At 33.0% G+C, this 72,089-nt stretch overlaps 1 protein-coding gene across 1 annotated transcript; it reads right to left on the minus strand.

The window, feature by feature from the left end:
• Positions 1–3,701: 3,701 nt before the first annotated feature.
• Positions 3,702–35,895, minus strand: LOC149537170 (uncharacterized). The gene is made up of 10 exons (XM_089806417.1): positions 35,847–35,895; positions 35,364–35,633; positions 35,123–35,206; positions 33,771–33,944; positions 33,311–33,683; positions 29,999–30,309; positions 10,125–10,394; positions 9,874–9,954; positions 4,276–4,449; positions 3,702–4,178 (listed from the first exon to the last, which is right to left on the minus strand). The coding sequence occupies exons 1-10, from the start codon at positions 35,871–35,873 to the stop codon at positions 3,795–3,797; spliced, it is 2,148 nt and encodes a 715-aa protein (XP_089662543.1). The 5' UTR covers positions 35,874–35,895; the 3' UTR covers positions 3,702–3,794.
• Positions 35,896–72,089: the final 36,194 nt, after the last annotated feature.

Genomic DNA, 72,089 nt, shown 5'->3' on the forward strand with positions numbered 1-72,089 from the left:
GTTGGGAAGAAAATTATTAGAAGTAGAGATGTCATCTTCAATGAGAAGGTATTTCTAGCATTACACAATGAAGAAAAAATGGTATGTGAATATGCCCCTTTCTCTATTTTTTATAATAATAATGTTGATAGAAATTAGAACAATGTTTCTTCAAATAATTCAAATCTCTCACTTCAGTTCTAGCTCTTGCCCCTCTTTCCTCCTTGTCCACAAGTATGTGGAATCAAGGTAATGAACATGGTGATTATCACAGCTAGAGTGATAACACCCCATCCTTAAATTACAATCAAAATAGAGAAGATAATCCTCTGTTTGGGTACAAAGAAAGTGGACAATATATTGAGCAAGGCACTCTCCCTACCAATGTTGCAGAGCACATGTCACTCATGGATGAGGTGGACTCCATAGAGAAGCCTCACCTATGGTCTTCCCCACATTGCACCATGCAAGGAGTCAACCTTGGGCACAAATTCCCTCATGGCAGATCATCTAATTTAGCAGGCCATGCAAAGGATGTGCACACCAAATAGATTTGGCGCTCAATGATACACAATGAAGAGCATGTTACAATAAGGAAATTCATATTTCTCCCAATTGTCCCACTCTATAGACTCAAATGTAGGAGATCAAATTTCCCTTCTACAAGACACTCCTTGCTCAATAGAATGTTCAAAACAATGATTCACATTCACACAACAAGGGTGAATGTCGTGGTATCACTCATTATTACATGGCTCAGATGGAGCATGAATTTGGTGGTTTAGCATTGAATAATATGGTCATTAGACTCACAAATGATAACTCTCTTTCTCACACTGGACCAAGTTCCCTCATGACTCAACATGAATCACACCACTACAACATGTTACATTTGGTGACTAAAGTCAATAATCAAAAGTGTTCAAACTATCCTCACGAAACTCATGCAGTCTTCATGCGAGAGCATCCTCTACATTTTACTTGCTCCCAATCTCGTACTCCTATTCATGGTAGAATCCAAGATCAATTTCACAAAGGCAATACAACAGAAGGTAGACACAATCAAGACTATGTTGATACCAACATTAGTAGAAGTCATACTAAAATTTTTATAAGCAAACTTCCTTCACATCAGAGAAGTGACAGTAATTCAAGTGTGAGAATGGTGCAAACCAATATTAATCATTGTAATCGAACCTCTTCAAAGGGAAGTGACTTTGAACTCTACACACTAAACTATTAGGATAAAGAAAAGGGATATTCTGATCATAATGAAAATGCTCAAGGATGGAGGAAATCAATAAGAAATAGAAGGCATCCTATCTAATTCTCTGATTATGTACTCTTGTACTCTAAAGAAGCAAAGCTAAAACTTTTTCTTTCATACCAAGTTGAACCAACAAGCTTCAAAGAAGCTCACAAAGCATTGGATTCTCACAAATGGGAGGCAATGATGCAGGAAGAGATGTGTTCTCTATTGCAAAAGAAAACTTGGGATTTGGTTCCTTTTCCACCAAATCAGAAAGTACTCAAAAATTGATGGATTTATCAGTTGAAAGATGAAGGACAAAATCAAAAGCAATATAAAGCCGAGCTAGTTGTTAAAGGTTTGAATCAGCAAAAGGGCCATAGATTTCAATGAGATCTTCTCACTTGTGGTCAAGATGACAACAACCTAGGCTATTCTTAGTTTAATTGTTGCTCATGATCATGAACTTGAACAACTAGATGTCAAAATGGCATTTCTCCATGGTGATCTGAATGAAGAAATCTACATGATGTAGCCCAAGGGATTTATTAAACATGTAAATGAAACTTATATTGCAGATTGAGGAAGAGCTTGTACAATCTCAAGAAAGCTCTGAGGCAGTCGTACCTCAAGTTCAATTGATTCATGATTGAAAATAACTTCATTTGATGTGAATTTGATCCATGTGTCTACTAAAAGAAGTTACCCAATTGTTCCTTTATTCTTTTATTTCTCTATGTTGATGACATGCTTGTCACTGGCTCATCTATGAAGTTGATTTCAGAATTGAAAGAAAAGATGTCGGAAAAGTTTGCCATGAAGGACTTAGGGGTAGAAGAATGGATACTTCGCATGGACATTATCCATGATAGACACAAGAAGGAAATCAAGCTTTCTCAAGAACACTATGTTCTCAAGGTACTAGAAATATTTGGCATGGCGGATGCCAAACCGGTCAGCACTCCTCTTGTTGATCATTTCATATTATGTATTTACCTTTGCTAGAGTAGTGATTAGTTGGACATCAAAGTTGCAACAAGTGGTCTCACTTTCTACTACTGAGGCTGAATACATTACTCTCACTGAAGGAGCAAAAGAGTTGAATTTTTTGCAATGTCTATTTGGTGATTTTGATTGTTCTCAGCAAGGATCAACCTTGTATTGTGATAGTAAAAGTGCCATTGATTTAGCAAAAAATGTAGTGTTTCATAGTAGGACTAAGCATATTGAAGTATGATATCATTTCATTTGAAGTAAACTTGATGACAACAAACTACAGGTCTTCAAGATTAACACCAAGGAGAATCTAGCTAATGCACTTACAAAGGTTGCTCCACACGAGAAGTTCAAGTTTTGTCGATATTCTCTTGGCATTGTAAAGAAATAATAGTAGGGGAATTCAGGGGATACTCGTACATTACAGTAGTTGGACTTCAAGTGGGGGTTTGTCAGGTGTATATGTAAAGCCCAACAGTCTTCAAATTATCATTCACATTTTAATATTGCTTTTCCCTCCAATTGTTTATCTCTTCATTTTCTTTGAGGGTCTATATATATGTATTGGAGTTTCATTATTTCACATCATATTCGAAGAGCTGAAGCTACAACTATGATGTAAAATTTAGACATGTACATTAATAGAGATCTTCCCTGCAATGTAGACGTAGCCACAATTTTTGTTGAACCACGATAAAATTGTGTGTTTGTGTTTTCTTATTTTCTTTTCTTTTCTATTCTTTCTAGTTTGCACTTTCAACAAACTTCACAAAAACAAGAATAGATAGTACCCCAACCCATAGGGAAAATGAAATATCAATGATGTAAAATTTCTTTTAAATGAAGGTCATCCTTAAATATCACATATTAAGGAAGAAATTAAGCTTAGTTGACTATTTAACACTTTTAGCTTAGAAATCAAACCTTAGTGTATAATGTTTAAGCCCCAATGCAACAAAATAATGGAAATGTGAAAAAAGCAGCTGGCAACATTGTCCTTATCAAAAGACTAACTTGACCTACATACATTAAATGCACTCAAAATTTAGGCTACATGGAATTTTGAATGAATAGATTTCATCAAATTTTGGGTGAATAGGCGACCTCTAAATTAGAAATATGTATTCATTTGACAGTGTAGGGGTGACGATTTAACATACGAAAACATGTTATAAGGCAAGATTTGGAAGCTTTAAAAGATGCAAGGAGAGAAGTATGAAAGAGAAAAGATGTTTTTTCGAAAAGCTATATTTATTTCATGGTTTATCAATTTTTATCACGAGCCTCTGGTTTTAATCAAAACTTATCCCACCTATTGAATTTCACCTACATCTTCAGCATAGAAAAATTCTAATATAGACATAACTGTAGGTGTACAACAAATCCATCAAGAATTCTAACTATTGAGTAGTAGTATTGTGCTCAGTGGAATTTGTTCTTTGCTAATAGACATTATATAATGATGAATAAACAGTAATGAATAGTGATACTTATGTTTTATTTAATCATATATAATATGACAAGTGTCTCATTATGTAAAATGTAGTTTCAGAATAAGGAATAAAATTATTTAGAATCCACTGATCTCCTTTTCAAAGAAGTATTTACCAGAAGGTCCACCGAGGGGAAACAAAGCCAATTTGACTACATTTTCAGCACCTTCACTTGGGGAAAGGTCTCCTGTACCATATGTCATTGCTGTTCTAACGTACCCAGGATGGATGCAATTAACATAAGCCTTTTCAGACATCTGACGCGCTAATAGACGTGTGTATGCATTCATACAAATCTTTGACATTTTGTATGCAGAAAATGGGGCTGGCCATCCTTCCTCTTCCAAGTTTTTGTTTTGCTTGACATCTTCTATGAACTGGCTTAACATGGAATCCAGAAATTCCTCACTAATTTTATCCATGTCAGAAAGTTGCTTTTGTAGCACTGGATTTGGCATCATCTGAGAAAAGCATTTATAAGCATATATATCATGCATTCAAATCACGTTACATGATCAAAATCTTAATATTGAGAACTGTAAAGAGGAAAGAAATTACCTGGAGAAGACCATATGAAGAGGAAACATTAACAATTCTTGGCTTGCTAGGTGACTCCCTTAATATTGATAGCAAGCCTTTCACAACTCTCTTTGTTCCATAGTAATTTATGTCAATACATGTGCTTACACCCTCATGGTCATACACAGAAGTTTCATTCGATGTTCCATATAACTGTAATAGAGAGGAAATATTGACTAATTTAAATAAAAATAGTACTCTAGTGTAAATTGAGTGCTAGCAATATTTTAGGTGTCGTTATATCTGCCACAAATAATATAATATGTCATCAAATAAGAAAAATAACAATTATTCTATATATACTATTTCTTTATTTTTTAAAACAATTTGGTTATCTTTATAAAATAATGGAGAAAATTAAAATAAATACAAAAAATTATAGTCAAAAAATTGTTCATTAGTTTTTATAAAAAAAGTTGTTTTATAGACAATTTTCCTTTTAAATGAAAGTACATAAGTACAAAATCAATATCACAATGTTACATAAAAATAACTTTAAAAAATGTTTTGATAGATCTCTTCCATCACTAAAACAAAATCAAAATCACAATGTTACATAAAAATAACTAAAAAACAGTTTTAAGAGGTCTCTTCCATCACTAAAATCTTTATGACTATAATGGTTATAGGATTAATCTATGTAGTTATGTATCTATTTTAGTGAAGGTAACTAAATTTTAGGAGTTACTATTACAGAAATTTGTGTCATTTCACAATGAATGTATTTTGTTAATCTAAATTCAAATATTCAATTAAAACTAAAAGAGACAATTCTTAATTAGAAAAGCTACAATTAACATAATTTTAGTAGAAATGTTGAAAATTATATCTTCACAAGTTTTTTTTTTTTTTTTTTCTTTCTTTTTAAATATTTGATATAAAACTATAATTAATCCAAGTGCATTTTAAAATTGATTCTCGTTGCATAGAAAAATGTTGTACTTGGTAAAAGTGTCAAGTTTAAAGATTGTGATGTGAATATCAGGATTTAACTGTGTGATTTTTGAGTCAAACTCGATGACCCATGTTTCATGAGTAGTGATTAAATCACACAGTTAAATCCTGATATTCACATCACAATTTGACTAGCTGTGGAAATCATCTCCTACTTATCAAAAGTTTAAAGATTTTCATGAAATTATGTATCCATAACTACTCGTTTTCCACTTTGGTGTAGTACCTACAATACCTCAATGTGATGAGTGGAATGATTTCTAGAATTTAAAACACAAAGATGAACACTAAAGTTTCTTGTTTCTAAAATTTTATATTGTAAATGCCATGAAAATAATTTAGATATTTATTTTATATAAATGAATTAGAGCTTAAAATTTCTAAAGCTCTCTATAAATCATTGGAAACTTCCTATCATGGTATAGACATCATGTAATTTCCATTAAATTTGGTTCTTACTATGGTAATTTTTTAAAGTAGAAAGACCTATAGATAACATTGCATATGTAGTGTGCCATCTAATCAATACAAGGCATTGAAACTAGCATCATAGTGTCATAAAGATGTCTTAAGTAATGCCATATAATTGTTTTAAAATATTTTTTTGGTCAGGTATAATCTAAATAGTAATAGCTACGTAGGGAAGATAATTAAATTATACACTATATAACTAATTCATGCAATAAAAATATATTATATTATAATATTAGAGATAAGTTGGTTCATGGTTGAGATTGGATGATAACTAAATCACTTAAAATTTTCATATTTCTACAATCCATTTGAAATTTGAAATTTTATTTCTAGATTCAATTGTGAAAGTTTTTAAAACTTACACAATCCAATTGAAAAATAGAAATACACATAATACAATGATTCATTTAATAATTAACCAATGATACTTGTTGATAAGACAATCCATGTTTACAAGATGATAATATGATGGTTCATATAATAATTGACTAATGATAATTGTTGATAAGACAAATCCATGTTTACAAGTAAAAATCATTGGAAAGAATCCAACTAAGGTATAATTTTATGGTAAAGTTCCTTCATTGCTAAGATAGTCACTATTGTTGAAATCCCACGAATCAACTAAGCTCATCGATATTATGTCTTTAATGGACTGATGTGCTTCATGATATGTGTCTTTGTTGAGCAATTCCACTAGATAATTAAGCCCACAAATTAAAAAAAGTAACTAGTGCTAATAGATAAAAGTTACCCCCCACAAGTTTCCTTAGTAGGAAGAGATCCTCCAGAAGTGGTCTCTCTAGGCTTGGACCAAGCTAAAACCCTAAGTTTATTAGGGAAAAATTACAAATAAATGCACTAAACATAAAAGACATGAAGCATAAGATACAATCCACTTTATATACTTGTGCTTTGATATTAATAGCATGTATAAATTAATATAGGAGAAAATGGAATATATAGCATATATGAGCGAGTATAATATAAATAACATATACAAAAAAATTTAAGACACCTTATGTGCATGAACATTGCACTAGAGATATGCATATAAAAAAAATGTCATGATGTATATTAATAAATTACATCATTTACATATGATGATGTATAAGTTATGTATGTTTAACTATAACTATCTATTGATTATTGCTTGGTTGTTTGGTTGATTTTTCTCCTAGACATGTTGGAACTCACTTTTGGTCTCTCAAGAAGTCTTGTTATTGTTTATGCCATCTCTTCTTTTATGGGATGTATCTTTCAAAATGGAGGAGTTTCTTGCTCTTTGTTTCATGACAATTGTGTATGATGTATATACATCCTAACCTATGTATACATGATATGGCATGTATTTGTCACCTTGTTTTGTCTTTCTATATCTTATATCTTCTGAAGAGTTATTTTCTAAGCTAGGTATTCAGATGTATTCTCTTTTCTCTATGTCTGTTCTATTTGGACTATGATTTAGGATTTTCTTTCTAGTTATTTCCCCCAACAAGCCTTAAAATTAGTATTATATATTAATAATATTAGTGTTCCACAAATTTTAATTAAAAAAAAAAAAGAAATAATATTTTCTATTGTGTTACAACACTCTATCCATTATATCACCATTGAACTTGATATTATCAATACTACTATATTCACTATATAACCATTGAACTTATCATAAATAATAGTAAAGTATAAAAACTATATCAAGAAAGACAAGCTTATGTATCATTGATATATTCTTAATTCTCAGTGCAATATATCCCTTATATATTTGGACTTAGTTATAATGGTAAGTCCAAATATCACATCAACAAGAAACTTATTTGTATTAGTAAGAGATTAAATAAATAAGGTTTATGGCTAGAAATTAGCATAGTTTTAGGGATTCTAGTGGGATAATTTATGTTCTAGCATTGCGATAGGAGGTTAGAAACTAGGGGACTAAAACTATTTAATAAATATTGATAGAAGCATGTCAAAAAAAAATTGTTAACTTGTAAAAAAATTTGGAATAACTAAATAAAATTTAATAGAATTTGACATGATGATATTCTTATTATGAAATCATAACAAATCTACAAGTTTCTAAGATGTTAGACTAACCTTTCTAATTTTTTTTGCTAGTCATATGCATCTAATATGAAGTTAGCTTGCTTCCTCATAACCTAGTGTATAGTATATGATGCTAATTCAAATTAAGTATTTTCTTCATGAAAGTTATCCCTAAAATCCATTATCATGCATCTTTATAGTACATCCACCCTATCTTTATATACACCTATATACTATCACTTCTATTTTCTTCATCGTCACATCAAAAAATATTTCTTGTGCATGCCTCCTCTCTTATATTCCATTCTTCTACATTTTTATCCATTCATTTTTCCCTATACTCAATTTTCAACAATTTCACCATCATATAGGTTCATCTTTCATATAATAAACTTTTTTGTCTATATCCACTATCATTTAAATGCCACCTTATATCATATTTAAACATTCTCATTTTTACAGTATCATATTCATTATTTGCATTATCACTTTCTATCATCTTGAATGATATAGACTTGTTACATCATTCACTCTTATTTTCATCTATTCACCACCATTAGGCATATGCATCAATATAATAATCCTAGGTAACATCCATACCACCTCTATCAAAATCATCCATACATTGTACATGTATCACTCATCCTTTTCTAGATCACACCCATGTGTCTCTTAGATGTGCATGGCCTCACAATGGGTCATCCTCATCCTCATATCCCATAACCTTTCCTCCTAGTCACTCCTATAAATGACTAGTGTATACTCCCTATTCTATCAACTTGCTTTTGGGCTTATTAATATAATCTTATTTGAAATAATAATACTACTTCATAATACCAACTCAGATAATGACAAGTTATATATTTTCATAAAATTGACCATTTTCTTTGGTCATTTTACTCCTATTTCATGTAATTCTCCATCATTTATATTAATAAAAAAATCTTATTATTTAATTAATATTACACATTTAATCTATTTTCATGACTTGTAGCTTAATTAAGTAATTAATTTAACTTTATATCATTACTCTTTCCATCATTCATTTTAAATAAACAAATCATATTAGTTAATTATCACATTCACATATCACATCCTCTATGAAAATCAATGGGACATTATTTCATCCTAATGTAAGGGGCTGACCCACTTCAAAATCCACTTACAATCTCACTCATTAGAGTTAACATTTAGTGCAAGTTCATATAGATAAGACCTCATGTACTTGAGCACTTGGGTCTTGTCCTCAAGAACATAAAATATATTTTTAAATTTATTTCTTCCACTCAAATCTTCCATCCCCGACATGTCATATCTTCTATCAAAATCAAATGGGCATTACTTGGTCCTAATTTGGGGGCTGACCCATGCACCACATGGGTCTTGTCCTCAAGCACATACATAAAATTAATTTTTAATTTTTTTCTTCCACTTAAATCTTCCATTCCCTCACAAACTTACCCCATGTGCATCCCCATGCCATGAGAGGGTTGAGTCTTCCTCCAACATTGATCTCCATCAAGCAATCATGACCTTTCATTCAATGAATCTCCCAATTTATACATCCAACATCTAGAACATCTACAATTAAAATTTAGATAAATAATATATCTATTATCAAATATCCTAAAAACAATATTTAGAAATTTCCACCAGATATAACCCAAGAACTCTCAGTAATTAAATAATAAACATTATTTGTTATTAACAAAAATATTATACTTGTATATAAAATATAGCAACTAACTAATGGTAGAAAAGTAGAGAGTGACTTTGATATTTTAAAGAAGTACAACATGGAAAACTATACACAAAAATTACCAAGTCATTGGACATAACATGTAAGTTGAAAAATGATGTGCTAATGTTCTAAGTGATCTAACACAACGTCTTCTGATCTTTGGTTTGATCTTTGGTTTGTAGAAGCTCAATGCACGGGCGGCTTAAACATCACACACTAAGACTTGATTCCTAAAAGTGTTAAATAGTCAAAGTTTACTTATATTTTAAAGCTTAATTTCCCATTATTGTCGCTCATGCATTTGAAAGATTCTCTTTATAAAGATGCAAATAATTGAAAAAGGTCATGTTTATCCAACTCACCAGCAATTGACGCATATCTACCCCATTTTTGTCCATCACTTCCCAGTTCATGGCTTGCCCGGCAACTGCTGCATTGTTTATCTGTCACAAATCAGAAAACCACATCCTTCAAAAATCAAACAAAAAACCTCTGCCTCTGCCTACCATTCAATGTAGAAAGTCAAGATAAAGAAAAAACCCTAAACCTATTCCACAATCTTTCAATAAAAATACCAAAAACACAAACTGAAAGACTCAAATCATATGATTACCAGAACATCCAATCCCCCAAACATGGTTTTCAACCATTGGGCGAGATCTGAAACACTTTGAGAGCTCTGCACGTCTAACATGTGAAAATGAACATTCTCAACTCCTCCTTCCCTCAACTCTTTCATGGCAGCCAATCCATTCTTCTCGTTGCGACACGTCAGCACAACAGTCATACCCTTGCACGCCAGCTGCCGAACGATCTCAAAGCCTATTCCCCTGTTGGCTCCTGTAACCACCGCCACTGTTTCCACACTCCACCATTTCTCATCCTGTCAAAACACCAACTAAAACGTCTCTGTTAAGACATTCAATCATGCAAACTAAAACTGAAGAACTACAAAGTCTGTGTGGAAAATATTACCATTTTTGAGAACTTTGGAGAGAGAGATTCAGTAAATTGTTTGTATCATAGAAAAAGCATTCTTTTAATGTGTATCTACCCCGTGCGAGAGTACGGACGGGCACGTTTCTTATGTCTTGTATATCTTTGTCGACTTTATTGTTTTTTGGTTTTTCTAAGATATTTATTTCATTTACTACCTACATTTAGGTTCAAGGATAAATTTATGTATTTTCTCATCCATTCACCTTAACCAAATTTAGGAGATAACATCTTCATTTATTTATTAGTGTTTTAATGCATTGATAAGACTCTCGAATCGCTGGTACGAGTTGTCTCTCACTCTCAAGGCTTCCACTTTCTTGGTTTTTCTTTAAGTTTCTATTATTTTTTGAAATTGGCTTAAAAAAAATTATGAGTTGAATTATATCTATTTTTTCAGTGTATCTCATTACATGCGTGATGGCTATTAATACATGTGTTATCATTTTTCTTTCTAAAAAGAGTAATTAGAAAGTATTTATCAAGAAACTCTCAAGAACATTGAAAAAAACAAATTATATAAAATGTATAAGAGTTTGAAAAAACAAATTGTCTGCCCCTCTCTAAGATACTCATTTAATGTAGATTCGTGATAGTTTCATATGTCAACTAAAAATTAAAAGGTATTTATTTAGTGGAAGCCAAGCCTCATCTCTAAATGAAATTTGATTTCTAATGGCCTTCCATTCAGAATTGAAGTTTTGTTTTTACTTATAATTCATAATTGTCTTCTATATATATAAGGTCTTAATTTTTTTAGCTTGTTGAAATTCTGAATCATTTTTTTTTTTAAATTATTTGAAATATTACCTTATTAAATATTGTATGTTTAAGAATTATATAGAGAAATAGTGTTTAGTTGTTTTTTTATATGTTATGTTTCAATAAAAATTGTCTACACACTAGTTTTAAATTATAATTGAAAATTACTATTAATTCACATTAAGATTATATATTAAAATATTTTTAAAATATCTTTTTTTTAATATGAAGATAAATTTATAATTTTTTTTGTTTTAGACTGTAGGAATCGGTGCAACACGGCCCCCCTATGCCACACGCCCACCGGTACCACGAAGATGGAGGAGACTAGAACCCATGACCAACCCCTTGCAACAGGGAAGATTTAGCCAATCGAGCTAGGGCCCCCGCCCGAAGATAAATTTATAATTAATAATTATTATTTTTTCATATTTTAATATTGGTCATTGAATATTGCCCTATAATAAGATAGTGACTCCTAAAAATCCTTCCTATAAGACCTAAAATATTTGAGTCAATCAAAGTCAAGTAAAATAAATTTAATAATTTTAGAAATTAAATTTCCAACATATAAAAACTTAAAACTTATAATTAAAAATAGAAATACATAAAGTGAAAATGGTCACCTATCTTATCTATGAATGATGTGTATATTGATGTAAAAATTGAAATTGTTAAAAGCTATAAAATTTTCTACAATAAAAAATAGATTCTTCTAAGATTTTAAGTACTAAATAAATTACTTAAACAAGAAAATATTTCTCCCTAAATACTTATTATAATTACAAATAATAATATTAAAACTACTCAAAAAAATCTTATAGATTCTTGTTCCCATGAGGCTCTTGTGTGTCAAACTGTCAATGAATTTAACAATTATGGACCACTCACGTCTCTCTTGAGTTGTCTTCATATTTGTTTCAACCATTCATTTCACTTTGGCTTTATCGAGATTTTTGTTGACATGTTTTTCTAATTTAAATATTTCCCAACTTGTTGGTATTTCAATTTAAGTCTCGGTTGATTTCTTTTTCTTTTTCATTATTTTTGGCATGTTCTTTATTGAGATGGAAGGGAAAATTAGTGTTGAATTTAGTTGAATTCAAGAGGGAAATTAAATTTACATTTTCATTTATTTGTGAATGAATTTTTTCAAAACTTTTGTCACTTAAACGTGAGTCTTTGTTGAGTTACTTCAAATTTTGTTTGTTATCTACTAATTCATGTAAATTAGAGATTAGATGTAATGTCCATGATGACAATTTGGATACAAGACTTTCAATTGAGTTAACAATTTTGTTGTCTTTGTCAAGAAATTGATTTATATATTGTAGATTATATGAAATTAGTCTTTTGATGAGGAAATTCCATATATTTTGTAGTAATGATTTAATAAAATACTATGACAATTTTTTAGTTACAAAAGTAAATATTTAGAAATTTTCAATTAAAAATTGTAACATGTTATCTTCATAATAACATATTCACAAAATTAGACTAAATTTAAAAAAAAAATCAAATGGGGACTTGAACATGTAACTTGCAACTAACTACCATCAAATTAATTGTTTAAAGCTATCCAAAAGAAGAGGCATTGATTATCTAAGATTAACTAATTAGTATGTATCCAATAATGAGGATATAAATACAATTTTCTTCAAAAAAGTAATATGCCAAATGGCACAACTCAATAATATGGCCTACCAACCTTTGATTTCTCTTTGAACAACTTAGATGACAATGTTTGGAATTTTAACATTAATCAGACTATCTTGGGTATAGGTCCCTAAATTGTGACCTATATCTAGGTACCAGTTGAGGTCTACCTATACCTAAGATTTTGATTTAGAGAATCTTGAGGCCCATTTCAAATCATCTCATTTTTTTCCCACCTAGTAGATATGGACCTCTCAATTTTAAAGCCCAAAATCACTATAATTGGGGGCATTCCACCTTGAATTTTACATCCATAAATTGACAAAGAAATCTACAATTATATGAGCTATTTCAAATTGAATTTATCAAGTCCAAGTTACATTTAAGGATTTAAAGAAAAAGAAGTACTCATTAAAGAAATCCATCAAAAATGCATTTCCTTCTACCTATATATAACTTATTTCATCATAGAAGATCAAGGAGTTGCATCAAGGAAGGAGATCTACATCCATCTTCATTTCACTTCCTCTCCATTCAAGGATATCAAGTATGCATACATCCATGATCTATGATTTAGAAATTTTAGATCCATTTCATTTGTAAAGACATCCCACATCCTACATTTTGTATACACATACAGTCATTCTTACATCTTTGTGGATATAGTGGACTCAGATCCATCCATGAAGGCTTGACAAGAAAGGTGAATATTAACATTTATCTTGTTTTACATGCTTGCTTAATTAAATTTAAGCATAATTCCTAAGGTGGGTTTGACCAAGGAAATCCCCTTTCTCACTTTCTTGTGTATAGGAGTAGATTTATAGTTATTTATATATTTTTAGATCAAATTTGGCAAATTAGGAGTTACATTTTTTTGTCATACATTAGAAAACTCTATTTTTTAGTCTCTCACCTATATAGGTTGACCTAAAACTATACCCCATGCCAACCTTTACCAAAAAATGATGAAAATATTTGTTCTTATATTTTTATTGAATTAGCTTCCTAAGTAAAATAGATATATACCAATGGTTACAAGAAAGAAATCAAAGAAAGATATTAATGAGTCCATCGAAGCTAATCAATTAGGGAAATATAAAAGCTAATACAATTTTATTTTCATATTACAATGAACTTCATATAATATTTATCAAAACAACAATCTCTAAAAACAAGATCTACCAAAAAAAAATTCATATACAACATGAATGTCAAGATAGAAAAGATACCCATAATGAACCTTGAATACAAAAATCAATGATATCTAATATTCACATTTTTCCATTTTCTAAATACCATAGATATTCCCAAAAGATATATCATAATTACTAGAGGAGGGGCATTCACCCACATAAGTTATTATTGTAATATGTTGTATAAATAAATCAAGTATTTACATCATAAAAAAATAGCCATCTAATACATAGGTTTTGACATAAATGACAACAATATCACAAACAATAGCTCGACAATTGTCACCTTTGACATCAATGGAAAAATAAATAAATAATTTTAAAAAAATCTTTAAATAGCCAAAACTTCAAAAAATCTCCCTGACTTAGATAATTCTATTCATATTTTCTCTCTTACATTTTCTCTCCCCCTTTCTACCAAAAATAGAAAGGGTCCAAACAATATCATTTAGATTATTGAATAGAAATAACAAACTTCACAATAGATATATTCTTCTACCTTTGTTTTACGACTAGAATAATCTTCTTCCAAGAATGCACATTAGATCTAATCTTAGGACATATGTTCTTAGTCCTTTACATTTGAAAGGATTTTGGAAAGATTTTATAATTGTACCTTGATCAACTCCTTCACCAACCAATAAGTAGATCCTCTTTCTACCTCTAAGAAAACTATATCTAAGCATGAAAATGTCCAATTCTAATTATTTTTTACCATCCTTATCTTTGAAGAAATAAAAACTCTTCCCAATATGATTCTTGAATCAAACTCAATAGCCTTAATCCTACCTCTAGAATTTTCAATGATAAGAGATTACCAAATGTAATACAATCTAATATGAGGTATTTCCTTTATGCATTCTCTTGGTTTGGTTAAATAAAGAGGGAAGGGCCCAAACCAATAACAAAAATTAACATCAACTCTTAAATAGACTTCTAAGATATATCGAGAGTAGTGGCTCTACAAAAATGAGCATAACAAAAATAGAAGGCATTAAATAGAACCAAGTTGGGTAAAAAAAACAACTGAGCCATTTAAGAGAGTTATTAGGTAGCCTAAATTGTCACCAACAAAAAATATGTAAACAGAAAATTTTCTAACCTAAAATACCATGGCATACCAGACTAACAACCAACAACCAGCCCATAATATTCTCTCATTCCATAAAATGTTTAGAAAGATTTTGTTTTGTACTAGTACATTTTTTCTCAATTTCACCTTTGACCTTACATCCTTTTGAACCATTGTGCAACAAATTTTCCTTAAAAAAACCTTTAAAGGGAGCACTTGATAATAGACTAGAAATGTGCCTTCAATTTATGTGTTGATGTTACTTCATCCATGACTTCTTCAAACAATATATGGAAAAAGCGATTTTGACATTATTAATGTGGATGATCAATCTTTAACATATGGTAGGGATATGTATAATATCTATAGTGAAACAAATGCAGAGAAAGAAAAAATTGAAAGTGATAACTAAAATGATAGGCTTGTTAACTTCTTACAGTTATTAAAGATGTTGCTAATTACATTAGAATACATTAAATTAATTTCATTAAACAAAAAATACATTAAACCTAATTGTAATAATGTTATAAAATAAATTATTGCAGTGCCAATATTGTCATTGCACCACTAGAAACCTTGCAAATTAAATAACATAATATTGGATCAAAACTAAAGAATGATTTGTATTGGGTTCACCCACATCTTGAGAAAGAAATTGCAAATGATGCAAAGAAAAATATGAACAATCAAAGATTAAAATTTTAAAACTAAATCCCAATCTACCAATAGAATTAGAAAATTAAAATGCAACAAAAATAAATTCAAACTGAAAGAGAGATACATCAACTTTACAATTTTCTCATTGTCCTCCTTAGAAAATTGAAAGAAACTCTAAAAAATAGTATGCACACAAAGATATTACACAATCTTAAGACTATGATGATGATGATGATGATGATGATTGAGAAATACTATTGAAGATGCAATTAGTTGATTGTGAGGATTGAGTTTCCGTTGGAATGAAAATAGTTAATATCAATAAAGTGAATGAGCAAAGTAAGAAAGGAAAGTGATAGAAATTAGCATGTGAGAGTGAGAAGCTAGGAAAGAAAGGAATTAAGAGGGGAAGATAGGAAGATTCAAATGAGGAGAGAATTTGGTGAGTGGGGTAAAGAAATTTAGTATGTTAGAACCAAGTGATGTTTTCTTTAAAAATCAAATTGGTTGTAGGCATTGAATATTTTAGAAGAAAGAAGAGTGTCAAAGTAAATTAATGACCAAAAAATTAGTCATTTTTTATGAGGTTACTTAACTCAAATGATTGTTCGGTACTTGTGAAGGTAATAATGAATTAAGTGATGTTAGTAATTATTAAAATAAAGAAATTTACTTTCACAAATATGTGAAATAAATAAATAATAAAATACACATTAGGTCTATTTATTTTAGGAATCTAGATGTTATAACAGATTAAACAATTAAAACCCCAATAGTGATAGTAACTACTTTCTAGGATTTGTAACACTAATCATAGGATCAGACATAGCCATGAGACCCACTTCAATGAGGTCAACAATAGTAGGAGGTTACACAAAATCCTGAACACCAACAATTTACACAACAAATAGAATGTCTTCTAAGTAGGAAACAATGGACAAAGGCTTCATAAAAGACCAAACATTCTTGAATAGTTGAAGTTGAGAAAACAAGAACAAAGAGTACCGCCAGAAAAACCTCAACCCACAACCTTCAACAAAGTTCTACGATAACATAAAACACCTACTAATTAGATGAATATTAAAATTATCTAATATTGATGAAAATTTTACTCTAAATGGTTCAAATGAGTTACAATAGTGATACTGTAAAAGAGAAAGCTAGCAACATAGTTCTTATTAGTGGACTAAGTTGACCTAAATACTTTAAGACACTCAAAATTTATATTCCATGGAATTTAGGATTAATAAATTCCATGAAATTTTGGGTGAGTAGGTGAGCTCTGTATAAATTAGAATTTATGTATTTCTTTGAAAGTGAAGGGGAAATGTTGTGATTACATTTGAAAACACGTTTTATGGTAAGATTTTGAACCTCTTAAAGGTGCAAGGACACAAGTATAAGAGAGAAAAGATGCATTTTAAAAATCTATATACATTATGGTTTATCAATTTTCATTTTGAGCCTCTAGATTTGATCAAAACTTCTCCCACATTTTATTGAACTTCTCTTGCTCTTCGAGATAGAAGAAAATTCAATAGAGTTATTCACAGAAAGGGCATCCATTATGACAATTTTCTTCAACTATACATGAGGTCCAACAATCATTTTAACTATTGAGTATTTTCATTTTGCTTGGAGGACCAACAATCACTATTTAATGATAATGCATATGAATAGTTATTTTTTTTAATTCATATATAATATGATTAACAAATGTGTCATTATGTAAAAAGTACTCTCAAAATAAGAAAGAAAAGTATTTAGAATCCAATGATCTCCTTTTCAATGAAGTATTTACCTGAAGGTCCACCAAGAGGAAGCAAAGCCAATTTGACTACCTTTTCAACATATTCACTTGGTGAAAGGTCTCATGTACCATATGTCATTCCTATTGTAACATATCCAAGATGAATACAATTAACATAAGCCACTTTAGGCATATCATGAGCTAATAGACGTGTGTATGTGTTCATACAATCTTTGACATTTTGTATGCAGGAAATGGGGTTGAGCATCCTTTCTTTTCCAAGTTCTTGTTTTGCTTGATATCTTCTATGAATTGGCTTAAAATGCAATCTAGAAATTCTGGACTCATTTTATCCATGTCAAAAAGTTGCTTTTGTAGCTTTGGATTTGGCATCATCTAAGAAAAGCATATATATCATGCATTTAGATCACATTATATAATCAAAATCTTATTATTGAGAACTATAAAGAGGAAAGAAAAAAAATTACTTGGAGAAGCCCATGTAAAGATGAGAAATTTACAATTCTTGGCTTGACACATGACTCCCTTAAAATTGATAGCAAGCCTTTCAAAACTCTCTTTGTTCCATAGTAATTTATGTCAATACAAATGGTTACACTTTCATGGTCATACATATAAGTTTCATTCAATGTTACATAGAACTGTAATAGTGAGGGCAATCTTGCATCACCCAGAAATTTTTTTATTTTAAGCCTTTTTTAATTTTAATAAGGACTAGTAGACATGGGGTTACTATTTTTGGGAACTTACTATTTTTAAAAAGTTTTTCATATGAGCTCAGAATTTCCTAATTTCAAAGGTGGATATTCATATCAGATATATCAACCTACCAATTGAGGCTTAGTGCCATATCATGTGTATTCATGGATTTATTGCAGATTTTTGGTATATAAACTTCATGCTCACCATTGGAGGCCTTAGGATGGCCAAATGAGGTCCAAAAACTTGAAGGATGGGTGCCTATGCAGATTTACCCCTATAGATTAGGAGCTAGTTCTCTTGAAAAGTTGTTATAATAGTCAATTAGAGAAACAATTCATGAGTTATGGTCTTCCAAAGTTAAGCTAACCAAAATGTCTAAAATTAGTGTCAAAAATATATGTGGGTGACTTTAAATGTATTGTTAGGGTCTGTCAGCCCTATGTATTAAGTTTGAATGCCTAGAACCTTCCTAGACAACATAAAATTGCCTATTTAAGTCATGCCTAAAAATTGTCTAAGATAGCTTTGTGTGATAGTTCACATCTTTGTCTTGTAGATTACAATAATGAAGGCACCCATGTGGGTTAGCATGCTATAATTGTGAATTCTATAATTCCACATTTGTGACAATAATAAGAAGTCCCTATTTTGTTCTTGAAATTACTATTGTTTCTTTGTTTCTATTATGTGTTTATGGTATTAAAGGGATCACCTTTAAACAAGTGGTATCAGTGCTAGAGTTCCTAAGCGTGTGGAAAAATCATCGACTGTGAGGAACTTCACACCAAAATAATAGTTTGGGTCGAGCATGTAGATAGATTGCTGATTATGAGGCAATTTACACTAGGGTTTTAGCAGAAGCGCGAAAATGCCTCCATGAAGAGAACATGGTGGAAGAGTCAAAGGTGTGACATTTGAGGATTTTAGAACCCTCTAGAGGAAAATATAAGCAATGCAAGAACATATGTGTAGATGAATGAATATTTCTATAGGAGATGATTAAAGCAAGGATGAAAGAGAAGAAGAAGGAAACGTGAACATAGATGTAGTAGAGGAAGTTCTTAACCCAAAGGAGGTGAAGCATTTTAAGGCCATTTCTAGTTTTGGAAAAATAACTAAGTTTGATGTTCCTTAATTTTTGAGAAATCTCAACCCAAAGGAATTGATTGACTAGATCAATGAACTGGAAGAGTACTTTGAATATGAAGATATTGAAGATCTGTATAGGGTCAAGTTTATGAAGGCAAAACTAAAGGGTCATGTAAAGATCTGGTGGCAAGAGATCTAGTTGGATTGAAATAAAAGAGGAAAGGAAAAAATCCCCAAATGGGATCAGATGGTAGCTAAAATCAAGTAATAGTTCATTCCTATGGATTATGAACTTAATCTAAAAAATAAAATGCAAGGATTGAAGCAAGTGGGAAAACATGTTGAAGAGTATATCAAAAAATTTTATCGAGTTCTCATTAGAACTGGCCATGTAGAAGATGATAAGGGGAAGGTGAACCATTGTCTTATTTGGTCAAGGCAAAGCATTCAATATGTTACAAGGATAAAAGAAGTTGTTAATGAAATAATAGGAGCTACTGGTAAAATAGACCATGATACTATACTAAGCAAATTTTTAAGGACATTGTTTCCTATATATGCTAATTGGGTTTCTAGAATTCAAGAACTAAGATGTATACTAGGGAATAATCTATCACTTAAAGGTCTGGTAGGTAGGCTCACTACTTTTGAGCTATCTAAATTTGATAATTACACACCTAAAAATATGGAATTTTCTTTCAAAGCTAAGGTGTCATTGAAGGAACCTGATGAGAAGAAAAACAAGAAAAAGATAAAGTATGTGTCTAGTGAAAGTGATACAGATGAGGAGGATGTAGAACAACTTGAAGCACTACTGGAAAGAAGATTTCACAAAAGTAAAGGCAAGTTCAAAGGTAAATTACCTATCATTGGTTTCAACTACAATGAGGTTGGTCATATTGCTACTAGATATCTAGAGAAAAAGAACTACAGAGGTGGTGATAAGTACAAAAGTAGGAGAGATGAAGAAAGAAAGGACTACAACTTAGACAAAGGAAAAAATTCTTGCTATATTGATAAAGAGGAAACAAAAGATGAATATGATGAACATGATGATGAAGAGGTGTATGTTGCAATGAAGAATGAATTTGATGAAGATGAGGTAACTGCACTTGTGACTTGTGTGAAAAAGAATGATAGATGGATCATTGACAGTGGGTGTTCATATCACATGACTGGAGACAAAAGTAAGTTCATTACCTTGAATTGTTATGATGGAAATAGTGTAAGATTTTGTAATGATGCACCATGTTTGATCAAATGAAAAGGGTATATCAAACTCACAGATAAGATTTTATGTGACAATGCTTACTATGTTGAAGGACTTAACTATAATCTCTTGAGTGTATCACAACTAAATAATTTAAGATGTAAGGTTGAGTTTGAAAACAAGAATGCTAAGATATATGAAACACATAGAAAACTGATTGGAAAGAGTGATTAGACTAGGAGTAATTTATTCTATCTTGATATAAAAGATGCTACTTATCCAATTATAAAATTTGATGATGCCTAGCTATGGCACAAAAGGTTATGTCATGTTAATTTTGAAAACTTGGTCAATATTAGTAACATGAGAAAAGTTAGAGGTTTACCTAAATTGAAGAAGTCTGATAATATAATGTGCAAACAATGTCAATTAGGAAAAATGACAAAGTCAAGTTTTAAGAGTAAAACTCATACCTCCAAAGGAATACTAGAGATTTTTCATATTGACTTGTGTGGACCAATTGAAGTACAAAGCTACAAAGGAGATAAGTACATTATGTTGTTTGTTGGTGACTATTTTAGAATGATGATAGTTATGTTTCTAAAATAGAAATTTGATGCTTTCCAAATTTTTAAGTGGTACTTAGAAAGAGTTGAGAAAGAAACAAGTAAAATTCTGAATTGTGAGAATTTACATCACATGAGTTTGAGATGTTTTGTAATAATAGATGAATCAAAAGATAGACATTTTCCCCTAGAACCATTCCACAAAATGGAATATAGCTAAAAGAAGGATGAGATCTATAATGGACTATGCTAGAACACTCATGATGGAGAAAAATGTTGCTTTGAAATACTAGAGAGAAATTAGCATAGTTGTCTATACCTTGAACCATGTACAAGTCAAGGAAAAATTATATAAGGCTGAACCTATGGATGAACCAGAAGAATACAAATCTTATGAAGGTTTGCCTACTGAAGAAGATGTTCCAAATCAAGCTTCAAACCAACAACAAGTTTTAGTGACTATCGAGTCACATACTATGAATTTTGAGTTGCATTCAAGAACTGAGCTACATTCAAATGTTGAATTATAGAATGAAGTCAAAGCACATTCAGATTCTAAGATTAGTGTACATTAAAGAGATGTTGAGCTACATGACAGAGATGTACATAATGACTCTGAAGTTGATAGACAAAATGAGGAAGCTAGAGTTGAACCAAGATTGTCCAAATATGTCAAGAGACGTCATCTTACTACACAAATTATTGGAGATAAGGATGTTATACCAATGACAAGAAATAGGTTGAGAAATGATACATGTTTACTAAGCATGAAAGAACCTAAATTAGTGAGAGATTCCTTAGAAGATGTGGACTAGAGAAAAGCCATGGAACAAGGCAAGATTAGTTTGCAAAGGATATGTACAAGAAGAAGGAATTGACTTTCGAGAGACATTTACTCATGTTCCTAGATTGGGAGTAAGAACATTACTTGCTTATTCTGCATACAAAGGTTTTAAGTTTTATCAAATATTTGTTAAATCTACATTTCAAAATGGCATATTAGAAGAAGAAGTCTACATATAACAACCAAAAGGTTTTGTTGATGTTAACAATAAGAACATGGTATGTAAATTACACAAAGCTCTATATGGTTTGAAACAAGTATCAGGAGCATTGTATGAAAGTCTTCACAATTATCTTATGAAGATTGGATTTGAAAGGATTGATGATAACAAAAATTTATACATGGAGATAGAGAAAGGAAAAGGTATTTTGTTATCTAAATTTTTTGTTGATGATATCATATTTGGAGGTCAAGATGCTTTATGTAAGGCTTTTGCAAATGAAATGAAGCAAGAATTTGAAATGTGATCTATGTTTGAAGAGATCAAGTTCTTTGTGGTTTGTAAGTATATCAAATGAAATATGGTATATACATCACTCAGTCAAAATATCTCAAGGAAATTCTAAAAAAATTTAGACTAGAGGATTCCAAACCAATAAATACACCTATGGTACTAGGACACAAATTGTTAAAGAATGATGATTCAGCTAAGGTGAATCAAAGACTATATAGGTCTATGATTGGAAAATTACAATATTTAGTACATAGCAGATTTGACATTGCATTATCTACAGGGATAGTTGCAATATTCTCTACTAATCTCAAAGAGAATCATTTGGTGGCTATAAAGAGAATAATGAGATATCTAAAAGGAATAAAGGAGTATGGTCTATGCTATAGTAAAAATGAGAAATTTGAATTAAGAGCCTATAATGATGTTGATTGGGCTCAAAAAATTGATGACATAAAAAGCACTAGTGGGGGAGCAATTTTCTTAGGCCAGAAGCTGGTTACATGGACTAGCAAGAAACAAAATTGCACCTCACAATTTGCTACTAAAGTTGAATATGTTGTTGCTACTATCAATTGTACAAACATTGTATGGATCAAACAATTACTCAAAGATGTAAAGGAAGATATCATAGAACTAATGACATTTTATTGTGATAATACAAGTTCTATCAATATATCAAAGATTCATGTTATGCACACAAAGACTAAGCACATTGCAATCAAGTATCATTACTAGAGAGAATTAGTTCAAGATAAAGAGGTGAAGGTGCAATAAGTTAATAAAAAGAACAAACTGTTGATATTTTCACAAAATAATTACCTAAGGATGTTCATGAGTATCTAAGAGGTAAACTAGGGATGATATCCCTATCAAAGGCTATCTAAGTAACAAAAGGAGTGCCCTGAATCAAACAAGTTGATTTTCATACATGTTATAGATTGATGCAATGAATCTTACTTTAGGAGATGCCTAAAGTAGTCAATGAGATGAAACTTCAAATCAATCACAAGTAAGCTGATATAGGGAGAAACTGAAGAAGTTCATATTTTCATATTAAGATGACAAGCCTTTGGCATTGTTGTCAAAGAGGGAGATAATTGCTGATCAAGGGAAACTGATGTAGCAGCATCAAGCATGGATTTTGGTGGAGTTATGATTTTCATGGTTAAGGATGTGTTGGAGAAACATTGGAGAATCTTTTCTCATGATTACATAGAGATTGGATGGATTGAGTTGAAGCTTGGGTCATTTTACCTTGCTTCTGAAGATATATTATTTTGGTGCCTTTGCAAGCTCTGTAATTATTTTTCTACAATGAGTTAGAGGATAAAAATTTCAAGGATTGAAGAGGACCTAGATTTCTACCTATGGTTTGAAGTGTGAGTTATAATTCAATAAAAGCTAGGAGATATCATAATTTTACTTAGACATCGATTTTGGGCATTTAATTGTTGATGCAGGCCGACTTGTGGCATTTAATTTATGTATTTGTATTTAATGTATGTTTTAGGCTGACATGTGGCTTGTATTGGTATAAATAGGGGTTGTGGGGAAGTATTTAGTCATTATTCATCCATGGTGGAGAAGAGGAGTAGCCAAAGAGTGATTTTTCCCGAGTCTATTAACATAGCGCCGAATGTGAGGTAGTTTATAGTAGGATTGTGATGGAGTTGTAAATGTGTGGATAGAGCGCCAAGCGTGAGGTAGTTTACACTTGGATCTTGGATAAAGTTGGAGTAGAGCTAGTAGCCACAACTTAGAAAATAAGGAGATTGTTTGGTGGGGTTGAGAGCACAAGTTGAGATCTTCCCTGGAGGTTTCTACCAAAGGGTGGATCTAGACTAGCTAGGGTTTTGATTGGATCATGAGGGATCTTGCAAAATTGTTATTGTAATTGTTACTATATGAATAAAAAGTTCTAATCTAATATTAGATCTTTTATTGTCATTATGTTTCTACTATGTGGTTATTTTCTAGGGGCTATGACATCTCCTTTAGGGATACTCCTACCTTACACTATGTCAGATGGTATCAACAAAGGCTATTCCTGAGCATGTAGATAGATCGCTGAAGTTGACATAGTTTGCACCAAGACTTGGGTTGGAGAAGTAGATCTAAGTTGGTCTTGATCTGGTGGTGGATTTTCTTTTTGGAGTCCTAGATCTCTTGGTTGTGAGGTGGTAGATCATGGTTTTGGCTTGCAATTACAAAGGGCTTATAGATGGATTGATGGATGTGAAGATAGAAGACTAATCTTGCTAAGGCATGATTGTAGAGATTTTTTTTGGATTGCAGATTCATGTTCTTGGACTTATGATTTGGTTCTTGATTGTACATGCAAGGTGACATTTTGTGATCTAACTTGCAAACAATTTGAGGTTGTCACAAGGAGTGTGGGAAGGATTTGTTGTAGAGGGTTTACAAAGATCTTGGGAGATGGCTCCAAGAGGATGGGACCCTAAGATGATTGTGAATCTCCATGATGTGGTGGAGAGGAATTTTTCTAAGATGTCTGCTTAGTTTGTAGCTAGCTTGGCTGATCAAGTTAAGGATGGGGCGAGGAAGGAATTCCATGTATGTTTCTGGAGTTGGATTCTACTAATCTAAAAGAAAGTTGTTTGGCTGGTTAAGAGACTTGTTCATGAGAGAAGATGGCATGACAAGGTCGAGGTGGAAGAGGTTGGTTTTGTTGACTAGATTATGGAGTCTAATACAAAACTTGCAGAACAGTTGGAGGTTGTTGTTGAAGATATTCTTAACCTTGTTGATGCTGAGATAGAGGTTGGTTTTCATGATTAGTTGGCTAAGTTTAACATGGAAATTGCAAAGCGCTTGATCGTGGATGATCTGGTTGCTATTGGTGGTGAGTTATGTATTACAGAGCATCTTGTTCTAAGCAATGAAATTGTTGATGTTGTGAGTTTGGCATGTGTTGATGGAAATTTACATGTTGTTGCTGATGTGGAGTTTTTTGCTATTGATGTGGAGTTTGTTGTTGCTGGTATGGGGTTTGTTGTTGCTGGTATGGATTCACTAGTTGCTAATGTGGATGAGGATTTGTTATTGAAGCATTATGTTCAATTTCTTCTTGAGTGTGAGCATGCTGATTGGATGGTTAATATTCTAGTGTTTGATAGAGTGATGTAGATGTGGATGATGAGAAAATTGGTTTTCTTGTCCCTGTTGGAGTGGAAGCCTTTGGTGAAGATGAAGATGGTTGTTGCTCTTTCTTTGGGCATCAAAGTGTGGGACACACTTTTCTATTTACCTGGGGAGTCTGATGTTAGAGCATAGAGCTTTTGTTTTGGTAGATTTATGCTTTTAATGGTTAGGGATGTGTTGGAGACACATTGGAGAACATTTTCTCCTGATTGCATAGAGATTGGATGGATTGAGTTGAAGTTTGAGTTGTTTTACCTTGCTTCTAGAGATATATTATTTTGGTTCCTATTGTAGGCCGTGTAATTAATTTTCCATAATTAGTTAGAGGATGTAAATTTTAGGAATTGAAGAAGACTTAGATTTATACCTATGATTTGAAGTGCGAGTTCTAATTCAATAGGAGCTAGGAGATATCACAATTTTACTTAGACATTGATTTTGGGAATTTAATTATTATTGCAGGTTGACTTGTGGCATTTAATTTATGTATTTGTATTTAATTTGTGTTCTAGGCTGACTTGTGGCTTGGATTGGTATAAGTAGGGGTTGTGGAGAAGTCTTTAGTCATTATTCATCCATGGTGGAGAAGAGGAGTAGTTGAAGAGTGAGTTTTCCTGAGTCTATGAACAGAGCGCTGAATGTGAGGTAGTTTATAGTAGGATTGTTATGGAGTTGTGAATGTGTGGACAAAGATCCGAATGTGAGGTAGTTTACACTTGGATCTTGGATAAAGTTGGAGTAGAGCTAGTAGCTGCAGCATGGAAAACAACGAGATTGCTTGGTGGTCTTGAGATCACAAGTTGAGATCTTCCTTGGAGGTTTCTACCAGAGGGTGGATCTAGACTAGCTAGGGTTTTGATTGGATCTTGAGGGATATTGTAGAAATATTAGTGTAATTGCTATTGTATTTGGTCATAACAAAGAAGGCCTTATAGCCTAGCACATTTCATGTAACAATTATTTTATGAATAAAGAGTTGTGATCTGATATCAAATCTTTCATTGTTATTGTGTTTCCGCTGTATGATTATTTGTTGGGGGATATGACATCTCCTTTGCGGATACTCCTACCTTGCACTACATTAGAAATACAAGAAAGAGGGAGATAGTTACTGATTAGGAGAATCGAGAGAACAAAGAAAGAGAAATCCTAACATCTACCTAGTCAAAGGGAGATACAAGAAGTAATTTAGAGGGAGTTATAAGGAAGAGTTTTGTAACCTATTTAGAAGATGAAAGTTGTTGATAGAGGGAGAGATTTCAATACAAGGAATTATATATTTGTTTTCTTTTTGGTATTTTGTTAGTCTCACTATTTTAACCTTAGTCAATTTGGGTTATCAGTTTGGTTTGCCATCACTACCAAAGAGGGCGATTGTTGAGAATAGATTGAGGAAGATTGTTGAAGAAGGAGACTATGAAGAATAGATTGACACAAGTGTGATAAATATGTTTCAATCATTATTTTGTCACTAATGTCAAACATACTATTTTTTAGTAAAACAACTACTTATATGATTTAAGTACTATCACTTATTTGATTGATGAAGAGGATTTGATCAACAGATGTAACAATAGCACCTAGAGGAAAGGTTGAGTTATCATTATATAAAGAAGTACTAGAATCAATTAAGACTGTGATAATTACAAAGGCTAGTTACAATAATAAAGTTTAGAAGAACAAGTTAAACAAAGTTTGTTTCACAAGCTTGACTCAGTGGATAGTAGGTGTCGAGAAAATTCAATACAAGCCAAGCAGAAAATTAGTTTGAGCTAAGTAAAATCTATTCTAGTGTATGTTGAACAAAATAGTGGATATTGAGTAAAGTTTATTTGATGTCGAGCACCAGTAAACCTTAGTTCATGCTGAGTGATTTTATAGAGGATGTCAAGAAACACAATATATGTTGAGCATCGAAAGAAAGTTAATGTCGAGTGACTACATTATTTAAAAGATCATGAGTTCAATGGATCTGAGCTGACAAGTTTATTTTCTTAGATTGTGTGAACCAATTGGAAGATAAGATTGATGAGTTGGTGGCACATAATTTAAGGTAAACCATTTTAAGGAAAATTCAAAGAGGATTGTAGGAGAAGTTTCTATAAGAGATGAAATATAGGATAGGTTCATTGTATCCTACCTAATCTATCCTAACCCTAAATTGGACAATGAAGAATGAGTGACAAAAGATCTAAATTTCTTATATATAGGAATGGCTAATTAGAAGCAAGGGTTGTCATGTGTGAGAACCTAAGGAAGACAAGGGCTCAAGGGTTTTCCTTTATTAGATGGTCTAAGAGAAGAGTCTACATTAGTAAGCAAGAAGGCTTAAGGGTATGAATGCTTGAAGGATGAACAAGCTATTAGAGCTTAAATGTGTGAAGGCCAAGTAGAATGGAGAATTGGAATAGAGATCTGTGATCTACAAATGGAGTTGTAAGTTATTATTAGATAAGGCCTTACTCTTACTCTCTAATAATTGTATCATTATAGGGTAAATCCTTGGGATTAAGGTTGACCTAATAGTCACTTGTAAATCCTTTAACTAGGTGACATTCCAAGTGAATTGTCTAAAGTTCTCTAACAAGGATCACTCCTAATAGGGTGATTGAAATCCTTTAACAGGGTCACATTTAGCAGTGTGTATTGTAACCTTTGATAGGGTTGGCCTTTCATAGGGCATCACATTAGAAGAGTGAAAAATAATAGCATGTTAATAGTGGTTTTTCCCAAATTGGGTTTCCACATAAATCATCGTGTCAAGTGTGTTGTTGAATCTATTATGTTTCATGTTTACATTTCTACAAGTTGAATTAACAATAACCTACAAGATTTAAGTGATTGCATATAATCTAATGGATGAATACATGATGATAAATGTTTTGTGGGTTCACTAAGCTATGAAAAGTCTAATTTATACATCTAGACCTTGGATAACTCAATCACCCCACCCTCAATTATTATAAAGTATTCCAACAAACTATGTACCTCCTTTGGTAATGGTTCCTTGATTATATTCTCCTCTCCTTTGGACTTCAATAGTATTGCATAACTTTGGCACACCTCATCCTTGAGGTCCTTGAAAAATTCCTTACCACTACACAACAAGACTCTAGGTACCTTCGTCTATGGCTATTCTCCCTCCAACAAAGATTGGATTTTGAATGTCTTTCCTCCCTTCTTAAATGAGATGGAATTTTCCCCTCCATCATACACAACTTCTCTATCAAATTGCCAAGGTCTTCCAAATAGTAGATAGCAAGCATCCATGGGTAGGTTATCACACAACAATTTGTCCTTGTAACCTAAAATGGAGAAGTCTACCCAAGTCTTCTCATTGACCAATATACTTTGTCCTTTGTTGAGCCAAGTCACCTTGTAGGTATTCACATTTTTTAGCACCTTAGGTAGTTTAATCTTTTCCACTACTTATTGTGACATTATGTTGTCAGTAGATCCAGAGTCTACTACCACTTTACGTACCCTCCCTAGGATCTTACATCTGACCCTAAATAGTGCCCTCCTATGCTTAGACTCATCAGGAGTAAGTTTTTTAATCAACAACCTTCTAAACATAAGGTTCTCTCCCTTTTCTAATTTTATGTGGTCTACTTCAAAGTCCTTGCTACAACTTTCTTCTTGGACATATGCTATCCTCTTGTCTTGGTTAGAAGAAGAGGTCTTATCAGGGCATTTGTATGTAGGGTGGCCTAATTGACCATAATTGTAACACTTCATAATAGAAAAGTAGGAGTTGCTTCTTCCTAATCCTCTACCTCGAGCCTCCTTGGTTCCCTCTTCCTCTACTATAAATCCCTCTAGGAGACCTTTATTGGTTTTCTTAGCTAACTTTTTTTCATTTTGGTTCCTTTATTTACTTCCTCTACCTTGGTGACCTCCTCTTTTTCCTCTTTGGTTTCTACCCTTACCTCTGTCTATGAAGTTAGAGTCTCCTTTCTTTGTCTTCTTTTCCTCCACCTTTAAGGCTAGGTGATGACACCTTTGAATAGCGGTAGGTGCCCACAAACAAAGTTCCTCTTTGATGTCCCATTTCAGACCTCCTAAGTATCTAGCCACCTTTATTGGCTCCTCTTCTTTATTTTTGGATCTAAGACACAACCTCTGAAACTCCTCTACATAAGAGGTCACATCTAGATATTTTTGCTTTAGTCCTTGTCTTCTTTTTTCGAGTTGGATTTCAAAGTTTTGTGATAGAAAGTTCTGCTTCAACTTAGTAACCATGGCATTCTACTTGGCTATAGGATTCTTTCCCACACTAATCCTCTCATCTTGTACATACTTCTACTAGGCCAAGACTAAGCCTATGAGTCTTAACTTAGCCACTTTGACCTTTTGTGCCTCTGATATCGCTTCATACTCAAAATGATTCTCCATGTCAATTTTTCCACTGAAAATTGGCACACCTTCCAGAACTTTCCCTCCTAGGGGTTTGATAGCCTTCAAGAAGGGCTCTTTATTCAAGATAGGATTAGGTTCAGGCACAACATCCTCTTCTATTGCCTCCTTACCCTTCTCACTGTCTTCTTCTTCCTTCCTTTTAGTTGCATTAGCAAATTCCTCTAATTTTATCTTTACCTCTTCCAAGGATTCTTCAAGGAGCCTATTCTTCTCCTTTTTCTCATCAACTTCTTTGGCTAGCTCTACATCAGTCACCATACTGGACTCACCTACTAACTCCTGTAGACATACACCACTTTCCCCAAGTCCTTAACTTGCTCTTATACCACTTTGATGTGAGAACCAATCTTGCTTCTCCCCCAAGCTCTTCCTTAGGGTCTCCTTAAGTTATACACCTAACCAAATAGGGAATCTACTAGCCCGATGCTCTTTAGGACTCTAACCAAGTAGATCCTAAACCTTTCAATCAATACACATCAACCAAGTAGAACAATCTTGCTTGCTAACTCTCCTTCAACACAAATAACCCCAGATGATCATTAAACTCCCCAAATGGGTGGAAAGTCATCTAGGAATGTATGTCTAGACTCCCCACAAGATCCTTGACCCAAAATAAATCAAGAAACCCTAATCAAGTTCCAACTCTTAAGCAAAAATACATTCAAATGCTTGAAATAAGGTTACCAGAATTAGCCCTCCAAATGTAGAAAAACCCAATTATCTTGTAAGACTTCTTAACAAGGAATCAACAAACCACCATTCCAAGTACCCTTTTCAAATGCCTTAAGTATTTTGGGGGTCTAGGGTTCCCAAATTGTCTATATTGTATGGGCACAATTTTAGCCTTAAAATAAGGGTTTCAAGGGTTTGGTATGTTGTTTGATGGAAAGAGTATTTTCTATTCCTTAGGACTCCCACTAGGGCTTCCGATTTGGTTTGGGCTTACTCCACAACACCTTCTAACATAATCCAATCTCAAGTTAAAGTATCGACAATGTTCAACCACTCTCATTCCACTTGCTCTAGTCTATAATCACTTCAAATATACCTCATGAACTTTCTAGGGCCCCATCTCCACTATACAAAATGTACATGGACTCATGTTCCAAGACCCAAAATCTCATAAAAAGCATATAGTGAGAAACAACCCTATGACTCCATATGCACAAACAACCTGATTCACAACAACAAATTGGTAGAAATATATATATAACTAAGCATACAAAACCTTGAATCAACCTATTCTAACACTTCCAATTGAAAAATTTCCAAATCTAATCCATATTTTTACCAAAATGACTCAAATACATAAAATTGCTACTCAAAACTTGTTACACAGCCCATATAGTCCAATAAAAGGCTTCTCTAACCCCTTGAATAGGCTGAGAATGGCCTTATATAGGCCTTTTACCAATGCTACTAACTATTTTAGATAGTTATAACACCTTCTATACAAAGTTGCTCAAAATGCAAGAAAAGTTGTCAATGTTATCATTGACAAGATTTACAACAATTGGGCAATTTTTACATCTTATGTAATAAAGTCCTCAAAATTTCTCCAAAATTCATGAAACCTTGTATAATATCCAAATATGACTTAAAACACCTAAATATGGTCTTAGAACCTCTATTTGACCATTCTACCCTTCTAGGCCTCAAAACACCTATGTTGGTCTAGTGAGCAACTTTGACCTATCTGGGATTGCCAAACCTAACACCTTATCTCCTTAGGACTACATGACTCCCTTTATTCTCTTAGTGGTGTGGCTAGCACCACTATAGGCCAAAATCCCAAAGGTAACCCTAGGTCTTCCTTAGCCCACATCGGTGCCCCTGCACCATCGAGAGGCAATAATAAAGATAAATTATTGGCAAGATAACCATTAAATATTTGTGAGTAGTCAAATAAAGTGCCCATTGACTTTTACAGTGAACATAGAAGTACTACTGAGGGTTCCCCATTAACTTTTGCAATGAATAGAGAAGTACTACGTAGGGATCCATAATGGCTTACTATATCATTAAAGAAAATAAATGTGTAAAAAATATCTCATTAAAGAAAACACAAAACACATAAAATACATGACACATTTAGAAAGAGCTAGTTCTAAAATAGAGGTTGAGGTTTTATATACAGAAGGACAAGACTACTAAATGCGATGAAACAAACTATTTTAAAATGATCTCATTATGTAGATAAACAAGATTTAATAGGGAAGACAAAATTGTAAACAAAATCCACCTAGTTATAATAAATTACCTAGAATCTCAACTGCCATAAACTGCAGTCCCAAAAGCCATTTATGCCAATGGTTTTCCAACCATATAGAGAACTTTGGCTTTGCAAATTTGTTACACAAACTCAAACTCTAGAATAATCAAATATTTACTTTCTTAAATGGGTAGGAGGGCCCTAAAATTCTATGGCTCCCTGCTAGTTGAGCTGAGCGACTCCAAAATTATTCTAGAGACCTAAGCATTGTTATAACGTCAACTTATATGCTCAAAAGTCTTCAAAGGATAGTCATCTTATTGACCATATCCTTTATTGTTACAAAGTACTCGCTATTTGCATTTTCAAACTGTCTAATTCTATATTTAATGTGTACAACTTGATAGTTTTGACTTGATGCATATCTTGCCAAGCTTCATGTAGAGCCTTTTGGACATCCTCAGTTGCCTTTGCACATATATTTCTTGGAAAGAGACTCTTATCTAAGACTCTGTAATATGAAATAAGCTATATTCTCCTTATAAATACCAAATTTGTTGATCTATTTCATCCATATCCAATTAGCCGACTCCATTTCACCTATTTGAACAATTTTACATGTAAATGAGTCATTAATAATCGATCACATTTACTAAATTTATAAATGAAACAAAAATTGACATTTGACATAATCAATAATTAAAAAGATTGAACAACACAAAAACTATTACTAAATTAACAACCTACCGTAATACCAAAAACAAAAAAACTCACCATGCCCTATAGCTTATACTAACTAAACATAAAAACAAATCCACTTAAAGCACAGAATCATGTAGTTAACATACAACTCACAAGTAAAAGAAAATAAATACCATAAGCTATATTCTCTGAATAATATTTGCAGGTTGCATACAATTTTGAACTTTATATCAGTAGTTTCTTCATTATATAGAATATAAGAAGTCTCTCCATTTATGACAAGAGTAGCTTTAAAACTGCTAAAATGAAATCCAATATTCAGAAATCACCAATCTCCTTCTGAATATAGAAGTGACCAGAAGGGCCAGCAGGGGGAGACAAAGCCAATTTCACAATACTTTCAGCACCTTCACTTGGCGAAAGATCTCCTGTGCCAGCTGTCATTCCAGTTTTAACATATCCAGGATGAACACAATTTACAGTGACCTTATCAGAAAGCTCACGGGCTAGCAGACGTGTGTATGTGTTAATACAAATCTTTGACATCTTGTATCCAGAAAATGGAGCTGGCCATCCTTTCTCTTCCAAGTTCTTGTTTTGCTTCACATCTTCTAAAAACTGACTTAACATGGAATCCAGAAATTCTTCACTAATTTTATCCATGTCAGAAAGTTGCTTTTGTAGCACTGGATTTGGCATCATCTGTGAAAACATATATATAATGAAATCATACTTTATTTGATTGAAATCTTTAGTGCTGAGAAGTGTAAAATGAAATGAAATTTATACCTTGACAAGCCCATATACAGAGGAAACATTGATAATTCGTGGCCGGCCAGATGTTTCCCTCAGTAATGGTAGCAAGGCTTTCACAACTCTCTTTATGCCATAGTAGTTTATATCAATACATGTTCTTGCACTTTCATAGTCGTAAACGCATGTTTCATTTGACGCCCCAGAAGACTGCAATACAGAGATTCTATTCAATTGTTTGGTCGTAAAAACCCTAAAATGTAAATGATTGGCAGCTCATAAAATCATATTCAGACTTACTTTCATTAAATGTGGGAGTTCGAGACTTTTTATCAAATTAGTGGTTTAGATATATGTATTTACTAATTAGTTTTTCTATATATATTATTTGGGAAGTATATCTTAGAGAGTAAAAGATTATCTGGTCATAAAGTGTGTTGTTATAAAAATATTAAAGAGAGAGTTAAAGTACAAGTTTAAACTTAGAAACAAGAATATGTATTAAGGTAATCTTGTTTTCTATCAAATAAATCATTTTGACTTTTCAAAAGAAGTTCTTTGATTGTAAAGTTATTAAGTTATGTTATCAAACAAAATAGAAAATATAATAAGATACTTATAAGAAGTTTGTTCAGAATTCTAGCTAAATTTATCATGATAAGCTTTTAAAGTAGACATTTTATTCTACATTTAGGAAAGAGATATTTGAACTCTTCTTCCTAAATATGTTGTTTCCAACAATTTGTCTATGTAATCTACATGTATTTAAAATACAAAACTGTAAGATTATGTTACTGAAGATTTAAATTGAAAAATAACATCCAATAATTTAGAAATATTTTTCACATATTTTACAATTACGTGTCTTTTAAAAATAGTTCCATTATAATTGATTGTCATGCAAAAAAAATTGGCAAATGGGTACTTGATTTTCAATTAGACTATAATAACATAAATTAATTTAATGATAAATGAACATGTCAATCTTTAATTAGATTATAGTAATACAAATTATAGATTATTTGATTAACAATTATTAAACTAAAATTTACTTATTTTACTTAATGCAATATATATTGAATTCAGAATTTAGAAGAATTAATTTAAAATGTATTGCTCACCATTATCTTTAATATTTTGCAAAAATTAACCCATACTTCCTAGCTGATTTTATCCAAACATGATAAGCTTTCAAAATAGAAATCTCATTTCACATTTGGAAAAGAGAAAAATCAAATTCCCGTCTCTGCATATATTCTTCACATTTCAATTTGTCCATTTATTTTGAAACTATAATTTGTTCAAACATGTCAAAGCTTAAACATCTAAATTACTCCATTAATCCATAGAATTCAATTTAGCAAATAGGTTCCGTCCACACAACTTACCAGTAATACTTGACGCAAATCCAGCCCACTTTTGCCCATCACTTCCCAGTTCATGTCTTGCCCCGACACTGCTGCATTGTTTATCTGTTACAGAGACATTCTTTAAAATTCAAACAAATATCCTCTGCCTACCATTCAATGTAGAAAGACAAGATAAAAAACAGAACCCTAAACCTATTCTACAGTCTTTCAATAAAAGTACCAAAAACACAAACTTATTCAATTGAAATCATATGATTACCAGAACATCTAATCCCCCAAACATGGTTTTCAACCATTGGGCGAGATCTGAAACACTTTGAGAGCTCTGCACGTCTAACATGTGAAAATGAACATTCTCAACTCCTCCTTCCCTCAACTCTTTCATGGCAGCCAATCCATTCTTCTCGTTGCGACATGTCAGCACAACAGTCATGCCCTTACACGCCAGCTGGCGAACGATCTCAAAGCCTATTCCCCTGTTGGCTCCTGTAACCACCGCCACTGTTTCTACGCTCCACCATTTCTCATCCTGTCAAAACACCAACAAAAACGTCTCTGTTTAAAACATTCAATCATGCAAACTGAAACTGAAGAACTGCAAAGTCTCAGAAACTATTCATTATTATTATTCAAGTGTGTAGTTTTAGAAAATATATCCTATTTATAAAAAAATATTCATGCTAGAACATCCAATTGTAGAACTGAAACTAAAAACAATCCAAATTTCCAAGAAAAACTTTACCATTTTGAGGATTTTGTCCAAAGACATTGAGAAAACTTTGTGTATATCAAAGCAAAAGCATTCTGAGTCGTGGATCCATGTTGACCAATCTTGTATATCTGTTGGGTAGTTAGAGTATTAAATGATGGACCTAACATATCAGGCAATGATGGTGAACTTAAGTCTGAAAACTTTGTGTATATCAAAGCAAAAGCATTCTGAGTCACAGATCTGCTGGGTAGTTAGTGTATTAAATGATGGACCTAACATATCAGGCAATGATGGTGAACTTAAGTCTGATGCAAAGCAGTCAGTAAGCTGGCAGAACTCAAATATAAGAATAGGAATTGAACAGTTATTCTGGAGTAGGAAGTAGGGATACATATTTTTATTTTCTGTTTGGTTCACAGCCAGAATTTGATGGAGAATCCACGGATCAAAAAGTTTATATTTTCTAAAATTAAAAAATTTGGAATAGGAATACATATTCCAATTCCACCTATTTAGGTGGAATTGAAAATATTTATTTTCGTGCAAAAATTAAATCGGAATACATATTCCTATTATATTCTTCTGATTTGCTGCACGCAAATGGAAAATTTGAAATTTTAAGAATTTACATAAACCTATTTCAATTATATTCCCACTGCCAAACGGGCCCTTATGTGGAGACCACTTTCCATTCATTAAACTGAAAGATTCATGTGTTTTCTGATACCAAAGCTTTTCCTGCTAGATGTAAAAATGAAGTATATGCACCGAAAGCAAACTGACGATCATTTAGGGCTATTAATATATATTAAATTTAGTTGGTGTATTACATTAAAATGGATTAAGGTAAAGTTGTTTTCCTTTGTTATTATTATTACCAAGTTTCTTAATGTATTTAATTGCAGAGCCAGACATTGTCGAATTAGAATTTCACAATGTCTTTCTCTATTTTTTAATGTTATTTATGATGACAACAATTTCTCATTCTCAAACACGTGTTTGAGACGAATGCATTATATACATCTTCCAATGAAGAGCAACATTAATGTATTCGACTCTAAAAGAGAAACAATTTCATGCAATATTGCTCTTGTATGTTATTCAATAAGTTATGTGAAGCTGCTGAATTTGTGGGCATGAGTAGATCTTATCAATAGTCCACTCCCACAAGTTCAAGATAGGGACAGTGTGTGAAAGTGATAGCAATCCACCACATGTTCCCTTAAACATAGTCAAATTTAAATATAACATTGGACCACCTTGCCACAAAATTCCGAGTAACAAAATTGTGTCCTTCCTCCCGATAATAATTGAAGATAGATATTTATGTGTGGTTTTTTTCTTTAATTTCATTTTTAATTGAAGAAAATCAATTACATAATAGATAAAACAATGGCAATGTTGTTGTGGTAGCAATTACAAAATGAAAAATAACACATCAATATTGTTGTAGAAACAACTCCAAAATTAAAAATAGGACATCAGTATTGTTGTAGCTACATACAAGCATGGACATCGTATAGCTCTAGTCAGATATTTCTTACAAAACTACAAAGACTTTGGAAATCTGATTATTCAGCTAGGAGAAAGCTATCCTTATATCCCTCATCCAATTCATATTCTTTTGTCTAGAAGTTGCCAACCATAATGAATAAAGGTCTAGGTACTAACATAACCACAAAGATAAACTTTATCTCCTTGAGTGTCCAGAAAAGTCTTCATCAATATCTCATCAATTGAAGTTAAATAAGTCTCATCAGAAGCTACAACCTAGATCCAATAGTCGAACTAGGCAATAGTAAATTAAAACATAGTATAACTACTATGATTGACCTATATTTGAAGCTTACAAGTTTCAATAAAATTGTTTAATCTTCTTTTCAATGTCATCTAAATATTTTTTAAGATAAAGGTTCATAGTAAGTGAGTCATGGAAGTGGGAAGAAAAGAATTAGCGAAAATAGCCACACAATGAAACCTCCAAATGTGATTAATGATGACTTGTCTCAAAGTTTGGGTTAGGATATTGTGAAGACAAGACAACCCAAGGAATGGAGTTTTCCATGAACAAGGATAAGTGAAAAGACCTCGAAGTGTGCCAAAAAGGGAGTATCATAACTTGTAAGCACGAGTACACAATCAACGGTCATGCATGATAACTTCTCATTTTTGGTGCAAAAGGGACAAACTAGTGATGGGAAGATGAAAGAGAGGTGCTTGTTGTAGAAAGCTTGATATGGCATACATTTATTGAGACTATGCATCTACCTTTCCAAACCTGTAGACTTAATTTGTTAATCATGCTTGACTCATGTTGCATTTCCATTTGGCATTGAGTCTTGGAGTCAAGGTAATAATTACGATAATATGTTTATAAATAATTTAAATGGGAAATTTTCGAGTGTTGTACTTGTTGGGCCACTTCTAGTCCTTTAGGAAGTATAGATAATATCAATTCTCCAAGATGAATTATTACAAACAACAACAATCTATAAATTAAAAAGAAAAAAATTAAATAACAACAAAGTATCATTGATGACCTTGATCACCAACTACTTGAATTCAAAATTATATCGATAGTTTGTATCTTCATAATTCCACTTTTATCTTTTCCTGTACTTTCAAATTCAAATTATTTCTCCATTTTAAAGATCCACACTGGTAACTCATTAGGATTGAAATTAATAGTCTAGAGGGTCAAAATGAGGTCTAGTGTTCACTTCATTTATAAATCATTATAAATCTTCCTCTCCCTAGTTGAGCCCAATTTGGTTTCTTCTTCTACTGCATCAACTTGTGCATCTTCCTTCTCACTTAAATCTTCAATATAGATAGCTCTATGATGTGACCTTTCAATAGCTTCTAGCCTAGATATTGTTCCTTCCAACATTTTCGTCATGATAGGGTCTACTCCTCTAGGTGCTCCTCTACCCCTATCACATTCTCCTTGCTTCATTTAACAAAAGTTCTCTATAGATAAAAGTCCTTTTTTTTCCTATTCTTACTTACAATTAAAAAATAAAAAATTTTAAAATTTGACACCTCAATTCTCCTCAGAAATTCTTTGTTTTCATGTTTGGGATATGCACAAAAATGAATCGATAATTACTACACAATAATTCACAAAAAAAAAATACAAAAATTGATTGAATCTCAACTATAGACAAAAATTATATTATAGTATATGAAACTATTGGTTAATAGTTTATCTTCCTTAATTCTTTGGTTTATACCTTGACTCTCAGAGTGCCCAATGGCTTATGGAAAACAAAGAAGCTAACAATAGAATGGGTCAGTGAAATAATCTATCAAAGACCCCTAAATTGAAAGGTATAGCTCCCTCTTAAATGAAAGATTTGCAATAAATTTTATTTTTTCAGGTTTGGGGGTATGTTTTTAAACTGAGAGTAGAAGAGGCCTCCAACCGGATTGTTCAACACTTCGAATGACCTAGGCAATTTTTAAATTGGAGACTAACATCTATTATGTAATCTACTCTAACTTGAATGCAAAGATTGAAATTCATACAAGGCGACCTACAATGGAAATAGAGAGGAAAGGATGACTGATAGGTAAATTCCCAGATTGCTGAATTAGTTGAGTTTTAGCAATACCCAGATTGTCCCTTTGTTCATTTCTTGAACTCCTCAAACAATTATTTAGAAAACACACATGAACTACAGTGTACAAAACAAGGGAAAGAATATTTTTTATGTTGATGAAAGTAAAGCTTACAATCCATTGAGATGAGAGAAATAAAACCAAGTTTACTTGCAATCATTCAATCTTAGTTACAACACATTCATTCCAAATAACATAAAGTCACTTTGAAATGAACAATAAAATTAAAATGTAGACTAAGAGTCTCACATAGTAGTCCTAGCTACAAGGGTTTTCCCACAAAATAACTTTGTTGATCTTATTAACTTTTGAAAGGGTTACATATATAGGCCTCTTCAAAATGGCCAATTAAATTTGATGATTGCAATGCACAACATCTTTGAATGAGGGAAGCTAAAAATAGGACTTGACTGAGTCATTTTCCATTATAGAATCTAAGCCTACTGAGAAAATGCCAAAAATGGCTATGACAGATAAATGAATGAGAGAGAGAGAGAGAGAGAGAGAGAGAGAGAGAGAGAGAGAGAATGACACACGTCTGAGAGAGTATTAGAGCATCATGCTTTCTTTGGAATCACTACCTTAGCTCTATATGCCTTCATTGCATCTGTTACATTATCAATCTCAAATCATCTAGTAGTTATGCATCTCTATCAACTCATCCACTCTGGCGACTTTTGATTGGAACTTCTCTGATACCTACCTTAGATGGAGTTTGCTGATGAGAGCTCCTGGATCTTTGATAGATAGAAGTTGAGTGGATCAGTGGCCTCGTCAATAAATGCTAGGAACTTGATTTTCATCCACTCAATGTCTACCAATCGGTCATTGCCAGATATATATGACTTTGTGTGCAACACTTTCAAGTGTTCAAAGGGTTTCTTTATAACTTTCTGCACTAGGTCATGTACATATTTAAGCTCACTTGCAAATCTTGCAGAGATTTCCACTATAAAATCCAAAGATTATTTCCAATGAAATAGTTTCTCTTTACCTATTTTAAGGATCTCGTGGGAGATGGAAATGTTGGTATTCATATTGATCACTTCTTGCAATAGTGCCAATTTCTTTGTTAGTCTATCTATTGTGTTTTGCATAGTAGTTTGATAACTAGAAGCTACCTCCCTTAACTTGTGAGCATCTAATAGTAGGTTTCCCAAATTATCAATGAGTGGGGAACCTTGTGCCTTCATCTGATCAATCCACGATCTACCAATTTGACCAAATTGTCTTTTTAGCTATAGCTAAAAAAGAAAGTTCTTATTCTCTTATTTATTTGGGTCAAATGTGCTAGTTGAAGTTCTTCCAAGTGTAGACCTGATGTAATCCATTAGTTCTTTTTTTGAGGCCTTGAGTACCTCTTTCTCCATCTTCAACTCCTCCAATTGGTCTGTTGGTGTTTGAAAATGCTGGAGGGTTTTCAATTATCCCACAGAGAAACTGACATATCTAGGGGCAGCTAACTCCCATTTTCAACATGTCATTTCTGACAACAGGCCAACTATAAGGCATGACCCTTCTTCTACTTCAAGTTCTACTAAACCTAGGCAGGTAGACCTCAGATTGAAATGATATTGTACCAGTGCAAAAAAACATATCCCTAAATCTATTAAGTAGATTTTACCCTTATATCTCCTAATAACTCATGAAATAACATCAATCTATAGTAGCTAAATGAAGATCTATGAATCTTAGAAGTTGAGTGAGGGTATTACATTTAGGTCCTTCAACATGAAAGGGAAATACAATTGATTATTGATGTTGATTTTCAACAAATCCTCAAATATGCAGAAGTATAACAAGTGATCATATAACTAATCAGTGCCTAATCCATTGGGCAATTCCATGAATTCAAAACATACATTTGTGACATTAGTACATATTTCGTATACCTAGACATTAGATCTATCTAATCACCTTGTGATTCAGACATTGGTGTTCATTCAGATCTCATTCTCACAAAATATCCTTCTCAAGTAACTAGTAACCTTGTTAAGCATATCAAGCATTTACTTGGCCCTTTGGTCCAACAGAAAAATACATCAAACATACAACTTGAAGGGGATGCAAATGGATCTCAGATCTTTGTTCTAAAACCACATAAGACTTACAGATTGTTGAGACAAGAGACAAGAACCAGAATGAAACTAGTGAAATTATTGCTCATATGTATTGATTTCCTTGAAACTATACATTCAGATGCACAAAATTAAAACATGAAAACACCTAACATATCAGAACTTGTTGTATTATCTGCACTATTGCTGTTCACATGAGAGAAATTGCTGAAAGAAAATGGTGTTACAGTCATGGAAAAACATCAAAAATTGGACCAAAACCTGGTATCATAGTAGCGAGTGGTTTTTTCTCCAAAAACTGGAACCCTTACAATGGATCAGAGAAAGAAAGATATAGACAAGAAAGAATTCTCGGATATGTTCTAAAGATGACATGTGTCCACTTGGAATTCCATCCCTAGTAGTTTCAAAACCTCTTTCATCTCTCTACCCATTTGATCTGATTTTGTTTTCATCATTACTTGTAACTGATTTGCAAAAATCTTTAATGAAATGATGAAAACTCTTCATGCATTCAAAATATCTGATACCCTTATGAAATGTTGGAAGAATTGAGATTCAACTAATTTGAATGCAACCAAAATTGACCCCAATTACCTTTTCCTTGTCTTTTATGCATATTCAAGTCATTACTTTGCTAGAAATCACAACTGAACTCTGATACCTGAATTCGGTTGCAAGATAGGAACCTGAGACAAATCCTCCTATAGCTTGAACTAGTGGCATTCTATGCAAAAATTGACCTTAGAATCAAAAATTTTGTCTTCTCACAATTTTAGCGATATATAACATCACTATATTAGCCTCTCGAAAACCACCAAAATCATAGTTTGAAAAATAGTCCCCCCCTGCTAAAAGACTTAGGCATGCAACTTTGATATTTCAAATTTAAAAAATTTAAAATGTCCTAAAGTTCAAACTTTAGGAAAATGACCCTTTAAAGTTTAAAATATGAGCGTACCCTTCACAAAAATAATAATAATAATATTACTATTTTTTATTCTTCTATATTTTCCCTCACCCTACACTCCGAGTCAACCCATGTTTGACCCACTGCCACGTGGCAGTTTCTCATTGGTCTGACCCCTACCACTTCACCATGCACCTCACCATTCCTTGTCATCATTGGGTGGGCCCCATGCCACATGTTGTTTCCCCACATGCCCGCAATATTTAACGTCCGCACAACTCCATATTGCGGGCATGTGCCGTCCATAGGATGTGCCACATGGTGACATCTTATGCATCGCATTTTGATCTACTTCTTTAGCACCACCTCATCGTCAACTAGGACTTGTGCCACATGTCCTAATCCCACATGCCCGCATTGCTTATCCTGTGTGCATTTTGGTTTTGCGGGTATGCCCCTGCCATTCGATCAGACATGTGGCATCATCTGAGCCTCCATCGCTACCTCACCACAGAAGCATCTTCATTCAAAATTGTACAACTCCATATTGCGGGCATGTGCCGTCCATAGGATGTGCCACATGGCGACATCTTATGCATCGCATTTTGATCTACTTCTTTGGCACCACCTCATCGTCAACTAGGACCTGTGCCACATGTCCTAATCCCACATGCCCGCATTGCTTATCCTGTGTGCATTTTGGTTTTGCGGGTATGCCCCTGCCATTCGATCAGACATGTGGCATCATCTGAGCCTCCATCGCTACCTCACCACAGGAGCATCTTCATTCAAAATTGTACAGGTCCTAATCCCACATGCCTGCATTGCTTATCTTGTGTGCTTTTTGGTTTTGTGGGTATGCCCCTGCCATTCGATCAGACACGTGGCATCATCTGAGCCTCCATCGCCACCTCACCACAAGAGCATCTTCATTCAAAATTTAGTCTATATGCCTCACTGATGTCACCTACAACTATCAACTATGGCCCTCAAGCATGAACTTTACCTTCAAAATGCCTTGTCTTGTTGACAATAAGTCTATAGCACAAGATAGTATTTAAAGACTTAACAAGCCTTACCCACAGGCAATGTGGGATATTTGGTTCAAACTGTCTCTCCCTTCCTCTACGGATTTTCTCTGCAGTTATAACCATTTCATATGGGTTCTCACAGCGTGGGGTCTTTGCAAGCATGTTCCTCTTATCGGCTTTGACTACATTTTTTCCTAAAGGCAACTCCTTACCTTTCATGGCACCTCTGCTCCTATAATGGTGAGTTCTTCTAGTCATTGAATACAGTTGTAAAGAACAAGATGTCAAAAGAATGAATAATTTTATTTTTTAAAGTCCCTATCCTTGCGTGTGGATTCCATCTTGCACAGACCCTCATGTTCATGCACTGAGGGTTTCTCATTATTAATGCTGTGCTTTTCTTTTAATCAGTGTGTTGTGTTTTATGAAAACCCGTGGGCTCTTCCTTTATCATGGTTTCCTCAAGCTGCATTTTTTTCTTTTGTTTTGGCTTGATGCTACAGGTGATCTCTCATACTTTCAATCATTTCTTGACATGCTCTTTAATGCGCTAGTCTCTACTTAATTCCTCATGCGTAAGCCTCTTTCCCTACTGTGTTTTCTTCCCGAGTTGGCCTAGTGGTGGAGAACTTGTACTCTTGAAAGAGAGGTCACAAGTTCAAATCCCACTGGGGGGTAGGGTATGTATGCCTCGTTTGTAGCGCCAAGCGCCTCTCGAAAAAGAGTACGAGGTAGTCCCATATCACTGTCACCATATGTAAATCCAAAAACTATGGCATAGTGTCGTGGACTATAAAATCCACTTACTTACTTACTTACTTTTTCCATGATGGCCTCATGCACATATGGGGTGCTTGTCTAATGCAATGTGTAGCTACCTCATTTGTTGTATTCTCCTTAAAGACTATGACTTCCTTGCCTCAATTTCCAATGTTGTATTTGCCTATGTGGGCAGATTCCCTTTCCATTTGACTGACGTAAGCTCTTCTGTTGTGGGTAATTAGAAAATGAATCAGCCACACCAAGTGGATTGGCTCGCTACCACTAAGACACAATGACGTGGACAAAGCTTTCTCCTCTCTGTTTCATGGTGCTATCTATTCTCATTCTTCAACGTGATCCTTAGCTTCACATTGCTACCAGTCTTCTTTAATTCCTAGTTGAAAAAGGAGGATATATATTGAAAAAAGACAACTGTATGTGGTTCTCTCATAATCTTATGTTCTAACATCCCAATCATCTTGATATAGCTTGATACAACTCCATCTTTTTTGAACCATAGGGGAAGACCAATAATCAGTTTCACATTGGAAAATGTTAATGTGATAGGCACTTAAATATATTCAGGCTCATAGTGGTTTTCATCAATCCAAGCTATTCTAATTGTGTTTGCATAAATTGAGGACAAAATGAATAGATTAGATGAGGAGATGCATTCATTCAAGGGCTATAGCAAAGTGGATACCTCACATTAGGAAAGGTTAGATGCCCAAAAGAAGTCAAGAAGAAGAATCCACATAATCTGCATAACTTGCCTTGTTTCTTTAGAACGCTTTGCCTTGTTAAAAGACATGCAATTGGCTTCCCATTTTACAATATTGTTTGACTTGTGCAAATTGTCACACTTTCCTTGTGACCTATTGAGATAACTTCATCCTCTGCTTATTAGTTACAAGCAACAAATACAAAGCTTCCATAGGCTAGTACATAAAGCAAACATTCTTTGTCTCAACATAAATATGTTGTTTTCCAATGCCATCTAATTTAGGGAACGCTACAAGTAATCCTTCAATCCCGATCCGAGACATGTCAACAAACTGCCTGGAAACTAGAGCTTTGCCCCTTTTTGTAATAATAGATGCTACTACCATCATTGTGAAGAGTCTAATAATTCCAGATGTCTCTCGATTGATCTATAGAAAACTTTAATGGATGAGATCAAGTGATTTAATCACAACTATAAAACATCTACCATAGCTTGACCTTCTTGTGAGATTTAATGGATCTATATATTTCTCGCAAAAAGCTTCCCTTTTGTGTTCTGATAAGGCTTATCATTTCCTTCAATATGATATTTTATAGTTCTTCCATACCTTGTGGAATTAGTCGGCCCCCCAAGTAGGTCTGACTAAAAAAAATTTCATTTTCAAACAATTGATATGCCAAACTGATCTATTGAACCCATCATACTGATTGAAGTTAAATTTGATCACTGAACTATCATTAAAAACCCATTTTAACCCTTTACTAAAAACTATCAAATTGGTACCAAAAGGTCCATTGACGGGCCTTAAAAATTGACTAGAACACCTAATCAGGCTTTGAAAACTGGCACACTAATTCTTTGTTCCACACACTTGCACCCCATCAAATTTCATCTCATGAAAAATTCAAGGTCAAAAGATATCTATTGTCAAAGTTGAACTTTCAGAACTTCTTTCAAAAAAACATGTCAGAAAACAATAAAATGGGTTTGGATTTGGCTTCAAAAATTGGGCAAATGAAAATTGGGGCATTGGTTCTCTATCATGAGGAGAGTATAAATCTAGGACTTGGGCTTATGAAGAATAGTAGGATACGAATGGCGAGCGATCAAAGTGAGCTACTTGAATTTGCTGACTGGAAACAATGTCTGAAAAGCGATTTTTGCAAACAGAATTGACCTAGAAAAGTGTGTAAATGGATTTTTCATGACTTGAAAATCGACACACTTAAAGTATTTTTAGAGGAAAACACAGGGGTATAATCCATTCAACCTTACCAATCACAGATCGGGAGATATAACATCACGAACAGGGGTCCTAACAAATTTGCAAATGCTGACACCAGTAAAAAAAAAAAGTGTTTGGAATCGTGTTTGAAAACTGATCAAACAAATTCTTCATAAGCTAAAACTTGAAACATAACAAGTCCTTGATGTCTACAATGCAACACAATAGGAATTTCATTGTTTGGGTCAACTGGTCAAAAGTTATAACTTGTCAAATAAGGCTTCCTAGAATTATGCGCAATGTGCATCAGCATGAAAATAATAACTAACCAACTTTGAGGGATTCAAAGCTTAGTCAAACGGACTTGAAATGACTTGAAATCTGAAAGATAGGCTTTTAGATATGAACACTAGACACTCCCAAAGTGGTGAGTCATGAAACACTTCTAGGTGTGAGATATTTAGATGCAAACATGGCCTCTTGTCACTGTTTGACATTTGGGTGAAAATGCAGATTTGAAACTAGCTCAAAATGAAACTTCACAAAATGGCTCAGAATCTTAACTTTTCTTCATGGAATGCTTGGACATGCTGGATAAAAGGTGTTAGGAGCCTTGAACACCACTTAGGACTCAAACTGACAACCAGGTACATATGCATTTAAAAGCATTTATAGGACCAAATTTTCTCAATGGTGCTCAAAATTGACCGTGCAATTTTTCAATGCCAACACGGTCTTCTATCTTTTTATTAGTAGATTTCCATATATTTACCATGGAATCATGAACAAGAATACGAATGTCCATCATTCTGATTTGAAAGTCATCGATAGAGATCTCATGGAACTCTCCCTCCTTTTAAGGCTCTGCTATTTCCTTTAGCATGTGGCCAGTAGAGGGATTAATGGCCAATGCTACTATGGACTTTTGCTTCTTTATATTCTTTTATTATGGCTGAGAAGAAGTTTCCTATGTGATAAGGTACTTGGATGGGGTGGCTTCTTCATATCTCTGCTTCTTCTAATCGATGGTCTCCTCCAACCATGACTTGGTTGAGAGGACATTGATTGCTAATTGCAAAGTAGTGAGATCAAAGATTTTTCTTGTCACTAGGGGAGTCTTCTTTCTCTAATAAATAGTGGGGAAAGTAGTGATTTTGGTTCCTAAGAGGGACAAAGTATGCCCTTTCTAGAATGCACCCTATTCTTTTCCATCCATGGGATTAGTATCACCATCAAGTTTGATGACCTGAATAGGGGAGGTAGGCTAAGCTACTGACTTCTCTTACTCTAGCTCTTTTTCCTTTTGTTTGGCCTTCTCCTTCTCCCCATCCTTTCTTGTATCTAGAAGAGATCCTTTTCCACAAGTAGGGGTAACTGGAACATTTTTCTTCAAGGGTTGATCTCCTCCTTGGCCGATAGGCTGAGCTAGGCCTGCAGATGTTAAAGTGCTAGTAGTGGTGGAGGTCATTGCAGCTGATTGGGCAGCTCCAAAAGTAACTCCACTAGTGAAGCATGTGCTTCTTGTTCTCTTCTTTCTCGCCTGGGTCTACTCTACCCATTTTTCCATCCTCTTAATGATCTCATGCATTAGGACCTCCATTGTATCCATGACAAGACCTGCAGGTGGGGTAAACATATTGGGATTTCCTTTAATCTGCTCATAAGACAAGGGATGCATATAGAGACTATCATCTGCAAGATCATAAATATAAGTAGAGTCATTATACAATTTTGTTTCATCAATTATTAGCCGGATCTAATACTTCTCCCAGGTTTGATATTCATTGAGATGTCTAACCCAAAAATTTTCAATATCTAAAATGTGTCTGTGGGCATATCCCAACTTCAATTGATCCCTAACAAAGGTGACAAGGTCATACTAGGGCTTGAGTACCTCATAATCATACAACTTGATTTTACCATCAAAATCCTTAACTACATTCCAAGAATCTGATCTAGAGGCACATGAATAGGTTCCAACCACTATAGGGAAGGAAATCTTGAATATCTTCTTTACATTCAAACACAAGGTGTTCACTTCAAGTATTTTTCTGACAAAATTTGACAAGAACAACCTTATCCTTCAGCTACCTACAAAGTCTTTCAGGAAAACCATCAAAAGCACCAATCCATAAGTAAGAGAAACTTAGAAATTGGATGAAAGAGCATCCAAACTGGCTAACAGCCAAAATTACTTCTAGTGAAAATCTTCAGGGAAGCCTTGTGATTCTTGACATAATCTCATTATGAAGGTTTTGTTCAGTTTCACATACTCCTCAAAGCTCCTTTGTAACTAAAGGTGTGGGTAGAATTCATACACCTTTGTATTTTCACCATAGTCTTCAATCACGGGAAGACTTGACCATAGGTGATGCATAGCCAAGGCATATATTAAATACAAAGACATGTAAAACTTCTTGAATCTCCTAACTAAATTGAACCATGAGGCAAGCTCATCACATATGATTTTGGCCTAGTCAATTTGCATTTCTTCAGCACATATGCCTTGTACTAGGAAGAAGTGATGCTTAATGAATTCCAAAATTTCTTCTTTTCCCTTCAATCTCAATTGTAAGACTAGAATGTCAATGATTTCTTTCTTCAAATTGGTCCCAAAGAGAGTTTCTAGCATCTTTCTCTTCTTTAAGTGAGTTTTTTGGAACCAAGTCCTTTGCATATCCTCTCTTCTAATTTTTTTTTTCATTCAACATGGATACAAAGGACCCGAAATCAATATCACAATATTCCTCCTTCACAAGCATGCCAAATGCATACTACATCAAGGCCTCATTTATTGAAAGAAGGATAGAGTGATTAGGAAGAAATATTTTCTTTTTCTCTAGATCATATCTTTCAATGCATTCTCTAACCAGCTTGCATAGCCATGGGAAATCTGACAACTTCCACCAGTTCACTTTCTTTCAATTTCTAGGTAATCAGGTGAATGGGTTGATAATTAAGCCTTCTATGAGGATTGCCTCAGTCATAGAACTTGAATTAAGTATTAGTACAGTCTTTTAATTTTCTTCCCAAGCCTATAAGATTTTCATAACCTGCTGCTTTAATTTCCATTTACTATGATTTCACGGAGGATGCAATTTTTGATAAATACACACTAAAACATTGAGGAAACAATTTTGAGGAAATTCTGATGAAATAGATGTAGAAATCATAATGTTTTCACTACATGAATGAAATAAAGCACAACCAATGATCATAACAGTAGTATTTACAATAAATTCAATAAGCAACGACTATTTAAAACTTTCCATTTCTATGCACAAAGATTTATAAATCTAAGATTTTTATATGACCTTATTTAAAGTGAAATTTTATCACTAAAATCCACTTACTAAAACAAGTATTTTTAGTTTAACGAAAAGTGCCTTGTTTTCCTCAAGATTTGCATTGAGGATTTATACGATAACTAAATATGTGTAGAGGAGAAAGTGTGTATATGTCTTTCTGTAACCTTATCTTTCCTTTGATTTGAGATCATAGTGCATGGAATGACCTTCACTACCTTGGGCACTTCATTTTCTTATTCTCTACATTGAGCATCAAACACTCGAATTTATATATATTAGAAATGCACCTTTATGACTAACTTTACTAGAAGCATCTTTAGGGTATCTTTGTAGAATATTCTCAAATTTTATTCACATAACTCTTTATTTTCAAATTATTTGGAGAAGTGGCCTTTTACATTTCCTTTAAATAGAAAACTCTTCTAAAACAACATTTTTTGGAGGATGAAACATTCTAGTACACTTACTCTTTGTTTCGATCAGATACTTTGAGATGAGATCTCAAACATGGATTCACCATTATAGGTTTAGAATAACTCCTTTTAGTATCATGCCTAGGTCCCATTTATACATAATTTTTTTTTGAAAATTGAGAATAAGTCATGCTATTGTCAGAATAAAAACATGATACTTTATCTTCCATCTGTAAGTAGCTAAAAACCTGCAGACTTGTTTCTCTTTGTAGAATGGATTTTACCTCTAAAATTTGACTTTAAAACTTTGTAGCTTTGATTTGTAGTTCCTTAGATCCTTTCCATAATTAGTCAAACAAGCCTTTGTCTATTAATACTATCATGACACTATCCTCACCAAGTCGGATAGCTAGTTAGGTTACTTGAAATCCAAAGGAGATGAGAATGCTGATGTAAGATAGGATTTATGGAAACAAGGAGAACTCACCTCTCATGGGGAAGATGTTGAAAACATATCCCAACCAAACCTAAATCACCTATGTTTTGAATACACTAGAATAGAAAGGAACCTACATAGAGGGATAGGGGATGTTAATGCAAAGGATACCAAGAAAAGATGCAATGTGGGAGCCTTAGGTATTTGATGAGAAGTGAGTTACCAAATGGCTACCATGACAAGAAACCTTGAACAAAACCCTAAAGAATACAAAAAATTATGAATCCATAGAGGAAAAATTGAAAGTTGGAAAAGTTGGATTTGACTGGGGACTTAGGCATTGCAAATGTCTGAGAAGAGGCCCAAAATCTCTGGTTTCACATAGCTAAAATGGAAAACTGCAATGAGAAAAACTAAATTAAGCACACAACAAAAAGGAAAACTAACCTAGGAAAGCAAGGAACAAAGCGAGAAAAAATAAAAGCCTTCCTAGACTAATTACTAACTACAAGTACTACCTACTTTTAATTGTGAAGTTGAAATAGGTTTAGATCCTATCCATTATAAGACAACAATAGAATCTCTCTAGTGGGATAGGCTAGAATAAAAGAGTTACCCTAATTTACTTGCATAATTTTGTAAGGGCCTTTCCAAAGAGAATCAAACTTATGATGCATAGCTATAGGTTTATGCCTCTTATCCCATAATAGTACTAGATCATCTACCATGGACTTCCTTGGTCTAGTCTTCTTTTCAAAGAAGGTCTTCATGTGTTTTTGATTCTTTGTGATGTGGTCGACCAATTTCTCATGTTCTTCTTCCATCTTTGTGAGGTACAAGATTCACTTCTAACAACCATTGTGGAGTACTAGGTCCTCAATCAGTTGTTGCAACTTGTAGATGGACAGTTCCAATGATAGGGAAAAGGCTAGCTTTGATTCCATATACTAGCTCAAATGGAGAAATGCCAATGCCTTTCTTAGGTGTCACCCTATTTGCCTAGAGAGCTTTATGTAGTCTTTTGTGCCAATCCTTTTGATTCTCAAAAATCAATTTCTTCATGACGTTGACCAAGTTTTCATTACTTGATTCTGCCTAACCATTTCCTTGAGGAAAATAGTCTATTGGAGATGCATAGTCAGCCAATGAAAGAGGATACTCTATTGGTGATGATAGTGAGTGCGCAAGCCTTAGTATTGCATGTGTGAAGTTTTGTATAGACTATGAGTCGATAGTGCTATTTTAATTTTAATTAATTAATTATATTATTATAATTAATTGGGAATGCCTCAAGACCAACTCAAAAAATTATTTTGAAGATATGATATAAAGGAAAGATGATTTCCTTGTTTGTAAAAGGTATAATTTTATTATATGAAGTGCGAAGTGCAAAAAGGAGTAGAGTGTTTGGTGTTAGAAATAGATAATACTAAGAGGGGGGGTGAATCAATATTTTCAATCCTTTTAACCACAACTGAATATTATTAATTACTTTACCACATGCATAAGAAAGAGAACCAATAATACTAGACAATATGAACAACCACACAAGAAGAGAACTCATAACACCATATTTGTTAATTAGGGAAACCCTGGCCAAGGGAAAACCTTGGTGGGGATGGAATCCACAAGATGATTCACTATATAAAGGACCCAGTTAAGGATATTGACCCTGTTAGGACTCTATAAAGCATGCATAATGTCTTGAGTCCCTATTAGGAGACTAGGCCTTGTTAGAAGCCTCAACCCTATTAGGAGTTACTTCAACCTTGTTAGGAGTTGGTAGATCATATACAAATGTTTGGAAGAAGAGTCCACTACCCTAACATGCAACTATACAATAAGTTCTTCAAGAAATAAGTATATTGAGATAGTTGTTGTACTTCACAAATCTTCTGACTAACAATTCTTCATACAAGAGTTACTGCACACATATCAATTTGCATCATATCTTGCATAACAATGCTTTGCATCATATATCACAATATCACATTCACTTGTTTCTCTTATTTCACAAGATCACGTCAAGTTCACAATCACTGATTACACCTTTTTGCATCGCACTACACAACTTTCTAACTTTACAAATGAAGTTCTTTACTTATACCAAACCTATTGGAAAATTATTCCTTAGTCAGCTCACCTAACATCCTTAGAGTTGGGTCACAAAGAAATAATAATTAAAACAATAAATCAAGTTGATTAACATATTTTGCTGACATGCTCTATTCTGCATTGTATCATCACTGCATTACTAATTTCTTCATAACTTGAACTTGGTTGGTTGTATAGACATGTGCATTGGTATACCTTATCAATATTATGTCCTACATCTCTAGTTAACTGCACAAGAGAATATTCCAAAGAATATTTTGCTATCATCAAATTTGTTATGTTGTTGTAACACTATGTCACACTTGGACAATTTTCCTTTACAAATGAACATGACTAATCTACAAAGCAAATATGTTGCCATAAATGACAACCACAACTTACCTTATCTGATTGATTGGACATATTGCCAACAATCTCCCTCTTTGGCATTGATGGTAACATTTTGGGAAAATTGGCTAAGTCCCAAATGTGTTGTCATACCAATCAAAATAAATAACCATAACATAGTAAAAACATTGTATTCATGTTATGAAAAGGTTACATCCCTTATAATTCCTATTGCAACTTATTTCTCCCCGTTATAGTTATAATTACAATTTTCCACATTCCTCACCCTTTGACATCAATGAAAAAGGTGCAAAAAGGAAAAATAATTTGTCAAAATCTGGTAGCTGCATCAAAACTTGGAAAATCAATCACTGAAGTTGGTCTTCAACTATGCAAAGAGTTTCTTTTAGCTTTATTTCAGTGCATCAAATACACTGATTAATGCACATAAATCATATGTGGCTAGTTCTACTGTGTTTAAGTCTATAGCCACAAACTTGTCATATAAGGTCTTTGCTGCCAGGAATTCCTCTAGCTGAATCTCTAGCAACATTACCTATGGGACAAAGTATTCCCTTACAAGAGTGAATCTCTTCAAAATTTTCTATTTTTCTATTTGTATATCCCTTATGCTATCATGAGGTGTTTGCATTGAGGGCTCAATGGTATCCATCTTCTTATTTTGCTTCATAAAGATGTCAGTGATCATCTGAAGCTTAGTTACCTTTTCTTTGATTTGATCATCAAATTCTTGAAGATGATTATATGCCAAGTTGTACTTAGCATAAGCCTTTTTTCCTTCTTCTATACACTATCTTAATGCCTTAATGCATAAATTCAAAGTTTCTATATCATATCTCATATTAGTGCACATGGTATTAAGGAGTTTAGCATCATGCTCTATTTGTGCTTGAATTGAAGCCACATTTTTGAGTGTTGTGAACTCATCATCAAAATCTTTACACAAAATTGTTGCACACATTGTTGAATATCTATAAGGGTGTCAATAGAGCTTACTACTTTGTCTATTCTATTCAAAACTGAAGTCAGAGTCTTCTCAATTGACTTGACTGATTTCTTCTTCTCAAGAAATTTACTCAAAGAAGATATGAGATTCTTTGCTTCATCTTCTTCATTTGATTGAACTACTACTACTGTCAAGGGCACACTTGAGGTACCTTCTTCAGTGCTACTCTCAATCTTTTGTGCATCTTCTTTCATAGGCTCCTAATCCTTTTCTTCATTAGAGCTACTATAGTCCATAATATTGCCAACAATGTTGGCACCAAACTCCTTGAATGGGTCCTTTGTTCTATCAACTATCACATTGGTGTTATCTACTTGCATAGATTCACTACCAATGGTGATATGTGGTAAATCACTTGAACTTGGTGTAGCTGTTGGTTCAAAACTATGAGGAGGACTGCATGCTATAGGACTAGCTTCTTGTGTCTATGCACACTCCTTAGATTCTTTGGGCATAGAACTTTCATTCTCTATTTGTGCACTTTTCTCTGTCATAGTGCTTTCCTTCTCTAGCTGTGCACTATTTTTTGCCATTGGGCTTGCCTTTTTTGGTTGTGCACTCTTCTTCGGCATAGTAGACATGTACAAGACTATAGCCTTTTAAGTCTCCATGTTTACTTCACAATTTCTTCCCATGAGGAGAATGGATCTCTTTTTGTGTCTCAACAATGGTGCTATACCTTTTAGAATTTTTGTTATCTCTTCCTCATTATTAACAATACATATCTTTCTCACCATATTCATTCTTATTTACTTCTCTTCCTCTAACATTCTACTTTTTCTATTTTTCAATCTATTATACAAGTCTTTAGGTATTTGACCTCTTATACTATCAAATCTCTTATCTTTAAGAATCATGTTTCTAACTACAACATTCTCTAGTTGTCTTCTATCCATATTATTGTACAAATAATAGTATTTATTTAGTTGCAAAAGAATGTTATCATTAATAATTTTCATGTTTAGATTCTCTACCTTGGGTTTCCATGCTTTGTGTCTTGCTGATGTCTTTGCTTCTTGATCAACTGGCTCTACTAGTTCGTAACTAGTTTCTTCCTCAGATTCAGAAGAGTTAATCTACAAGGTTCTTCTCTTTTTTCTTGGACCACTTGTAGTCTGCTTGACTCTCTTCTTAGGAGGGGTTCTGGTCCTTTCAATTCTTGTAAACTTCCTAGATGTAGGCATTTCCTCAGTCTTTATTGGATTCCTTTGTGGTTGCTACTGTGCAACTGTTGCATATGGCATAGTAGGTGCTTGAGCACTTATTTGTGCAATTGTGACCTTTTTAGTAGGTCCTACCACTACAATGGGTGTAGGGGTCAATAGCTCAGATTGACCACTGGCCTTCATTTCCATAGCTATCCCGTTCACCTCATTAAATTCTTTTCTTGTCATTCCTAATTCTCTCAAAATAGAATCAATCACCTTTTCCACCTTTTTCTTAGAGTCCTTTATTATATGAATAGTTTTGACTTCTCTCATCTTTTCAATATAAGTTCCCCATCTGGGACATTCATAATCAACTTCTAAGTGAAGGATTGTCTGTGCATATCCTTCAATTAATTCCTCACTCATCTCATAACCCATAGGCTCAATGAATTTGACTCGAGGAACTATAGCTTCCATACAAGTGAAATTAGATTCAACCATAAAAGACAATTCATCCTTGTATTTTTCCACTAGCACAAGAGGTATCCAATACCTTTGCTTCATTTCTGCTTGGAAAGACTTCATTATTCTATCAATTTCACTTTCTCTGACTGCTTCAGGTCTTGATCTATATGCATGAGTGATTAACTGCATTATACACTCACTTCCATCCCAATTTATGATTCTAGGAAACTTCTTAGATGTGTAGAAGAATATATGAGTTAGTAGGGATTTAAACCTAAAGACTATGCTCCTACATGTCTTTATTCTTGATATATTATCCAACAATTGTGTTTAGATAATGTCACATAAATTAACATCTTCACCTCTTACTACTAGGTAGGTTGTATGAAGAAATCTTGCAGGGACTAAATCTATCCTAGATCCATGATTTAATTTGTATCCCAAGATTTTTCAAATCAATCTTACCCCTTCATCTTGAATGCTATTCACTTTCATGTTTCTGCTGTCAAAACATGTGTTGAGATTTGTCTCAACTATCTTGTGCACATTCTTGATATTCACTGGATTACTTCCTTCATTACTCAAACCTATGACCTTGTGAATTACATCATTATCAATACATACGATAGAGTCTCCCAACCATAAGAGTTCATCATGTATTCTACTTAAAATTATCTAGGTCCATTCATGATTGTCGAAGTCCATGTAGAACATATGCTTGACTAGGTTAAGTTGCTCTAAGTAACCATATTTAGGTTTTGGTGAAAAATATTTTTTTCACATCTTCTCCAATTCCTTATGTATCTCTATATCACCTATGCTTTCAATCTTCCAATGGATATAACCTCTTATATCCTTGACGTGAAGAACATTTTTTGAAACTTGCAAAAATGCTCGTATAGGGTCATCAAGCAAAGAAACAAATGGGTGTTTCTTGAAATTTTACCTAGGTCTATTTCTCACATTTAAAACTTCTTGTCTTGCCATTTTTGAAATATTATGCTCAATAGTTCAGAAAATACCTCAACTTTGCATATTAGGGTCTCTAGTGACTTCACATAACTTTAGACTTCTTTAATTCTTGAAATCTTGCTTTGATCGCACACTTTGATTTTGCATAATCAAATGATGTTTTCAAATCAATTAGCATCCTTTAAATCTTTCACAATCTATACTTTGCATTAAATGCATATCTACCACTAGTTCAATATACTATCTCTATATAATAGAGAGTTTATTCTTCTTATATACCCTTGTCCTGATCTTATTAGGAAATGTGCACTTCACTATAGACTTCTCTCAATGTCTACTACATACTGTCAACTATGCAACCTTTGATACTTTCTCTAACATTAGTTATCAATAACTGATACTTCATTTCATTAAGAATGCTTAATTCTAGTAGGAGGTGTCACAAACAATAAGTGACTTCATTGTCTTGTCAGATACATCTTCTAGAACTATATGAGAGATTTTTGGTTCCTTTTCCTTTACAAATAATTCCTTTAATTCATTTGTATTCTCCTTCATTTCATTTCTTCTATTGTTCCTTCTATAATTTTGATTCCTATTTAGGTCTCTTTTGTCCATTCTGAAAAACTTTGCTATGTGTCCAAATCTATTACATAACTGACATACAGGTACATTTATTTTCTATTCATTCAACTAGTCATTAGGTGCTCTACAATTCCTTGCAATGTGTCCAAGATTATTGCATTTGTAGAAAACAATTTGTCTTCTTTCTCCACTTTCATTGCTATGGGATCTTCTTTTGTTTCCTACATGGTTAGTGTTCCTATATATCCTAATATTTGCATTATTACTATCAAATTTAGGTTTCTTACAATCTACTTCATAATGACCATATCCATGACAATTATGACAATAAAATTTTGAAATAGGTTTGAAAGACTTATCTTTGCAATCATCTTCAATTTCTTCAAGTTCATCACACTAGGCATAAGATTCCTTTCTTTTGTTATCCATATCTTGATATGATTCTTTAACTTTCTCAGAGTTAGTAACATTCTCTTTGTCCTTATATGTGTCATCTATCTTGCTTAGATCCTTATTGACTTCAAGAGTATTAGGTTCTTTTCTCTCAGTAGATTTCTTTTCAAATTGTCCAAGAAAGAATCCAAGTCCAGTCTTTTCATAAATGGGTCTTTGTGCACATATTTGTTCTATAATCTTATCACTGTTGGTATATAGTTTCTCAAGTTTTTATTTGGTATGTACCAACTCAGCTTTCACAATAGTGTTGTATTTCTCTAATTCTACATGGTCTAACTTAATAGATTCCAATTTAGATATTACCTTACTTAACTAGGATCTCATATATTCATTTTCAGCTTTTATCTTAAGAGTCAATCTTTCCTCCATTTTTTCTTAAGAATCAACTTAAGTTCAACTATCTTTAACTCATGTTTTAGGATCTCATTTTCTTACTTTAGACCTTTAATATCATCATCACTAGTTTTCTTACTAGGTCCTTTTTGTTTTGGGTTTTCTATTTTGTCCTTCAATTCACCAATGTAGGCTTTAGCAGCTTTGTATCTATCTTTAAGGCCATCTCTTTCATCAGTAAGGAGATTAATTGACTCAAGTGCTTCTTCAAGATTCTTCTTTAATTGTTCCATAGCCCTAGGGGTCTTATTCAAGTTATTAAGCCTTTTTTGAATAACTAGGCTCTGATACCAATTATTAGAAATAGATAATACTAAGAGTGGGGGGTGAATCAATATTTTTAATCCTTTTAACCATAACTAAATATTATTAATTACTTTACCAGATGCATAAGAAAGAGAACCAATAATACTAAACGATATGAACAACCACACAAGAAGAGAACTCATAACACCATATTTGTTAACTAGGGAAACCTTGGCCAAGGGAAAACCTTGGTGAGGATGGAACCCATAAGACGATTCACTATATAAAGGATCTGGTTAAGGATATTGACCCTGTTAGGAGTCTATGAAGCATGTATAGTGTCTTGAGTCCCTGTTAGGAGACTAGGCCTTGTTAGAAGCCTCAACCCTATTAGGAGTTGCTTCAACCTTTTTAAGAGTGCAATAAGAGCCCACTACCCTAACATGCAACTATACAATAAGTGCTTCAAGAAATAAGTATACTGAGATACTTGTTGTACTTCATAAATCTTTTGACTAACAATTCCTCATACAAGAGTAATTTTGCACATATCAATTTGCATCATATCTCGCATAAAAATTCTTTGCATCATATATCACAATATTGCATTCACTTGTTACTCTTATTTCACAAGATCATGTCAAGTTTTCAATCACTAATTACACCTTTTTGCATTGCACTACACAACTTTCTAACTTCACAACTGAAGTTCTTTACTTATACCAAACATATTGGTAAATTCTTCCTTAGTCATCTCATGTAAAATCCTTAGAGTTGGCTCACAAATTAATAATAATTAAAATAATAAATCAAGTCAATTGACATATTTTGCTAACATGTTCTATTTTGCATTTTATCATCACTGCATTACTAATTTCTTCATAACTTGAACTTGATTGGTTACATCTCTAGTTAACTGTGCAAGAGAATATTCCAAGAGAATATTTTTCTATCATTAAATTTGTTATGCTGCAGTAACACTATGTAACACTTGGACAATTTTCCTTTACAAATGAACACGACTAATCTACAAAACAAGTATGTTGCCATAAATGACAACCATAACTTACCTTATCTGATTGATTGGACATATTGCCAACATTTGGTAAATGTGACCAAGGGATCCAAGGGATTATTGTATGTGAGTTTTGTGATCTAGTTAAAAGATTAGAAGGAGTAGAAGTCCAATTGACAAGATATAGGAAGAGGAAGCAAGTACATTTCAATTCTATTATTCTACAAGAAACAATACTGGATCATTTGGATAGTGGGTTCATTGGTCTTAACCTTAAAGCTTTTTGGGTAGTGGGTCTAGCTATCTTCTACAACTCCTAACAAGGTTGGCACAACTACTGATAGAGTTGGACTATCCTAACAAGGATTCAATGTCTCATAATAGGGACTCATATGTATTGAATGTCTTCATAGATTCCTAATAGGGTCCATTCTTTAACAAGGAACATTTATATCAATACATCATCCTATGGGTACCATCCTCAATGGGCTTCTCCCTCTGATCAAGGGTTTCCCTAATTAACATTGTTCAAACAATTGATTAATTGTGTATTGTCTTTGATGTTACACAAAATGTCATATCATTATCAGTCAATTATTAATGAGCTCTCTTAGGTATTAATGAAAATTTAATGTGGCTACCAAGCATTCTAGAGTTTGTTCAGTTCAAAAGACAATCTCTACCAAATTCACTTGGGTGCCAAAGGAAAGTTTGTGGAAGATGTGTGTTAATCGAGCTCACTCAGCTAATGAAGGAAATTTTGGATGGAACCAGTGCGAATCAAGCTCACTCAGTTACCAAAGGAACTTTGTGAGTATATAGTTTTGAGCGAGTTCACTTGGTTAACATAGGATAATCATTTTTGAGTTAGTATCTACCAAGTATGGTATTTGGGCATAGGAAGTTCAATTGATATATCTAATTGGTTCTAACCAACTGAGGAGATGAGTATTAATTATTCTAAGTTGTATTTGAGCCGACTTGACAATATGAAAGATATAAATAAAAGGTCAAATTGAGGATAAGAGAAGTGTGTGAAGAATGAATACATGGAAGATAACTGAAGATTTGATAATGCTCAAAGGAAGTGAATTAGAAGGCTAAGTAGAATATCCTTGTGAAGATGAAAAGATATATTTGATCAAGAAGGATCAAGTATACAAGCCAGAATTGAAATTTGTAATAAAAAATTAAATTGCATCCAAATCAAACCATGTCATTGTTACTGTCTAACCATTATAATAGTGATCTAAATCTCTTGATAGAGTTGGCTTAAAATTTATTTGTAAATCCTTTAACAAGGTGGAAATTCTATTGAATTATCTAAATACCTCTAACAAGATCACTCCTAATATGGTGATTAAATATTGTAATAGGATCACACCTAACAGTGTGTTTTGTAACCTTTAACAAGGTTGGCTCCTAATAAGGCTCACTTCAAAAGAATGAAAAATAGTAACTAGTTCCAATTGGTAATTTTTCGCAAATTGAGTTTTCACATTAAATCTTGGTGTCAAATGTATTCATGCTATTTTTGTTATGTGTTTGGAACTATGTTAACATATTAAGTAATCTTAGATAAAAACTTAAGGTTTCCTTGTTAAGTGTTTACCAAGTATTCTTAGTATTTATTGAGTTGCAACATTTTTAGTGTGTTCACCAAGCATCAGTAGAGTTTAGTTTTTAGATATTAATTTTGTACTATCATCTAAGGGATATGGGATTTATTTTTTTAGTAATTGATTCACCTCTCCCCTCTTAGTTACTCCTATCATATTTCTAACAATTGTTATCAGAGCTTTTGGTGCTTGTAGTGAAAGTCTCAAGGACCTAAGCTAAGGATCAAGATATCTTGCAGAAGAGAGATTCCTATGTTGAACAAAGAAAAATTTGCAGCATGGAAAGGACTTATGAGGTTACTTATAGCAACTATCAATGATTTAGGTTGTAAGTATCTTGATACTGAATACAACACTCCTAGAACATTATCAGTAGAAGATATTGCTAAAAAGAAAAATCATAACATCATGATGATTGATATTGCATCTGCTCTTAGTTATGCTGAATTTGATGAAGTAAAAGACTACAATATAGCCCATGCAATGTGGATCAAAATAAAAGACATTTATGGAGGACATGAAAACATAAGAAGAGCTAAAGAAGAAAATCTCAAAGGTCAATTTGATCAAATGAAAATGTTGCAAAATATGTGGAAAGAATCAAAGCAAGTGTGAGTCCAATCAAAGCATCTAGAAGAGACATTGATGACAAAACAGTTGTAAGAAAGGTACTCAGAACTCTTCTTCCTATCTATGCAATTAGACTATCTACTTTTCAAGATGAGATGTGATCCAAATTTTTTAAAAAAATTGGATTCTCTATTTGGAATGATTAACAACTTTTGAGTTGAATTACTATGATAACTATGTTCCTAGTTCAAAAAATGTTGAGTCTGCATTTGAAGCCAAACTATCACTCAAGAAAAAGAGTAAGAAATAAAAGGCCAATAAATTAGGAAGTGAAGGATAAATAGAAGAAAGTTTTGACAGTGATCTTGAAGTTGTTGAAGCCCTACTTGCAAGGAAATATTCCAAAAGTAGAGGAAAGTACAAAGGTAAAATTCCTCTAATTTTTTTTTCTTGTGAAAAAGTTTGTCACATTGCTACTAGGTGCCCAAACAAAGAAAAAAAGGATCAAAAGAAAAGAAATAAGCACAAAGGCAATAAGGAATTCAAAAACTACAAGGATTACAAGGAAAAAGGTAAGAAATCTTATTTTATGGCTAAAGATTGTGATAATAATGAAGATGAAATGGTATATATTGTTGTAAAAGATGAATCTGAACATGAAAGAGATGAGATGAGACTTATCCCTCATGTTAGCAAAAATGACAAATGGATTAATTACAGTGGCTGGTCACATTATATGACTGGAGATAAAACAAAATTTGAGCACATGGAATATTATGATGGTGGTAATGTAAGATTTGGAAACAATGAACCTTGTTGCATAAAAGAAAAATGATGTATTTCATTAAGCAATGAGCTTGTATGTGATAATGCTTATTGGGTTGAAGGACTTAAACATAATCTATTGAGTGTGGCACAATTGAACAACATTGGATTCAAGGTATAATTCATGAATGGGAAGGCCAAACTGGTAGATGGAAAAGGAAATCTGGTTGTATCTAGCCAACAAGAAAAAGGGTTATAACTATTCTATCTTGATCTCAATGAAAGTTCATATTTTATTGCTCAAGTAGAAGAAATATGGTTATGGCACAAAATATTATCTCATGTAAACTTTGATAATTTGGTTAAGATAAAAAAACACAAAAGAGTAAGAGGTATTCCTAGCTTGAGGAAACCTAATATGGGTCTTTGAAAAAATTGTCAAATTGGTAAGATGGGAAAAACTAGTTTCAAAAGCAAGAACTATCATTCTAAAGAAGTATTAGAGCTTGTAGATATAGACTTATGTGGACCTATTAGAATAGAGAGTTATAGTGGAGAAAAAAAATCATTCTTTTTGTTGATGACTATTCTAGAATGATGATTGTAATTTATCTAAAGGATAAATCGAAAGCATTTCAAAAATTCAAGTGGTATTTGGAAAGAGTAGAAAAAGAAACTAGAGAGAAGTTGAAATGTTTGAGATCAAAAAAAGGTGGAAAATTCATCTCCAATGAATCTAATGAAGTTTGCATAGAAAAAGGAATTAAAAGACAAGTATCAGCTCCTAGTACACCTCAGCCAAATGGCATAGCTGAAAGAAGGAATAGATTCATCATGGATTGTGCAAGAAGATTGATGATAGAAAAAAATGTTACAATCAAATACTAGATAAAATCTACCATCACTCGAATTCATACTTTAAACAAAGTACAACTGAAGAAAGATTAAATCAAAATTCCTATGAACTATGGTACGAGTTCAAACCTACTATAAGTTACTTTAAAGTATTTGGTAGCAAATGTTACACCTTTAAGGAATCTAGGAATGAAAAATTTGATGTCAAAGGTGATGAAGGCATATTCCTAGGGTATTCCTATAAAAGTAAAGCATGTGCAAATGGTTTAATTTTTCTACTCATAAGATCATATAAAGTGCACATGTAAGAATTGAGAAGTTTGCAAAAAGGAGTGAAGAAGAAAGTAGCAAAGAGCCTGAGGATTAAAATAGATTTTTTTACTATGAACCTGATACCCTCCCAAACCTATCTAGAAGAAATGAGGCTTCACCTCCCAAGTCCCCAAAATCTCCAATAGCTATCGAGTTGCAAACAATGCAACTCTAGTCATAGTCTAAAGGACTTGAGTCACAGTTAGAGGCTACCAAGCTAGTTCAAATCGAGTCTAAAGGACCCAAGTCATAGACAGTGGGACCTAAGCTTGACATTGATGTTTGTGATGAAATTAGTGAAACTCATTCCAAATCCAAAGAGCTTGTGTTAGCAAAATATGTTAGAAGGCATCATGCACTTGATTAGATCATTGGAGACAAATTAGATGCAACAATGACAAGAAGCAAATTGAAAGGTACATGTTTACTTGCTGAATTTGAACCTAAAAATGTTAAAGATGCATTGGAAAATGAAAGCTAGATTGAAGAAATGAATGAAGCAATAGAATAGATAGAAAAGAATAAAACTTGGACTCTTGTTCCTAGACCTAAGGATAAAAATGCAATTGGCACAAAGTTGGTATTTAGAAACAAGTTGAATGAAGATGGAAAAGTTTCTAGAAACAAAGAAAGGTTGGTATGTAAAGGATATTCTCAAGAAGAAGGTATTGACTATGCTGAAACTTTTGCTCTTGTTACAAGATTAGAAGGTATTAGAACTTTACTAGAATATGCAGCCCAAAGAGGATTTAAAGTCTATCAAATGGATGTAAAATCTATACTCTTGAATGGGATTCTTAATAAGGAAGTCTACATTGAATAGCCTGAATGTTTTGTAGGTCCTAGCAAAATGGACATGGTCTTCAAATTACAGAAGGCATTATATGGACTCAAGCAAGCTCCTAAAGCTTGATATGAAAGACTTTATAACTACTTGATACATATTGATTTTCAAAGAACTAATGACAACAATAGCCTATATATCAAAGAAGGACTAGACAAAAAGATTGTGTTGGCATAAATATTTGTTGATGATACTCTATTCACAAGAAATGATGACTTGTGCAAAGCATTTTCAGAAGAAATGAGTAAATAATTTGACATGTCTATGTTTGGTGAGATGAAAAACTTTGTTGGATTGCAGATTCAACAAAAGAAAGATGGTATCTACATTACTCAATCTAAATATATCAAGGAGATACTAAAGAAATTTGGAATGGAAGATTCAAAACTAGTTGGAACTCCTATGTCTATTGGACGTAAACTTTCCAAGAATGATGATTCTAAAGAGGTAGATCTAACCACATATAGATCAATGATTGGAAAATTATAGTATGTAGTGCACACGAAGCCTGATATTGCATTAGTAGTAGGTATGGTGGAAAGATTACTATTGCATTATAGTATGTAGTGCATCCGAAAGAAAATCACATGATGATAGTTAAAATAATCATAAGATAGCTAAAAGGTACTAAAGAATATGGCCTATGGTACAAAATAGGAGGCAATTTGGATTTAAAAGTATTTATAGATGTTGATTGGGAAGGAAGTTTTGATGATAGAAAAAGCAGCAGTGGTGAAGCATTCTTTCTTGGAAAAAGACTAGTGTCTCGGACAAGCAAGAAATAGAATTGTATCTCTTAATCCATAGCAAAGGCAGAATATGTGGCAGTAGCAGTCGATTGTTATCATATTGTTTGGTTCAAAGAATTGTTGGTAGTCATTAAGATAGAGATCAAGGATCCAGTAGTTATATATTGTGATAACACTAGTGCAATCAATATATCAAAGACTCTAGTGATGCATACCCAAAAAAAAAAACTTTACTATAAAATATCATTTCTTGAGAGAATTGGTACAGGATAAAGATGTTAGATTGGAATATGTAAATACAAAAAAACAAATTGTAGACATATTCACCAAGCCATTACATAAGGATGCATTTTTGTATCTAAGAGGTAAGCTAGGGGTCATTCCCCTATTTGAAGCTCACTAAATCAAGTTTAGTGATGCATCAACTAGAGCATGTTGAAGATCAATCAGTTGGTGCAATATTGACAAGGGCATATTGCAAATGAATCAGTACTTGAGGTGCATTAATATTCACCAAGTATTGTCTTTGGAATGAGATGTCAAAGAGGGAGAATTTTAATGTCATATCTCATTAAAAATTTTGTTGAAAAGAGGGAGAATGAACTTGGCAGAAGATCTAGCAAAGAGAAGTTTTCTGACAGAGCGAGAAACTGAAGACAAAAAGAGTTCACTAATAGAGTGAGTTCTCATGGATGAGAATCAGAATGAAACTAAGGAAATGTTCTTTACTTTATTCTTGCTCCAAAATTTCATTGTGTTATGACATGTTGTGTTGCCATATTTGCCAAAGAGGGAGATTTTTGAAATAATTGATTAATTATGTATTGCCTTTGATGTTACATAAAATGTCATATCATTATCAATCAGTGATTACCAAGCTCACTCGGGTATTGATGACAATTTTCTATGGCTATCAAGCATTCCGAAGTTTTTTTAGTTTAGACGACAATATCTACCAAATTCACTTAGGCACCAAAGGATTTTGGACTGACATTTAATTATTAATTATAACCCTAAAGTGGTAAAAATACTTGTATAAAAGGGCTTAGGGTTAGGGATTGTTTCAGTGTAGGTGATGCAAAAGTTGGTTGTTGTGGCATTATTGAGCTGTACGGGATTACAGGTTATAATCAAGTTGTAATCACTAGATCATAATAATATTGGACTTGTTGTTTGGTGGACATGGCCCAAGGATTTGGTGAACCACGTTAAATCTTGGTGTCTTGTGTTCTTTTATGTGTGATCTATTATTTTCTAATATTTTTTATATTTTCATGTAACTATTATTTATGTCTATGGTTTAATCCTAAAAAATATCTGAAGCTAGAGATGCGATAAGAGTTGAGACGTCAACTCCTACCCCTAACAGGAATTTGACAAAGAATCACCCTCTAGAGAAGATAATTAGAAGCAAAGACAAAGGTGTGATGACCAAAAACATAGTAAATAAAGAGACATGTTTGAATTATCATGTTAAACCTATGAGTGTAGATGAAGCATGTAAAGATAATCATTGGATTCAAGCAATGAAGGAATAATTAGATTAGATTGTGAAGAATGAAACATGGGAGTTAGTTCCTAGACCTAAAGATAAGAATGTGATAAGAACCAAATGGGTATTCAAAAATAAGATGAATGAGAAAGGAGAAGTAGTGAGAAACAAATCTTGACTTGTGTGCAAAGGTTATTCACAGAAGTAAGGCATTGATTATGAGGAGACATATGCCCTATATCTAGAATGGAAGAAATAAGAATGTTCTTGTCTTATGTAGGGGATAAGAAGTTTAACGGGGAATAAGAAGTTTAATGTTTATTAGATGGATGTTAAATCAGCCTTCCTAAATGGAGAACTTCAAGAAGAGGTATATATTGAGAAACCTAAAGGATTCCCTCTACCAAAAGATAAAGACACGGTATGCAGACTAAAGAAATCTCCATATGTTCTAAAGCAAGGGTTGAAAATAATTGATCAATTGTATATTGTCTTTGATGTTACATAACATTGAACATATATTTACCAGTTAGTGTCTACCAAGCTCACTTGGGTAATGAAGATAGTTCTCTATGTCTACCGAGTATTCCTGTGTATGCCAAGTTCAAAAGTCAATGTCTAACAATTTCACTTGAGAGACAAAGGAAAGTTGGAAGATAACGAGTGTTCATCAAGCTCACTCAGTTACCAAAGAGAATTCGCAGAAGATAGTGTCTACCAATTTCACTCAGAAGACAAAGAAAGTTGGCATGAAAACTAGTGTTAACTCATCTCACTTGGTTAATGAAGGAAAATCTATTTTGGTTAGTGTCTACTGAGTAGGGTTGACTAATGAAGGATTTTTTTATTTTGGCATATTGAGTTCAATTGATTTGTTTGTTGGTTCTAGCCAACTAAGGAGAAGAATATTAAGTATTCTAAGGTGTATTCAACCCAACTTGACAATGTATAAGATATAAATATAAGGTGAAGTTGAGAATTGAATGTGTGCAAGCAATAGAAGATTTGAAGATGCTTAAAGGAAGCGAATTTGAAGGATAAACAAAATATCCTTATGGAGCTACAAAGATACATTTGATTAGGAAGGATCAAGCAATAAAGCTAGAATTGAGATCTGTAATCAGTAATTCATTTGCATCAAAAATTAGGTCATCTCATTGTTTCTTTCTAACCATTGTAGTAGTGATCTAAATCTCTTAATAGAGTTAGCTTAACAACTATTTGTAAATCTTCTAACAAGGTGGAATTTCTATTTGAAGTGCCTTGAAGACCTCTAATAGGGCCACTACTAATAGGGTGATTAAATCCTCTAATAGGGTCACACCTAATAGTGTGTTTTGTAACCTTTAATATGGTAGGCTCCTATCACGGATCTCTTTAAAAGAGTAAAAATAGTAACTAGTTGCAATTGGTGGTTTTTTCCAAATTGGGTTTTCACATTAAATCTTGGTGTCACTTCTGTTCATGCTATTTCTTTTATGTGTATGCAACTAAGCTAAATTTAAGGTTAATCACAATTAATAATATTAAGATTAGTATATATTCAATTATTGCCAAGTTAAAATTGATTCTTAGTGCTTTTTGAGTTGTGGTATTTGCTAGTGTTAACTGAGTGCTTGCGTGTTTGCCAAGTAATTACAGAATATAGTTTAGTTGTTTGATTTGTATTGACATCTAAGGGATCTGGGTTTTATTTTTATGGTAACTGATTCGCCCCTCCCCTCTTAGTTACTACTCTAATATTTCCAATAATTGGTATCAAAGCTTTTGGTGCTTGCAAAGAAGGTTTTAAGGACCTAAGCTAATGATCAAGATGTCTTATAGAGGAGAGATTCCCAAGTTGAACAGAGACATCTTTGTAGAATGACAAGAACTTATGAGGTTACACTTGGCAACTATTATTGATTTAGGTTATAAATATCTTGATATTCAATATAAGGCTCCTATTGGAACATTGATAGTTGAAGATATTGTTGAAAAGAAAAATATAGCATCATGATGATTGACATTGCTTCCGCTCTTAATTATGTTGAGTTTGATGAGGTCAAAAGTTGCATAACTGCTCATAAAATGTGGACCAAATTGAAAGACATCTATGGAGGTGATGAAAACGTAAGGAGAGCTAAAGTAGAAAGTCTTAGAGGCCATTTTGATCAAATGAAGATGAGAGAGGATGAAAAAGTTTGAAAATATGTTAAGCAAATTAAAGCAAGTGTGAGTGCAATCAAAACATCTAGAGGAGACATTGATGAAAAAATAGTTGTAAGTAAGGTAATTAGAACCCTTCTTCCTATCTATGGAATTAGAGTGTATTCTATTCAAGAGATGAGATGTGATCCAAATAATAAGATAAATCTAGATGCTCTAGTGGGAAGATTGACAACTTTTGAGTTGGATAACTATGATAAGTATGTCCCTCATTCGAAAGGTATTGAGTCTAAATTTGAAGCCAAGCATTCACACAAGAAAAAAAGGTGTAAAATCAAAAGCCAAACAATTAGAAAGTGAAGAAGAGGAAGAAATTTTAGATAGTGATCTTGAAGTTGTTGAAGCCCTATTTGCAAAGAAATATTCTAAAGGTAGAGGAAAGTACAAAGGTGAGATTCCTCTAATCTATTTTTCATGTGAAGAAGTTGCTCACATCACTATAAGATGTCCCAACAAAGAAGGAAAAGATGAAAAGAAAAGAAGTAAGTTCAAAGGCAAGAAGGAGTTAAAGAGCTACGAGGACTACAAGAGAAAAGGTAAGGAATCTTATTTTATGACTAAAGTTTCTAATAGTAGTTATAATGATGAAATGGTCTATATAGCTATAAAAGATGAATTAGATGATGAGATAGATAAAATGGCACTTATTTCTCATGTTAGTAAGAATGATACATGGATTATTGATAGTGGTTTCTCTCATCATATGATTGGTGACAAATAAAAGTTTGAATATATGGAACACTATGATGGTTGAAGTGTTAGATTTGGGAATAATGAACCTTGTTACATAAAAGGAAAAGCTTGTATTTCACTAAAAAATAAACTCAAATGTGACAATGTTTATTGGTTTGAAGGAATAAAGCATAATCTACTAAGTGTGGCACAGTTGAATAACATTGGATTTAAGGTAGAATTCATAAATGGGAAGGCCAAACTGTTGGATGGAAAAGGAAATCTGGTTGGGTTTAAAATATAAAATAAAAAAGTAACCTATTCTACCTAGATCTTAGTGAAAGTTCATGTTTTATGGCTCAAGTAGAAGAAAGATGGTTATAGCATAAAAGGTCGTGTCATGTGAACATTGACAATCTAGTCAAGATAAGAAAAAACAAAAAAGTAAGAGGTATTCCTAGTTTGAGGAAACTTGATATGGGTCTATGCAAAAATTTTCAAATTTGTAAGATGGGAAAGACAAGTTTCTAAAGCAACGACTATCATTCTGAAGAAGTCTTGGAGATAGTTCATATAGACTTATGTGGACCTACTGGAATAGAGAGTTACAATGGAGATAATTATTTTATTCTTTTTGTTGATTATTATTCTAGAATGATTATTGTAATGTATCTAAAAGAAAAGTTTGAAGCATTTTAAAAATTTAAGTGGTATCTGGCAATAGTAGAGAAATAAACTAGAAAGAAGCTAAATTGTTTGAGATCAGACAGAGGTGGTGAATTCATTTCCAATGAGTTCAATGAATTCTACATTGAAAGAGTAACTAAGAGACAAGTATCAGCCTTGGGTACACCATGACATAATGATATAGTTGAAAGAAAGAACAAATCCATCATGGTATGTGCAAGAACCTTGATGATAGAAAAGAATGTTGCAATCAAATACTGGAAGGAAGCAATCAGTACAATATTGCCTACCTTAAATAGAGTATAGTTGAAGAAAGACTCAAATCAAACACCTTATGAGATACGGTATGGCTACAAACCTAATGCAAGTTATTTGAAAGTATTTGCTAGCAAATGTTATATCCTAAAGGAATCTAGGAAAGGTAAACTTAATGTCAAAGTTGATGAAGACATATTCCTAGGATACTCCTACGAAAGCAAAACATATAAATTTTTCAATTTATCAACTCATAAGATCGTAGAAAGTGCACATGTAAGAATTGATGAGTTTGTAGAAATGAGTGAAGAAGAAAGCAACAAAGAACTTGATGATTATAGAAATTTTTTCTACTATGAACGACATACATTGTCAAATCAAATTGGAAGTTTGCAAACTTCACCTCTTGAGTCCCCAAAATCTCTAAAAGCTACTGAGTTGCAACTAGTGCAACTCAAGTCATGGTCTAACAGACAGAAGTCATAGTTAGAAGCTACCAACCTATTGCCAGAGAAAACTAAGTTTGATGGAGTCAAGTTACAAAAAGTGGGACCCGGGCTTGATATAGAAGATCATGTTGAGTCAATGGAATAAATTTTAAATTAAAAGTACCTATGTTAGCAAGATATGTTAGAAGGCACCATGCACCTAATAAGATTATTGGAGACAAGTTAGATGGAATAATGGCAAGAAACAAATTGAAAGGTACATGTTTGCTTCCTAAATTTTAACCTAGATTAGTAAAAGATGCTTTGGATAATGAAAGCTAGATTGAAGCAATGAATGAAGAAATAGAGTAGATATAAAGGAATAAGATCTAGACTCTTGTTCCTAGACCCAAGGATAAGAATGTGATTTGGACAAAGTGGGTTTTCAAAAATAAGTTGAATGAAGATGGAAAAGTTTCAAGAAATAAAGCAAGGTTAGTTTGTAAAGGTTATTCTCAAGAAGAAGGTATTGATTATGATGAAAATTTTACTCATGTTGCTAGATTGGAAGGTGTTAGGACTTTACTAGCATGTATATCACACAAAGGTTTTAAATTTTATCAAATGGACATGAAATTGCATTCTTGAATGGAATTATTGAAGAAGTTTGCATAGAATAATCTGAAGGTTTTGTGGATCCTAGAAAAAATGATATGGTTTGTAAATTGCACAAAGCATTGTATGATCTAAAGAAAGATTTGAGAGCATGGTATGAAAGACTTCATAACTACTTGATAAGTATTGGTTTTCAAAGAACAAATGATAATAATAGCTTGTATATCAAAGAAGGACTAGACAAGAAAATTGTATTTGCAGAAATCTTTATAGATGACACATTGTTTATAGGAAATGATGATTTATGCAAGGAATTTTTAGAAGAGATGAGTAAAGAATTTGAGATGTCTATGTTTGGAGAGATAAAATTCTTCATTGGATTGCATATTCAATACAAGTAAGATGGTATCTACATCATTCAGTCTAAATATATCAAGGAGATACTAAAAAAAATTGGAATGGAAGATAACAAGCCAGTTGGAACACCGATGTCTACTAGACATAAGATTTCCAAAAATGATGATTACAAGGAGGTAGATTAGACCACATATAGATCAATGATTGGAAAATTATAGTATATTGTACATAGTAGGCCTGATATTGCATTAGTAGTTGGTATGGTGGGTACATATAAGAGAATCGTGAGGTATATGAAGGGTACTAAAGATTATGGATTATGGTACAATAAAGGAGGTAACTTAGAGTTACAAACCTTCACTGATGTTGATTGGACATGAAGCATTGATGACAAAAAGAGCACCAGTGGTGGGGCATTTTATCTTGGTAAAAGGCTAGTGTCTTAGACACGTAAAAATATAAATTGCATCTCTCAGTCAACATCAAAGCTGGAATATGTTGCTATAGCAATCAATTATTCCAATATTTTTTGGTTCACGAAACTATTGGTAGGTATGAAGATAGAAATCAAAGATCTAGTAGTTATCT

This window comes from Cupressus sempervirens, chromosome 10, assembly GCF_028749045.1.
Source record: "Cupressus sempervirens isolate cs-2001-9-10 chromosome 10, ASM2874904v1, whole genome shotgun sequence".
In the NCBI taxonomy this organism is placed as follows: domain Eukaryota; kingdom Viridiplantae; phylum Streptophyta; class Pinopsida; order Cupressales; family Cupressaceae; genus Cupressus; species Cupressus sempervirens.

Bases quoted from the DNA above. Each gene is read 5' to 3' on its own strand.
- LOC149537170 (XM_089806417.1), bottom strand. From the start codon at position 35,873: ATGTCTTTGGACAAAATCCTCAAAATG. The intron at 35,634-35,846 runs GTAAAGTTTTTC...GTGTTTTGACAG, and splicing joins TGGACAAAATCCTCAAAATG to GATGAGAAATGGTGGAGCGT. The intron at 33,945-35,122 runs GTAAGTTGTGTG...TCTGTATTGCAG, and splicing joins ATTTGCGTCAAGTATTACTG to TCTTCTGGGGCGTCAAATGA.